This window comes from Miscanthus floridulus, chromosome 3, assembly GCF_019320115.1.
Source record: "Miscanthus floridulus cultivar M001 chromosome 3, ASM1932011v1, whole genome shotgun sequence".
Classification (NCBI taxonomy): Eukaryota; Viridiplantae; Streptophyta; class Magnoliopsida; order Poales; family Poaceae; genus Miscanthus; species Miscanthus floridulus.
In genome coordinates, this window is record NC_089582.1 from 30,008,617 (window position 1) to 30,079,740 (window position 71,124).

General features: G+C 46.9%; 5 protein-coding genes, 1 long non-coding RNA gene and 1 pseudogene across 7 annotated transcripts; 3 read left to right on the plus strand and 4 right to left on the minus strand.

The window, feature by feature from the left end:
• Nucleotides 1–6,089: 6,089 nt before the first annotated feature.
• LOC136545351 (probable D-2-hydroxyglutarate dehydrogenase, mitochondrial) lies at nt 6,090–13,331 on the plus strand. 2 transcript variants are annotated; one of them, XM_066537376.1, is made up of 16 exons: nt 6,090–6,286; nt 7,176–7,543; nt 7,870–7,971; nt 8,410–8,457; nt 8,612–8,682; nt 9,107–9,225; nt 9,333–9,428; nt 9,526–9,635; nt 9,746–9,826; nt 10,196–10,296; nt 10,972–11,080; nt 11,638–11,743; nt 11,812–11,897; nt 12,024–12,149; nt 12,661–12,753; nt 12,868–13,331. In XM_066537376.1, the coding sequence occupies exons 1-15, from the start codon at nt 6,217–6,219 to the stop codon at nt 12,745–12,747; spliced, it is 1,680 nt and encodes a 559-aa protein (XP_066393473.1). In that variant the 5' UTR covers nt 6,090–6,216; the 3' UTR covers nt 12,748–12,753; nt 12,868–13,331. The 2 variants fall into 2 exon arrangements, with proteins under 2 accessions (XP_066393473.1, XP_066393474.1); XM_066537377.1 differs by lacking the exon at nt 6,090–6,286 and having other exon boundaries at nt 7,490–7,543; nt 7,902–7,971; nt 12,868–13,330.
• A 1,733-nt stretch (nt 13,332–15,064) lies between these two features.
• On the plus strand, nt 15,065–16,930 carry LOC136541527 (uncharacterized). The gene is made up of 2 exons (XR_010780382.1): nt 15,065–15,846; nt 15,952–16,930. It is a non-coding gene; the product is annotated as an uncharacterized lncRNA (long non-coding RNA).
• A 563-nt stretch (nt 16,931–17,493) lies between these two features.
• On the minus strand, nt 17,494–20,813 carry LOC136541526 (glycine-rich RNA-binding protein RZ1C-like). Its single transcript, XM_066533461.1, has 3 exons — nt 20,701–20,813; nt 20,434–20,570; nt 17,494–18,587 (listed from the first exon to the last, which is right to left on the minus strand). The coding sequence occupies exons 2-3, from the start codon at nt 20,542–20,544 to the stop codon at nt 17,784–17,786; spliced, it is 915 nt and encodes a 304-aa protein (XP_066389558.1). The 5' UTR covers nt 20,545–20,570; nt 20,701–20,813; the 3' UTR covers nt 17,494–17,783.
• Nucleotides 20,814–23,789: 2,976 nt separating this feature from the next.
• LOC136545352 (uncharacterized) lies at nt 23,790–25,309 on the minus strand. Its single transcript, XM_066537378.1, has one exon. The coding sequence runs from the start codon at nt 25,181–25,183 to the stop codon at nt 24,110–24,112; it is 1,074 nt and encodes a 357-aa protein (XP_066393475.1). The 5' UTR covers nt 25,184–25,309; the 3' UTR covers nt 23,790–24,109.
• Nucleotides 25,310–27,288: 1,979 nt separating this feature from the next.
• On the plus strand, nt 27,289–28,423 carry LOC136543426 (putative receptor protein kinase ZmPK1). Its single transcript, XM_066535879.1, has 2 exons — nt 27,289–27,756; nt 27,809–28,423. Exons 1-2 carry the CDS (start codon nt 27,289–27,291, stop codon nt 28,421–28,423), a joined length of 1,083 nt encoding a protein of 360 aa, XP_066391976.1.
• A 2,267-nt stretch (nt 28,424–30,690) lies between these two features.
• LOC136545353 (uncharacterized) lies at nt 30,691–32,122 on the minus strand (annotated as a pseudogene).
• A 23,973-nt stretch (nt 32,123–56,095) lies between these two features.
• On the minus strand, nt 56,096–56,638 carry LOC136543428 (PLAT domain-containing protein 3-like). The gene has a single exon (XM_066535880.1). The coding sequence runs from the start codon at nt 56,636–56,638 to the stop codon at nt 56,096–56,098; it is 543 nt and encodes a 180-aa protein (XP_066391977.1).
• Nucleotides 56,639–71,124: the final 14,486 nt, after the last annotated feature.

Below are 71,124 nucleotides of genomic sequence, written 5' to 3' on the forward strand. Positions count from 1 at the left end.
ATTATCATCATCATCATTTAACCATATCTTTAAATTTAGTGAATCTACGTTGCCGCTGCTCAGTAAAGTTCTCACTATCTGATAGAGACGGCGATTCGAATCGATTCCTATCCAGCTGGAGGGGTATTCCTAACACAAACCCTGCTTCCCCCGTCAGGGTCACAATCAAGTCACCTTTGGCACAATTTAGGAGTCGCGAGTCCAAACAGATCGGCATTCTCAGAGAACCACTCTGCCAAGGTTGCTCGGGACTCTAACCCACCTTGGACTTATGCCAATGGCTCTCCGCACATCCTTACTACCTCCAGAATGCGCGCCACTGCTCGCGTTCCCGGCCTGAGTCGAGCTACTAGGCTTAACAGTCGGAACGAGTTATCCGGCCAGCTAAGTGTTAGGCTGCGTTCAACATGACATGAGGACGTACAATGTATCGGTCCTTAAACGACACAGATGGGGATAGATTCACACCCAACACCTCCATGCCTTGTTGCTACACTACCATCATCCCGTCCGGTCTCTTTTCATTATTAACACATGGTTCTTTTTCATGATAGCAAATATAGCCAACCATGACCAGAGCTCATCCTACATCTTGCAGGTGATAGGAAATCACCCGACTTCTACCGGTCTAAGCATAGCTAAGCATCATTCGATCCTACACTTAATTAGGATTCACAGGATTTTATCTGGACAAGGTAAGGATATAATGCAACAATTGGTTCGAACCAATTCCTATACTTAATGCATCATCAACAATAAAAGATACTCAAGATATTTGTAAAAATATGGGAGGCTTAAAATGCTCCGGGGCTTGCCTGGGATCCAACACTAGGTTAGTGTTTGTTAGACGACACTCGCTTGGTGAGCATCTCTCGTCCTAGCACTTGTTCAGTCCTTCCACCTTCGGGATAGGTCCACCATACACCGTCTTCGGGTTCGGCTCCAACATCACGTCCTTCACATGGTTCATCTAGCGCACCTAGATGAGATACAAGATGCAAGTGCATGAATATGAAGAATGGTAATACAAGATGCATCACATAAACATTCAAGACAAACACAAGATTATGCAAGACATAGACACCAATAGCTATTTAACTAACACCACACAACTAACTATAGAGAGCAAGCACATCAAGCATGACGCAAGTTGAACAAGGTCACAAGTATCATACTTGACCATCAACAAGGGCATAAGCCACACTTAGCAACACATGGTGTAAAACAACCACAACTAGCATATGTCTATTTCTGGACTGGAAACAACAGCTTCATGTTTGGATCATAACTAGAGTTATACAAATCCAATAGCCATGCAACAAGACATTCTGGAAAGCTTATGAAATTTTCAACAATTTATCTTTAATCATCTTAGCATGATTCTCAAGTTAAGTGGGTCAAAATTATATATTTACAGAAACTGGTCTAAACAAGACAGAGAGCAGTCAATTCTGTAATCCAACTTTAAACAGCTGTAACTCTTAAACTACTTGGCCAAATGACACCAAATTTTAACAGAAGCTAGATACATGAATTATCTACAACTTTTGTATAAACAAGTTTCACAATAAAGCACATTATCATGAAGAACTTTGCTAAGTTCCCAGATCTATCCATAAACCACATCGGCAAGAAAATAATTATTAACTTATGTTGCAAACACATAATTGGGCAAAACCAACTTTACCAACATTTCACACATGACTAAAGAACACCAGAAAGCATGGTGCTCACCTCTAAATAAATTTTCTTAAAGCATTTCTTAATTTATTTAGACATCAAGGTGTATTTAAGAACATATACCAAAAATGCACAATAAATTCTACAAAAATTACAGTAGCTCACATATCCTCTCAGTAGTCTAATGTACAAATTTCATACTATTTGCATAAGTATAGCTCCCTCTACGAAAAAGACAATTTGCTATTGCAAGAAATAATGTGAGAGCGAGATAAACAAATAACTCACTCATACTTCATCCAATACTTATGAAATTTTTACCACACATCAACTATCACATGAGTAGCATGCCACAAAAATTTCACTTCATTTAGATCCCTAGATCTGCAGTTATGAAAAATAACAAATTCAACTAGCATTACAACCTTACTGCACAAATCTATTTTTGCAGCCAAAACTTTAAACTAAAACATGTCATATTATAGATCTACTGCATAGAAAATTTCACAAGGATTCCAAAAAGTCCTCATTTTCTATTTTATAAATTTTCTATGAATTACTATGAATTTCCAAAATCCAGCAAATTTCCTAAAAAAGGTCCTTAACAGCACTATTCATTCGAGTCATAGACTTCGCAGTTAGGCCCTTCCATTTTGTCCAATTTGAGCCCGAGGCCCCTGGTCGGAATTTAGAGCAGAGAAGAGGCGCCAGGGAGGTCGGGCTCCGGGCAGCTGACGGCCGGAAGTGACGAGGAAGGGGATGGCTGACTCTGGCTGTGGCTAGCCGTGGCCACGCCTGGCTCTGGCCTTGGACGGCTGCAGCCAGTAGCTGCTCGGCAGCGGCAGGATGCGGCGGCTGACGGCATGGTCTCGACGGTGATACTTTATGGCTTTGCTGGTTGGGGGACGGCGCAAGGAGGTGCTGAAGGGGCATGGGACTGGGTGCTCAGATGGTTGGAGGTGACGAGCAGCGAGGGTGGATGGGGCAGGGCCTTGCCGCGACAGCCATGGGCACGCCATTGTCTCTACAAAACACACGTTAGTCATAGTAATCATGTATTGTCATTAATCACCGAAACCCAACTAGGGGCCTAGATGCTTTCAACTATGATTTTTCAAATATTCCGCCAAAATAAAGAAAAAATGAAAAAACAAAATTGCCTTTGAAAACTACCTGTAATAGGGTCAGAGATGTAAAATGAACGGTTTTAAAAGTTGAAGGAGGTGGTTTACCTGGTTTTCGAGTTTCGGGAGGAAAACTAAACTTTGAAGATAGTTCAGGAAGGTAAAATGAACTTTTTTTCTTTTTTTAATGATGAATGGGATCGTCTAGACTTTTGGAGTAAAGTTGGTGATTCACAGGTTGGGCGGGCTTTAGTCCTTTCGATAATGCTCAGGGTCCACGTCCGTCCGATTGGACACCGCTTCCGTGCCTGCACGCTACCGTCCTAACAAGCCTGCCTCTTTCTCTGTACGTCTCTCCTGCATCTCTCTCAAAAATATCTTTCTACTCGCTCGTCCATTGCACACTTTCACAGTGCCTTGCGGCCATGAGGCCGCCCCACTCCACATTCGCAGCAGCAACCATCTCCCCCACGCGTTCTCATCCTGCGCTACTCGCTCCTCGCTCCTGCCCGTCGCACACCCTACCCGCGCCTCTTGCTCCTTGCTCCTACAGTCCCACCCGCAGCGCACCCACCCACGTCGTCGGGTGTGCCGCCCGCCTCTGCTGGTGCTGGTGGTGCTATCGTGCGCCTCAAGTCGGTCCCCACCGAGCCAAGGGAACCCACAAACGCAGCCCGTGCTAGTGGTGCTCACCCATTGTCACTCGGCGCCAGCTCCTACTCTGAGGCCGGAATAAACTAGCACTGGGCTCTTCTTCCCTCTATGTTGCAAGTGTATGTTTCAAGTGTTTCAGATGTTATAAGAGGTACGTTGCAAGTATTTTTATATGGATGTTGCATATGTTGCAAGTGTTTATTTTGAAAGTTTTATCTGTTTCAAACGTATGTTGCAAGTGTTTTTTATCTAGACGTTGCACATGTTTCACACACACACACACACACACACACACACACACATATATATATATATATATATATATATATATATATATATATATATATATATATATATATATATATATATATATATAGAACTACTATCCTGTAGCTGGCTACAGAATAACTTATTCTGTAGCCACTTTGAGTTATGATAATTACTATGTTAATTTACGAGATTATAGTAATTCCTTACTAAGTGGTTTAATATAACGTTATGGTAAATATCCCCATGTGTTATAGTAACCCAACTATCGTAAATATGTATTGATATTATAGTAAATTAGTATATAAAATTATAGTAAATGGAGGTGGCTACAGAATAACTTATTTTGTAGCCGGCTACTGAATAGCCTCTCCCTATATATATATATATATATATATATATATATGTTGCAAGAGTATGTTCGAAATGTTTCAGCTGTTTTAGTCTTACATTACAAAAAGTGTTTTCATGTTGCAAGTTGCAAGTGTTTTATCTGGATGTTGCATATGTTTCACACACATGTTGCGTGTATGTTCCAAATATTTCATCTACTTCAGACGTATGTTGCATTCAAGTGTTTCATGTTGCAAGTATTTTCATATTTCTGAGGTATGTTCAGAAAGTCATGGGGCACGGCCTGGGCGCCGGGAGAAGGGGCGCAGTGAGCCGGGAGCCGGCGGATGGGGCGCATGGCGCGCCTGGGATCTTGCGGACGGGGCGTGCTTGTCCTCATCCCGTCTCTCGGGTTCCGCCCACGCGGAGAGAGGGGAGGGGATTGGGGGAAGAAGCGGCGGGCACGGGGCGAACAGGGGTGGGGTACATGTGCGGGGTGAGACGAGGCAAACTACCTGTAGCAGCGAAAAAGCGTGCATCGGCAGGCGCGGGCGGGCGGGCTAGCGACTGAAGCTAGGGTTGGGCGATGGTGTTTTTTGATGGGCCATTCTGCTAGCCCATTTGATAGTAGTGTGTCCAGGTTATCGTCCGACGGAATTCTATCCCGTGGGACGTCCGGACACTAGCAATGTCCAAGTCCTTTATGGCCCCGTTCGGCTTACCCTGTATCCGGCTTGTTTGGCTTCTTTTTTTAGCCGGAACATTATTTTTCTCTCATAATATTTCAGCCATAACAGTGTTTTCAGCCAAAATTCAGCAAATCGAACGGGGCCTATATCGGGCTATGAAAAAACTGACAAAAAAACAATGGCCAGAGGTTTTTTTTAGGAAAGCAATGCCGAAACCTGACAGAAAACTCAAATTCTCCGCCGGTGGCCCGACCTGGGCCAAAATTTGCAGCCCATGACCACCCAATGTGCAAGCCCGATTAGTGCTGATTGGGTTTCGGTCGCGTCGGGTAACTAACCAGTACACACACGATTCTCTCAAAAAAAAAAAAAACTAGTACACGCACACGTGCAGAAGGCGCGTGATTTTTGGTCGCGATAACTCTGCCACGTCATAGCATGAACTCGTCCGTCTCCCAGATCAGAGTGGGCACATTTACACCGAAAACCGAAGACCGAACCGAACCGCACCGAACCGAACTGAAATTTCTGTTTTTTCGGTTTTCGGTTTCGGTTTCGGTTCCAAGATCTGTGAACTTCGGTCTTCGGTTTATATTTCGGTTTCTAGCTGCAACTCAACCGAAACACCGAACAACCGAAACATTCAACGGCAGCCACAAGCTAGCCACTCAGGCATTCAGCGAACGCAGTACGCAGCAGCAAGCGGCAGCCCAGCCCAGTGAGGCCCACCACACTCCAAGTCTCCAAATCACGTGAATATAGCCCAGCACCGCAACAACAGGCACCAGGCACCACTCGTCCGTCCTAACCCTATCCAAATAATGGAGCAGCGGCGGCGGGTGCAGCAGCGACTGGCGATGGCGCGACGCCGGACCGGGATGGAGGCTAGCATCGCCACTCGCCGAGCTGCAGTGGGCCAGCGGCGTGGCCGTGGCCGCAGATCCCGGTCGCGGGATGACCGACGAGGGCGGCAGGATGGTGCCGCGACCATGGCTGCGGCCGCGGACGTGGACAGGGGCGGCGCGAGCGCGGCAAGGAACGCCGCGGTGATGGACTTTGGATGGGGATGGCGGCGCAAGCAGCCCTCGTCAAGTTCCCGGCCATGGATTTCGAAGTGTGCCATGTATTGCTGTGTACGTTAAATTTCTGATTCCTTCCATCGGTTTGCTCGGTTAAAAACCGAAAAACCGAATTAAAAACCGAAACCGAACTTATCGGTTTTTTATTTTCAGACCAACCGATCGGTTCTTGAGTTTGGAAAACCGAAATGTCTTGGAACCGAATAAACCGAACCGAATTAACGGTTAAAACCGAACGCCCAGGCTGACCCCGGACGCTCATCTGCGGCAGCCTACTGCTCTCAGGTTGTTGGCATTGGCACTCCACTTTCCACCAGACGCAACGCAAGCGCCCCCCTCCGCTCCGCTCCGCTCCTTCCTCTCAACTCCGAGGCGAAGCCGGAGGACGGCATGGCGCGGCGCGAGGCGGCGAGGCTTCTCCGCCGCCTGGGCCCTCTCGCAGTCGAATCGCCGACGCGAGGTGAATTGCTGGTTTAATTTTCCCTGTTGGTCCGGGAGGTGCTCGTGCTCGTGCCCGACCGGGTACCTACCTGCTGTGGGGCCTGGGTTTTGTCCCCGAGCCGCCCGTAGTGCGTAGAGCGGGATTAGCGGTGTTCGGGTGTGGGATCACTTCAGTGTTGGTGATCTGGCACAATTCTGTTGCAATCGCGCTCCTAGTCAATGGGAACTTTTATCTGTTGGTGTTGGAGCACCAAGCTAAGCTGCAGATGCTTCATCACACTCGACTCTGTTAATTATTACTGAAGTTACCAGAATGGTAAGACATATGTTGCAGGTGTTTGCTTGATGTAGCCTGTGCTGTCATGGTGGTTAGCGATTCAGCTAGCGATGTAGCATCAGAATGCAGCTTCGAATAGAAATTGATTTTTTTTTTTTATCATTTGGGGCAAGTTTGCGCAGCAGAGTATTACTAGGTTGATTGAAGAGCTGGTAGTGCATGGTGTACGCCAATCTTTGACGTAGTAAGTAGTTACTTAAATGTGTTTGCATAAGTGCTTGTTTGGTTGGTTTATGAGACGAAGAATATGTCAGGTTCACAAAACATTTTAGATTAGTTCAATAATAACCCAATAAATGTGACACCAGCCGTGTTGTTCGTGGAGTAGTACCAATCTTTAGGGCTTGAGCATTATTAGAAGTAAAGAATTACAGAAGTAGATTTTTTTTTTCTGTCAGTGAGGATAGTGGTAGCTTTAACAGTAAAGAATCAACGATTAGATTTTAGTGAGAATTTGAGCGTATGATAATCTTTACTGTTCGAATACAGACTGGTAACTAGATATCTTTGACGATCCCTGTAAAATTTGAGAAGTTTTGATTAAAATCTGATGATAAATTATGCTTTTCAGGCATGCCTCATAGTCAACATGAATCCACAAACCGCATTGTGAATTCTTGTAGAAGATTCCACTGGATTCCCAGTCTACAGCCCCCTCTGTGTGGACCTACAACTAGTGGGGGAATATATGAAGGTCAAAGCAGTGCTAACAAGGCTTGTGAAGTTCAGAAGCGCACATTTGGTTCTGCTGCAACACACATTCAGAGGAATCCAGCCTATTCAGAGCTGAACTCTGATGATGTTTCTTACTTCAAGAGTGTCTTGGGTGAAAATGGTGTAGTTCAGGATGAAGACAGAGTCGCAGTTGCAAATGTAGATTGGATGGGTAAATACAGGGGTGCAAGTCAGCTATTACTTTTACCAAAAAATACTACAGAGGTATTTCATCAGTCAATTTAGTGGGCATTTATTTTCTTGAATAACTAAGTAGTTACCATCATTTTAACATAGTTTATTAGTGTTGTTCAGACTTTGTGTACAATGTGTAATTTCCTCAATGATCATTAATTTTCTAAATTTCTGAAATCGCTCTTTTGCATATACCAGGGTGTTATCAAATCCATGCAAATAACATATCTTATGCTGGTTCTTTAAGTGGTTCACATTTTCTTTGTCATGAAGATTTTTTTAATCACTGCTATTCTTGTTCAGACACAAGAAAAGAATTAGTGTGCAAATTCTTTATTCAAACATTCTGTTTCCAGGTTTCTAAGATTCTTTCATATTGCAACACCAGACGATTGGCTGTGGTTCCACAGGGTGGCAACACAGGTCTTGTAGGTGGCAGTGTGCCTGTTTATGATGAGGTAATTGTATTTCTAAAGTTTTTTAATCTGTGCCAGGAATGAAATGTTGGAATAATATTCATTTTTCGCTAGGATCCGTCCTATTGTTTATGCAAATCATAACAACTTTTCTTTGCTGTTAACTAGAAAAGGCTGAGCTATTTTGCTGCAAATATGTGGGCTATATGTTTATATGGACTGACAAGAACACGAGATAAATTGTGAAATATGGGAAAAAGATCACATAGACCTTGTTCAATTTCAGTGTTATGCTTAATGTTATCTTTAGTATTTTTTATTATTTTTTTAACATTTCTCCCATATTTTCTATTCTTATGCTTATTGATGTGTCAAATTAGTTTTGTTATCTATGCAGTGGTTCTGCATTTGTAGTTTTTTTACTGTTCATAATGTTGATGTCCAAGATCACTGATTAATGTTTTATGCCCTTGTCTGCAGGTGATTGTTGGCCTCGCAGGCATGGACAAAATCATTTCCTTTGATAATGTGAGTTCAATTTCTTTTGCCTGGTTCAGTACCTTGTATTTTGTTGTATTCTCATTAGTTGCTTCTTCAAATGCATCCAAGGGTCACGAGAAATCCTTGAATAGTTTACAAAGAAGGTGCCAACTTCTAAGTCTGCTTATTATGGTGTTGCTAGGTAAATGGTATTCTTACTTCTGAAGCTGGTTGTGTGTTGGAGAATTTAAGTAAGCTCGTGGAAAATGAAGGGTAAAGTAATATTTCACAATTTTTCCCTAGATGTTTTGTTCTGATTTCTATTCCAAAGGCTTGTGCTGGTCTGCTGGATATGCTACTATGCTTTATTCACAGATAGTGTGTTAAGTATTGAGTCATCAATAAAGGTCTCATACTCATCTGTTCTTGCTTGTGGAATCGCTAATGATTGAGACAGGTCCCAGAACATTTTTCATTCCTTTTAGTTCAGTTCTTATAAGATCCTTTTTTTGCCACCCAATAGGCCTACATAAAGTCTGTAACTTCCTATGGTGCATACATACTGAAAATTCTTGACTAAATTTGTTTATCTCCATTTTCTGAACAAAAGAATTTACAATCATGAGCTACCCTTTAGAGAACACCAGTTCTTTGGTTTCCATGCTGGAAGCCTAATTGGTCTTGATCTGCTTCTCAGGTTTATTATGCCACTTGACTTGGGAGCAAAAGGTAGTTGCCACATTGGTGGGAATATTTCAACTAATGCCGGTGGCCTGCGTTTCATACGCTATGGTTCACTTCATGGAAGTGTACTCGGTAGGTACACGTATTGATCTTATAATTATAATTTTAACACAATATACATGCATCTAAACTCTCAGGGATCTGTACTTTCCTTTTAAATTATGTTTGTTCCCATACAGGTCTTGAAGTTGTCCTGGCTGATGGGACTATCCTTGATATGCTTACTACTTTAAGGAAAGACAATACTGGGTATGATCTGAAGCACTTATTTATTGGTATGTACTGAGCATGATAACTACTCCATGACCACTGTGAAAGCAGTATTATTTTTGCAACACCAAACAGTTAGTGAATACACAACTTATCGTTCAGGAAGCGAAGGCTCACTAGGAGTAGTCACCAAAATATCAGTACTTACGCCTGCAAAGCTACCATCAACTAATGTTGCATTTCTTTCCTGCAATGACTACAAAAGCTGTCAGGTTCATTTGCCTTGGCATTCTCTACTTTTTTTTTACAAAAGTAAATTTATTCAATCTTTCTATGCATGAGGTCTTCAATAGTGATTACTGTTTACTGATTGTGTTCCCAGAAATTACTTCTGGCAGCAAGGAGGAGCTTGGGTGAGATCTTGTCTGCATTTGAATTCATGGATCATCACTGTATTGATCTGGTACTTACATATGAAATTCTTTTTGAATTAAGTTATGCATCATAGAGTGAATTAAGACCCACAAATTTGTTATTTATCATCATTTTAATGTCTAAGCTAATAACTAAATTGGACCTTCCTCAACTTTGCCCCACATTAGACCCAGCTTTATGACACAGGCTGACATTTAGAACAGGGGATGAAATTGTGAATCCCTTGCTAGGTTGATCAGTTTGATGCGATGAAATATGCCTTTGATATTCTTATACATCAATAAGCCCTTGAAAAGAACTTGATTTTCTAAGGTGCTCCTATATACAATGAAACATTTCATTATATTGTCTGCTTTGCATATTTAGATTGTTTTTTGATAGATCGTTTATTCTGGAGGCTATGCGACATTTGGAAGGAGTTCACAATCCGTTACCTGCATCACCGTACAAATTTTATGTTTTAATTGAGACAACAGGAAGTGATGAATCATATGACAAGTAAGTTATTGTAGAAATAGAACATGATTCAACAATGATCATTTGTCGATGTTTATGACAGTAGAGGTTATTACTGTTGCCCTTTGATTCTGATTTATCTGTGACTATTGCTAATTAGAGAGAATGTAATACCTATTTCACTTTTTTTTTATTCATGAGATTTATCACATAGTAAAAAAGTTTCTGCTTCCATGAAGCTTTCTATCTTTGTACTGATTTTCTATATTTTGACATTACTTTGGTGAAAAATAATAGCACAAAAAAAATTGTTGTCCTTTATGGATATGGACTAGATGAATAGATGATGATTTCTGTAGCATGTTTTCGTCTGAAACATATTTATTCTGTGACCTGTCAATTGACATTATCTTATTGGCATATGCTTGAGAGAAAATTGACAATTGCTCTGGGGAAGATCAATTATCATGCCAACTTGCAGTTACTGAGATTAGGCTGTTCATCTGTGTATCTTGTGCTTAAAACTATTCTAGTTTCTCATCATGTCTTTTTTCTGGCTTTCTACCCAAAGACTTAGCCTTAGATAGGAGTGCTTGGAAGACAGCTATTCACGTGCCTGAACCTTGATTGCTTCTGTTGGGTTTCAACTCTAGCCTACCCCAACTTGTTTGGGACTTAAAGGCTTTGTTGTTGTTGTTGTTGCTGCTGCTTTTGTAGAACAAAACTGGAAGCATTTTTGTTGCGTTCAATGGAAGATGGTCTAGTAGCTGATGGTGTTATCGCTCAGGATATCAGCCAAGCATCAAACTTTTGGCGGATCCGTGAGGTTGTCATCCTATAATCAATACTCTGTTTATCTCTTATACGGTTATACCTTAATGTTGACTGATGAATGTTATGTCTGTGCTGAAACTTGTCAACCATCAGTATCAAACTGTACTAGCATGTAATAGCTAACATTTAACACAGATGCTCATGTTTACGGATTGAAGGGCAGGCCTGGTGCAGTGGTGAGAGCTCTCTCACTGAGTCACCAGGTCACGGGTTCGAAGCAGCCTCTCCGCAGATTTTGCGGGGGGGAGGCTTGCCTCGGTTTTTCCCTTCCCCAGACCCCACTCATGTGGGAGCCTCCGGCACTGGGTCTGCCCCGCTCATGTTTACGGATTACAAAATGATTCAATGTCTGATTTGAAATAAGATGAACTATATTTTTTTTTTCTTTGGAACATGCGGTTTGGTTTTTCCAGTTAAATCCTTCAAACCTAAAGCTTCAAGTGCCAGACTGTTGTTGTCGGCGTGACACAGACCAACTTTCAAATGCACAAAATGATGGACCATGTAGCGATAAATCTTAAGATTCTGCTTCTGTTGTTGTTCTTGCAGGGTATATCAGAAGCATCTGTCAAAGTTGGTGCTGTGTATAAATATGACTTGTCCATACCTGTAGAGAAGCTCTATGATATTGTTGAAGAAATGCGCTGCCGTCTTGGTAATTGCGAGACTTGATCTACAAAAAATCTATGGGCTTCCAGTTAACTTAGTATGTTGGTTTTCTAGGTGATAGCGCAGAGGTATTGGGCTATGGCCACCTTGGAGATGGGAATCTGCATTTGAACATTGTATCAAGCAAATATGACGACAATGTATGTTGTTTATATCAATTTGGATATAACTTGGAAGTTGGATGTAGATTGTTTACTTATTGAATGCTTCAGTGTCTTGAGATGATTAATGGATAACCTTATCTTGTTTTTCCAATGGAATTTTAGACTCTTGGACGAATTGAACCATTTGTCTATGAATGGACTTCAGCACAAAGAGGAAGCATCAGTGCAGAGCATGGTTTGGGGCTAATGAAAGCTGAGAAGATTCACTACAGTAAATCACCTGAAGCAGTAAGTTTTCCATTGTCCTACCACCACTTGCACGAAGCATGTACATTATGAGTTAGGAAATGACCAATCATACTGAGTTGTAGACTTCATCGATTGAATTGCTACTTTGCTTGTGCATTCAAGCTACCTTTTTGCTTGGCAAAACTTATTAGATAGGTCATATGAATATCTGCACACACCAAGGCTTGTGTGCACCACCTTATTTTTTGCACTCTTTTGTACATTATTATAGAATGGTACAATATGCTTTTATGGGAGTCGGGAGATGCTTAGGTCCTTCCTGCTTTGATTAGTCTATTGGCCGTCCCACATGTGGCATAGCTCAGTGGTCAGAACTGTTTTTAACTATCCCAGTAGCTAAATACAAGCAATGAGCTAATGCGCGGTTTTACTTTAAGAACAATGCACATGTTTGTATCGATTGGTTAGTGTTTGTAGTACATCACTAGTAACTCTAGCTACGCAGGATAATTCGAGCTGCCTTGCCCAACTAATGTTCTGTTTTCATTAGGTGCAACTAATGGCCTCCATCAAGAAGTTGCTGGACCCCAATTGGATCCTGAACCCCTACAAGGTTCTGCCGCAGTCAGTACTGTAGCTGAAGGTACTCTGTTATCCTATGGTTTAATAAAATAGAGTGACTTCCAAACTAATGTTTTCTCTTAATTTATGAAACTAATCGGTTTATGTCAAACCCCACTGCTTCCACCACCTGCAGGTTAGGACCTAACTTGCTGAGCTTGTGGCTGTGGCTGAGTAGAGCTGCTTGATGCTTGAGCTGGGCAGTGGTAAAACCAATAATTGAGGCGAACATGGGAGGCATGCTGTGGTTACTGCTCTGATGGTCCCACTAGGTTACCAAAAAAAAAAGGAAATCTCCCTCAACTTCACGGCGTTGAGAGGCAGCTGAAATAAGTCGAGAGTTGACTTTCCAAGTCTTCTATGTTGGTGAAAAATTCAAAATGGCAAGTTGTTGAATATAGATTAAGACGTAGAAGACTTTTTTTGCCAGTTTTGGAGCGCGCCACACACCATCATGCCTGCCAGCTAGCGTTTTTCCCAAAAATGTCACATCATGTAAAATGAAATAAAATATGAATGAAACATCCATCCTCAACATAATTTTGCCAGTATTGTTTTATAGATATTCAATTTCATGGCTCAGAGTTATTAACCATGCCAAGAGAGTTTTATGATGAAACTCACTTCTCTTTTCTTAAATACGTTGCCCGTCATAAAAAAATGTCTATGTGACAGCCTATTAATTAAATTCAGATAAAAATCACATAAAATTAATATTAAGACTGGCCTAACGAATTGGAGCTAGCAGATGTCATCCTGATGAGCAAGGTTCATATGCTGCAATTTATTCTCTGTTGTGGACATCTTGTATGCTAGTAGATGTCCTGAATTGTACTGAAAGCATTCGAATTACGATATTCTCGAGTTCGAGTGACAGGTTAAATGAGGAATGACCATGCATATTCAGCCTGCTAAAAGGACGGGAGCTCATAGGCTTGTCTGGTGAACACGTCGTCCTCTTCTGTGTGCAATTCATCCTCAATGAATAATCAGTGGCACCAATTGGATTTAACCGTGAACATGCCGCCATAATCTTCATCTTCAACGATTAACAGCCCTTCCGCTTCAAATAAAATTTTAAAAAATGGAACAAGCAACAGAACTATTTCCAGGGCAACTCGCAACATTGGACACGGCATGAACTTGATGTGTTGCATATTTGTCACGGAATCTGAAACGCAGGAAGTTCAGTCGGAACATCTTTTCACCATGGGAAGCAGCTGTAAGCCAGAAAACAGCAAACAAGCCAGATGCATCTGCAGATCTGCCCTAGGCATCGCTAGTAAATTTGAATAGAACAAATGCATTTATCTGCAGCAGGAAAATATCACAACAAACCATCAGCTGCCTGCATAAACCACAGCTCTCTGAGCTTAACATTCTCATCTTATCTTACTCAACCCAGACTACACGCAGAATTACACCTTTCTGATTTTAGACAGACAAACGCAATAGCATCAAGAGCTGAACAAATTGAAGATTGCTCGGCAAATAAATATCAGAGCAAACATCCATTTCCACAGATCTGCACATTGCCGCACAGCACATCTCAAGCATTATTGCCTTATTGGTGCAAAGTTCATCCACAATGCAAAATGAGGCAAAGCTGTCTCGGTAAGCAGAACAGCAGGCTAATTCAAAGATCACATACTGCGTAAGTTCATTATTTAGTGCAAACTCCAAAGTAATTACACAAAGATGCCGAATGAACCAGGATCACTGCCTACAGATTATGGTACCAACTTACTAATAGACAACTTTCAAAGGCTGAATAGCAGTCAAGCCGTAGTGAGGACACTAGACTAGAAGTGTAGTGGGGACAGACTTTTGGTAGGCTAGTAGTGTCCCTTAGCTACTAAGTTTTGTAGGCTTATCCTGCAGCTAGGACAGTAGGGGTTTTTTTTTTTTACTGCAGCACAGCAGCACACCTTCACTGGTTCCAGTTCACACACAAACTGGACCTACCCCTCTATGTATAAATATGCAACCATGGTAATGCAACAAGTAGTTCAGTTCACAGCGGCAGCACTAGCGTGCTGCAGCAGCAGCATTTTCCTTGTGTGTGTGTGTTCTGTTCTCAACCTCATCTTCTATCTACAGCCGTGAGTTGTGAGGGTGTGAGCAAGGTGCTGCTTGCCTGTGCAGGCCGGCCAGATTCCAACATTTGTCTTAGTGCATAGTATGCACCTGAAATTTATTATCTCGTATGAATTTTTTACAAAAGGAGTTTGAATCTTAAATTTGGGGCAACGAACATCTATAGATGCTTTATGGATCACCGAAAATGTGGTTTGCATTGAACTTTGTAATGTTTTTTTTTAAGGAAAAAATTGTGGGAGAGATCCCCACAGCACTTCATTTTATAAATTTTAAAGAGTTACAAAGGAGGAGGACTTACAAACATCTTAACTGTATGCATCTAGCCAAAAACAAAAAGAAGACCTCAGGTCATCACTAAAACGTAGGGACTGCAGGAGGCACTGATTTTTAAAATTTCTAAACCAGCTATCAACATGTGTACTACCATTCCTGAAGATTCTATCATTCCTGATCTTCCAAATCTCCCAGGCTGCAATAATCACCACTTCCATGAAAAACGGTATGTTCTGCTGCTGCTTGGCATGGGCCAGACGCGAATTTAAACCGAGGCTTGTGTTCCAGTGTATGCCAATCTTCTCCCAGCAACTCTTGGCAAAGGAGCAGTTGAAGAATAAATGATCTAGGTCCTCGTCTGCCCCTGAAATGCACATAACGCACTGGACTTCATCCTCGGCATGAAGGTTTCTTCTTCTTAGCATCGTCTTGGTATTCAACCTGTCAACAAGAATTAGCCAAGCAAAGAATTTCACCCTTGGCGTGCATTTGAACTTTGCAATGTGGTAATGCGAAATTTTGTTTCAAGAACAATGTAGATGTTTGTATTGATTGGTCAACATTTCTAGTAGTAATTTACCAGTAACTCTAGTTATGCAGGATCTTTCAAGTTGCCTTGCCCAACTAATGTTCTGGTTTTTTATTAGGTGCAACTAATGGCCTCCATCAAGAAGTTGCTGGACCCCAAGTCAATCCTTAACCCCTACAAGGGGTTCTACCGCAGTCTGTGCTGTAGCTAAAGGTACTCTGTTATCCTGTGTCTTCAAAGGAGTGTTTTCCAAACAATTATTTTCTCCCCTACTCCTAATCGGTTTATGTCAAATCACACTGCTCCTGTCATCCGCAGGTTAGGACCCTGTAACTAGTAAAGGAGTTAGTTGCTGACCGGAGGTCCAGAGCTGCTTGATGCTTGAATGGGCTGAGCAGAGGCAATGCGAATAGTTGAGGCGAACAGGGCGATGCTTATCGGCGTGCGCCCGACGTCGTGATTCAGCTGGGATCTGATGTCACCTGGTCAGACCAGGTAGGATCTTTTTTTTGAAACAATATGACCAGGTAGGATCTGATGTCACCTAGAGAAAGAATGGTGGCCTGCAGGCTGTTGTAGTTCTTCAGCAGGCTGTCCTAGCCTCCTAGGTCTAGGTATATGCATGATCATTCCTCGTTTCACTCGTCACTCAAAACTTTCAAAATTCGCAGGACATCATTACTCGTTTCACTTGTCACTCAAAACTTTCAGAATTCGCAGGACATCATAATTCGAATGCTGTCTGTATAATTCAGGATAGCATCTGCTAGCATATAACGATGTCCACTACAAAGAATAAATTACAGCATATAAACCTTGCTCATCAGGATGACATCTGCTAGCTCCAATTGGCAAGCATCTGAAGTTTGAAGTTGAAAGTGATGTGGCTCTGTGGGATATGGGTGGTATGGGAACAACTGAACGGAGAATTTCAGGGAGAAAATCGGTACTTTACAGGGAATCCAGGGGGGAAACCGTTATCGTTACTTTCCCGCGGAATTCAGTAAAAGACCGTACCAGTTAAGCGTTTGTTGTGCTGTGTGCGGACAATATCGACAAAAAAACGTATTTTACTTGAGCACTTCAATACTAACTTCCAGCCGTGTTCAGTTTCTGTTAAAAGCACGGGGGACCATGGATTATATATACGGTGAACACATCGTTCTCCTTTGTGTCCTAACTAATACATCCTCAATGAATAATCAGTGGCACCCAATTAGATTTAACCATGATCTTCAACGAACAACAGTCATTCAAAGAAAATTTTAAGAAAATGGAACAAGCAACAGAATTATTTCCAGGGCAACTCGAAACTACATTGGACCCAGCATAAACTTTTTGTTGCATATTTATAACAGGATCTGAAACGCAGAAAGTTCAGTCGGAACTGATTACTTTTCACCACGAGAAGCAAACAAGCCAGATGCATCTGCAGATCTGCCACCAACATCGGAACTGATTACTTTTCACCACGGGAAGAAGCTGTAAGCTAGAAAACAAAGCAAACAAGCCAGATGCATCTGCAGATCTGCACCAGACATCGCTAGTAAATTTGAACATAAGGCATTCATCTGCAGCAGAAAAGTATCACAACAAATCATCACCTGCCAGCATAAACCACAGCTTTCTGAGCTTCACATGCTCACCATCTTACTCAACCCAGACTACACGCAGAATCACACGTTTCTGATTTTAGACCGACAAACCCAATAGCATCAAGAGCTGAACAAATTGAAGATTTCCCGGCAAATAAATATCAGAGCAAACATCCATTTCCACAGATCTTCACACTGCCGCACAGCACATCTCAGCATTATTGGTGTGAAGTTCATCCACAATGCAAAATGTGGCACGGCTGTCTCAGTAAGCAGAACAAGTCTAATTCAAAGATCACACACTGCAATTAGTTCATTATTTAGTGCAGACTCCAAAGTAATTACACAAACATGCCGAATGAACCAGGATCACACTGCCCTACAGATTATGGTACCAACATACTAATAGCTCACATACTGAACCATTGTCTTCAGAGACTAATAAAACAAACTGCACTGCTGAATAACTAATTTAAGGATCAACCTGGCAAATGTAAATACTGATGCATAACTGAAATAAACAGATATCTCTGTTCTGCTTCAAGGAATCATTCTTCAGTAACGATCATCGTAAGCACGAGCTGCCCCTCCCCTGCTTGGACGGTCATATGGAGCAGGCCTATCTCGGTAACTCCCACCAAAGCGAGCAGGCCCACCGCCACCGCCGCCGCTGCCACCGACACGTGAACCACCTCTGCCATAGCCACCAGTGCCCCTCGGATCATCACGGTAGTAACCTCCATTGGACCTCCCTCCATCTCTCTCATAGCTCCTTTCTCTGGCAAAGCCACTGGACGCATAATGATCTGCACCACTGTACCTGTCACCAGAATAGCGGTCTGCTGCTGGCGCATAGCGATCACTAGCATAACGATCACGCCCAGCACCATAATAAGTATCCTTGCTGTCTACATAGCGGCCACCATCATATCGATCATCATCATAGCGAGCAAAACGATCTGATCCTCCAAAGCGGTCACCACGTCCCCCAGTACCACCACCATACCTTGAAGCGGGAGAATACCTTCCAGTTCTACCACTTCCATCTGAATAAGGGCATTCACGAGCCCAATGTCCAGGGCGGCCACATTTGAAACAATCATCACTTGCTGCTGGAACTACATCACCTCCACTACGATATCCACCTCTAGCACCAGACGAGTAACCACCACCACCACCACCACCACCATATCCATAACCATCATCAGAGTTCCTAGGTTGAGCTTTGTTCACAGAAATATTACGGCCATCCAGTTCTCCATTATGCATTCCCCGAATGGCAGCATCCACAGCCCGAGGTTCTGAAAATGTGACAAATCCAAATCCCCTCGAGCGGCCTGTCTCCCTTTCCACTACAACCTATACATACAATGAAAATGAACCAATGGGAAGATAGAAACTATATATAATAGTGAGCAACCAAAAATTCTATCAATAGGAACAGCATACAAATTAGGGTGATGTATGAAATCAAACAGCTAATGAACATTGTGCAAAACCAGTGAAATCATCCCAACTGTACAAGAGTTAACAGTCAATCCTTATGCCACAGCTCAAATATTGTATGCAAATCAAAATCTGCTTTGACCATCCACTGGTTAAGAACATTAATGATTACGGCCAAAGGTCAGAAGTCAGAACCAAAGAATCTATCATGTGACCACAGACGACATTGATGAGTCTGAACACTTCCAGGTGAGGACCATGTGCTGCAAGAACCAGTATCCAATCCAGAAAACTGAACAGAGACCAATTACTTTTGGGAAGTTGTATGGGCACAAAACTAAGAGGTGAACTATAACATGACCAGGTAGATTTTAGTTACCCTGCCATATCCTTCAGAATCAGAAAAACATAATCCGAAAGTCTAAATGATTTTTTTTAATCCTGGCTTTTCTTTTGTATGAAGAACTAAACATTTCCATTGCAATGGGAAATGCACAATGGACTTCGAAGCAGATGTAGGCACAGATGAGCATACAACACTCTTCAGCATCACCATTGCTGCCTCGCTACTGAAAGGACAAATGGTTTCTCTGCCTTATCAAACTGATCCAGAAGAATGATGCAACCAAATTTTGCCACAAGTTCAGTCCAGCACTGGCAACCATGTTTACTTCTGTGGAGTTCATTAACCATGCCAGTGACGATTCTTTTCTGTGATCTAAAGCTGGCAGCAGTTATCTTAAGTACTAACATGGCAAGAACAGGTGTCTGGTTCTGTCCACAAAATGGAGCACATCTAGCAAAACTGAATCTAACAGTGTGTATGCCTCCAATTGATTTTTACTGAACCCATCACCGCAAAAATGCTAACCAGCGAGCTCAATTGATTAGTGAATTTCTTTTCCTGCAACTTTACTAACTTCCTAACATATAGAAATGGAAGTGACAGCAGCCTCTGTGAATCATCGGCTGCTATTAGATTGAAATTGTAAGACTAAAAGAGGGAGAAAAAACAAGCCCTAACATACACAAATAAGAAACATGACTTGTTCCAGTTTATGATATATAAATTATTTTGGCCATTACTGTGGTTATAAAAAAAATTCAACTTAACCATGAGGTTCAAATGTCCCTTGATACAAACAACAACATAGTAACATATGCCTTCACTGCAAGGGATTGCCATTATTAACTTACAATGCACATTATGTATAATAATTATAACTTTACTAAAGTCATGAGACACATTTCAGTGACCTATAACTAGGAATGGTGGAAACATAATCAGAATGGTGACAACAGACAACTAGTAACAATTCAAGAAAACTCTACGGTTCCTGGTAACCAAATTAAACATGCCCAAGTTACAACAGTTAACAAGCAGTTTAATCATCTGTTTTCCCCCAGATCAAACACAAAATATTCTTCAAGTGTGTAATCTTTCCGTGTCACAAAAAAATTGTATCATTTGCTAAGGTATATGAAAAATTATAACTGCAGCAAACTACCATTTATTTATGCGCCTACTGCATCACACTATCATGCAACCAGGTAGGATAAAAAGTGATCCATATAACAGGGTAATCCCCAAAAACAACCTTATTCTATGACTCCCTATATTTTTTGGGGGTAAATGACTCCCTATATTTAGGGAGAGCACATCCGTCAAACCACACTAAAACAGGAGACCCCCAACTAATAAACTAACTCCAATCCCCCCAAATCACAAGCATCACGGCAGGGAGAGCCGTCGCTGTACCTGAGCCTCGATGACCTTGCCGTACTGGCCGAAGGTGCGCTCGAGCGTGCGCTCCGTGGTGTCCCAGGACAGCCCGCCGACGAAGATCCGCCCCACCTTGTCCTCCGCCATCTTGGGGCCAAGTCAATCAGAACCACCTGCACGGCAAACCAGCAGGTAAATCCCATCGATCAGGAAAACCGAGATTCCGCAGCGATCCGCGCAGCGCAACAGCGCGAATCGCGTCGCGACAAGACGAGGCGGGGAGGGGTGGCGGCTCAGGCTCACCTCGCGCGGAGACCTAGGGTTGCTCGGATCGAGGCGCGCGGCGGCTAGGGTCTAGAGAGAAGAAGGGCGATGCGGAAGAGACGATGGGATGGGGAGAGAAGGGGAGGTATCTGGAGCGTCTATATATCTGGGGGACGGGCCGCAAGCTACTAGCACGTGTCGTCGGATGGGAATTTTTTTTAATTGTCCTTTTTATTTTTTATTTTATTTTGCCTTTTTGTTAGGCCATATTTGGTTCTCTAGTTCAAGTGGTGTTTGGTTTTTTGAACTAAAATAGATTAAAGTGGATAGAGGGCAATAAATAAGAGGCATGGGTGTCTACAATACCTTTTAGTCTATTTTAGTTCAATTTTGTGGACTAAAGGACTAAAAGATTTTAGTCCACTTTTAATCCAAATATTTGACTGTTTAGTCCAACTAAAATATAGATTTTAAACTAAAATACTTTAGTCCATGTAACCGAACACATAAAGTACCGTAGCTGAAGATAAATTCGGAAAAGGTAGTCTGGTACGTGCCTGATTAAAATTTTTCTTTTTCCTTGTACTGACGGTTCCATCTCGGGTATTGTGGAGTCTTTATCGGCACACACGTGCTAACATTCGGAGAATATATATGCAAAAAAGAAAGAAACGCCAAAAGACATATGTCCTGATATGTTTTCAGACAATTTGAAAGGGAAATTTAAAATTGGTGCTTTCAAGAGTGCCACATGTGCTTGGTCAAAAAAGAGTGCCACAAGTGCAAGATAGCATTTAATTTTTTGTGTGTGTGGGGAAGATAGCATTTAATTGACTATATAAAATATTCTATTCGTCCACAAAAGAATGCAATTATGTGATGCATGTCAGTCAAACTGACTCAAGTTTATCAAAATTTATAGTAAATAGTATTAACATTTATGTCTCCAAATAAAATTATTATGAAAATATATTATATAACTAATCTAATGATACTTATTTTATATCATAAATGTTAGTATTTTATATAAATTTAGTCAAAGTTTGAACTATTTGATTTTCCGAAAAGCGATAATTACATTCTTTTATGGACGGAGGGAGTAGTCATGTCTAATGTTTTCTTTGTTTCTTTTCTTTTGTTTCTATTGTTTTTAGACATCTTTGGAATGCAGGATTCTAGAAACATAGAAATAGAAAAAACGAATGAATAGATTGTCCTAACATCTTGAATCCTATTAATCAAGAAAACACGGAAAACATAAGATTGAATGTTTGGATGGAACACAAAAAAAGTACAAGAATTCGATGAGCAAAAGACACCAAGAAATTTTTTCATGAGGTTCGATCTCTTGGTAAAATTTCTCCAAAATTTATACGAAACAGGCCATTCCATTTATAGAAACATAATTCTTTGTTCCAAAGGGAGTTCATAGGATATTTTCCTATATGATTTAAATGCTCTAGAATTCCTTCAATTTTTTGCTTTTATTCCAAATGAGGCCTTCCTACGCAATATAAGTTTGCATTTGCATTGGAAACTACTCAAGTAGTTTCATCTATATGAAACTTATGTGTTCTCTCTTTATCATTTCGTTACTTTTGTCAAGTAAACACTAATATAGCACTCATGAAAACAGAATGCCCAATTTCGATCATAACATGTCCGGTGCAATCTTAACTGCATTATTAGGGATCATGGCAGTACATGTGATTGATTCAAATCGGCATATATTTCTGCTTATTAGATAGAAAAGGTCTTATCTTTTTCATAGTTTCAAATATAAGGGAAAGAGCCTTTCTAAAATGTACTCTCTAAATCATCATTTCGAGAGTAATTTGAGTAAAAGTCGTTTTCTATGTCTTTGTATTCTCCAACAGCTTTTCTATATATCTTGTCTATAGTCTAGATAGTCTTTCTTGCTCTCCATCATTGGCTAGCGAGAAATCTGGAATAGAGGATATCTATATTTGGATATCCAGTTGAAGAGACTGTTGGAGGGTATTTTTTTATCAAATCTCTATTCCTGTAAATTAGCAAAGATATAAAGAGTCTCTTGGAGAGGTTTTAAACTTCTAAACCCACAAGAGCGTAGGTACCAAAGACAATCTATTTTCGCTGAGTTTAGCATAAACCCTTTTATAAGATTAAATTATGAATATTTGTATTCATCATTATACAATGTTGGCTATTGGGTCATGGGCCAGTTTAATTAGAAAAAGTAAAAAACGAATTGGACAAATAGGTCATGGGCTTTGTTTGTCGATGGTGGAAAACTCGGGCCATTCATGAGGTGCAGCCAAGAAACGAGAGAAAGGGCAGAAGTTTAGAGTTGGGCCGGCCCAGAGAGGAGAACGGAGGGAGAAAAACAATTTTAGATTTGTTTTAAGGATTGAGAACTGGAACTCATTTGAATTCACCACTTAAACATGATATCTAAAAATCATGGTAATTTCAAATTCGTCCCCAAGAAACCTGGATAGAATATTTTGGGGATTTATCTTATTGTCATTTAAGCACATTTTATTACATGCACAAGGAGAAGTTACATGCATACGGGAGGGAAACCCCGAAGAAAAATCAGGAGCTATTATATACATAAGTAATAGCTCATTTTTATGTAGTTTTTATATGGGCTGTCACATTATGTAAATATTAATTTGAAACATGGTATAGATATAGTTTGGACAACATGTCCACAACATTTCCATTGCATTGGTCTGTAACATTTTTCTCTTATCGTTGTCACATTTTCTATAAACGATTTTTCTTATCCATCACAAAAATGCAGGGTTATAACCCCGGGATATTTCTAATGATGGTTTCTACAAAAAAAAAACGTTATAGAGCATCAACGTTACTCAGTTGCAGTGCAGTGCCACCTAAGTTCGATCTAATTCTCTTCGACTCAAATCCATGAGTCCATTTCTCTTCAACTCAAATTGGATTTGCAAAAGAGCTCCCAAAAGAGATGCGTCTCGTACCGTACGTCCAAACACCGCCCAAAGAAAACGCATCTGGATAGTCGACACAAGCACAAGCACGATGGCAATTCGTTTGACAGAAGATCAGATTCAGACCCCAGCCGGTTTCGGTTCACCAATTTGCAGACTAGTAAGTACAATTGCCTGTAGTCAATCAAATACTAGTAAGATATTTCCATCTTCAGAATACAAGTCATTGAAAAACACCTTCTGAATACGGCTGGAAATCGACCCCAAAAGCTACGTAGAAGCTTTCAGTTTGGGAATTCTGCTGCACCAAGCATGGTTGGAAAATACAGCATCGAGCTTGGAGCAGAACTGAAGAAACGAAAACTCAGTATCAATGTCAGTGTCACTCACCAGATATTTCATCAGTGGCGGCACAAGATGACACAGAAGGGGCACGTATTCCCAATTTCCTAGCGACTGTATTACTGGAGTAGCACACTACTCTGAATCCAACACCTTCATTGCTTACTATTCGTCAGCGCTGCCGACTCCTTGTACAGAGGAACATAGTAGGGAACAGGAAGCTCATCGCCGAGATCGCCGCCACTGGGACCGAGATCAGCGACAACACGGACCTCCCTGCGATCCATGTCGTACGCCACCAGCTTGCGGTCCCAGTGCCGGACAAAGAACACCCAGTTCCCATCCGGATGAACAGCGACGACGCTGTACTCGACGCGGAACTGGCACGCGAACCTCCCCCCGAACAGCTCCGGGAACCCGACGGCGTGCCGGAGCACCCACTCCCCGGCGTCGTAGTCCCGGAGCACCCACACCAGCATCCTCAGCGGCGCCTCCTCCGACAGCCGCCCGTGCGGCGGGCGACGAACACCGAGTGCCAGTCCTCCACCACGTCGCGGCGCGGCAGCGGGATGGCCCTGCGCGTGCGGCCCTCCGCGTCCACGGCCACCAGGTTGTTGGGGCCCGACGTGCCGTCGGTGTCCACCACCAGGTGCAGCGCGCCGCGGGCGACCGCGGCGCCCGTCCCCGGCTGGATCAGCGCCATGCCGCGGCCCCAGTCCCGCCACCCGCCGTCGCGCCACGCGCCCGCCCTGTCCGCCCACGCCCCGGTCGATGACCAGTAGGTGTGCACCGCCCGCACCGAGTCCATGTCGTCCAGCTGGAACTGGAGCAGGTGGAACACGTCGAAGGAGGAGGCGTCGAAGAGCAGGTACGTGAGCGCCGTCCGCTGCGAGGCGCTGGGGACCCAGCCGGGTGGTGGTCGTCCTCTTCCGCTCCGGGACCGTGGCGTGCGGGCACGTGCGCCGCGAGCTCTCGGCGCCGCTGCCCACGCGGCGGCAGCTCTCGCACGCGCCGTCGGCGCAGAGGAACCCCGCCAGCGTCTGCGCGTACCGCTGGCAGTGGAGCGGGTCCGTGACGAGGCCGCACCAGGCCTTGGAGACGCACTTGAAGCGGTGGAGGGAGTTGGCGGGGAGGAGGCCGAACATCTCGACCAGCGCGTCGTCCGGGACGACGCAGGGGCCGTGCGCCGCCGCCGCCGCGCGCTGCTTGGGGGGTCCCGGGCCGACCATGCCCTCCGCCCGCGTAGCGAGACACGGAGCCACGGCCACGCCTTTATTTTATTATTTTCCTTGTGCCGATGGTGAGGTGTTGACTGGAACGGAGAGCGACGAAGACTATTGCCGCCGTGCGCCGGCTGATGAGTTCGTTGCAGATTTATGGAGTCCGACGATGGATTCCATGGAGTTTGCGACCAAAGCAAGAGAATGTCTGGCAGTTTGCACTTAACAATTTGTTTGATGAAATACCAGTTAGAACGTTTAGACATCTGTGATCTGTCTCATCCTAGCCGACGTGCCACATCACCACTCTCTTTAGTTTGGTGTGTTCGTCTCCTCGCAGTCGCAGCCACGCTGGCCTGGCCTGGTTTGCCACCCGCTCGTCGTCTTCGTCCCTGACGCTGGTGCTGCGACTCTCCTGGTGATTGAAAGTCAGCCACTGACATTAAGATAACCGCCTGTCATTCATCATGGTTTATTGGTTGTTTGTTGTGTGAGTTATGGATTGTATAGACTATTAGTGTTTACTGCAATACTAACATTAACCATCAATTTAGTACCAGTTACAGAGCTATGTCCTATGTACTTAGTAGAATGTAAAAGTACAATAGATTAGAAGTGCAAGAGCACCCAGTTACGTACATTAAAAAAAATCAAGAATCACATTGTTTGCAACACGTGGAAGATTTAATCCCTCAGCTTAAATGAGCCTATACAAATGGGTGAAATCAAGATTACTAATTGGAGCCAGTTGAGGATCCAGTGAAATCATGCCTTATATTTTGGGAGGGAGAGCTGCTGGAGGCATGCATCTGAATTTGGTGGCTAATAACAATCCATACTCTCAATACTTTCGTGAGTCATTCGGTTTTTCTTTTGTTAGTTCCTTAATCCTCAGTCACTTACCAGATATTGATGTAATAAATAGAAAAAATGATTCTTCACTGCCCACCGCTTGTAATACTCTCAATACTATTGTAGTACGTACTGATTAGAGCGTCCACAAGAAAGCTGCTGTCTCCAAGTCCTCCTAGGACATGGTGCCACTTATTCTTCAGCACCATAGTACAACAGAAAAATTGACCCGGAAACCATTTATACCTCCGAAGCTTACAAGGTTAATGTGGCAGAGCTTTCGGTTTCAAATTCCCATACAAATCGTTGCTTGCAACATGCTTATACAATTTTTGTTTATTAACACAAGAATGATTGGCTAAAATTATTATTGTAAATTGTCAATGCAAGGCAGTAAAAAAACATTTGGTGCCAATATGCCATACATTTGGCAGGATAGAAGAAAGAAAAAATGCGCCCCGTTCACTTACATCTGTATTACACATAACTCCATAAGTTATTGCAAAAGAACTAGCTCAACTATTGACTGCTATAACAAAGATTTGACTTTTGAGTTTTGACAGTAACTTGTCCTGCACAGGGCGATCAAAACAGATGGAAAGCAATCAGCATGAACAAGCAAGCTGGTCTTCGTGTCTTTCTGAACTCCAAAATCTCTTATTACCAGCTTCGGCTGCTGTTTAGCAGCATACAGAATATTTGTTTTGGAAACTAGATGTATCATGTAATCGCATCAATCGGGCAGATTTTGATCTCACAAATTTCAGTTTACACATTTCCAGTACACAAAGGGTTTGCAACATAGGGAAAAGCGGTATATTTATGGGGCAATTATGTATTTGACACTTAAACAAATCAGTCTTCTTTGTTTAGCACTAAAAATTTTGAACTTTCTTATTTAGCATCGAGTTAAAATTTTCGTCTGTAAATGGCACTACCATCTATTTAGTGCATCCATCCGTCAGTTGACTACGTTGACCCTGTCATATTTTTTTCGGAAGTACCAAAATGCCCCTTATACTCGCTCGCGTCCGGCAGCTCGTCTCCTGCCCAGGAGCTCGCCGAGGCGCGGTGGCCTGCCCTACTCTGGCTACTACAACCTCTACTTCGACAGCAACAACATCCTCAACCTCATCTACGACCGAAGATCAGCAGCAACTACTGGCCGGATCCCTTCAAGCGGTGGTGGGAGAACCACCGGACGGCCTACAAAAGCAGCCGGTACGGCAGCCTCGACAGGCGCGGCGCCTTCTCGGCTGACGATGGACTACGACGGCAACCTCCGGCTGTACAGCCTCGACGACACCAACGGGAGCTGGCGCGCCACGTGGGCCACGCTCCAGCGGCAGTGCGACGTGCACGGTGTCTGTGGCCGCTACGGCGTGCGCGCGTACCAGCCGTTGCCAGCGCCGGGGCTGGCGCTGGCGTGCTCGTGCCCGGAGGGGTTCGTGGCCGGCGACGCCAGCGACTGGAGCAAGGGCTGCCGCCGCGAGTTCCACGTCAGGTGTGGCGAACCTGTCTATTTCGCAGAAATGCCCAGCTTCGACTTCAACTACACCCCCGGGGTGTCCATGGAGACGTGCCGGAATATGTGCCTCAATGACTGCAACTGCGAGGCGTTCGGCTACAGGATGACCGCCGGCGAGTGCTACCCTAAGATCGCCTTGTGGAACGGCCGGACATCGGCAAGCAAGCAGAACATCTTCCTCAAGGTCCCGGCGAGTCTCAAGGTCAAGGGCCTGAACCCGACGGTGCTGGACTTCCATGGCCATGCCTGCACAGTGCAGGAGTGGAACGCCAGCGTCGTCGGCTCCTACTTCTATGTCAGGGACCGTGTACAGGGGCGTGCTGGAGGACGCCCGCAGCGTCGCGGTGAAGCGGCTAGACGACCTGTCGCAGGCCGACGAGGTGTTCCGGTCGGAGCTAAGCGTGATCGGGCGGATCAACCACGTGAACCTGGTCCGGATGTGGGGATTCTGCTCCGAGCACTCGAACCGGCTCTTGGAGAACGGCTCGCTCGACAAGGCCCTCTTCGTCTCCAACGGCGGCGGCGGCGGCGAGAGTGTGCTGGGGTGGCGTTCGAGGTACAGGATCGCCGCCGGCGTTGCCAGGGGGCTGGCGTACCTGCACCGCGAGTGCCTGGAGTGGATCGTGCACTGCGACGTGAAGCCTGAGAGAACATACTGCTGGACGCGGAGCTGCATGACGTCGGAGCTCCCAGACCGACGTGCTGCTGCTTGCCCGCATGGCCATGTGGCCGCCGCCGCCGCGGCTCGCCAGCTCGCCCGCTCCACGCCGTCCACGTGCTCCGTGCGCCGCCCAGTTCGCCCCGCTTCGCGCCGGCCGCGTCCTCAGCGCGCCGCCAATGGCGAGCAGCAGCAGCAGCACATCGGGTGAGCTCCGCGACGGCCGTCGATGGCGAGCAGTAGCACATCGGGAGAGCAGCAGCATGGACTTTTGCTGCAAACAAGGGCATTTGTGTCATTTTGCTAGCCACTTGACACTGTTACTGGTCTAAATGGACAACAGTGCCATTTACGAAAGAAAATTTCAACTCGATGCTAGATAAGGAAGTTCAAATTTTCTAGTGCTAAATATGAAAGACCGATTTGTTTCAGTGCCAAATAAATAATTCTCTCTATATTTATTCCTTCTGCTTAAAAAAGCATATACTTATCTCTAGTCAGAATAACAAAACGTTCAGACTTCAGACATGAAAATGATTCACAAAACAAACTGACTAGCATCTCTGAAACGTCATACTTTTTTTTTTACTATAAGGAGTACTAACAGATAAAATGAAAAATAACAGTTAGTAATCACTCACCACTTGTAAGGTCAAAGGACGCAGTATCTATACTGCTTATAATCATAAAAGGTAGCAGTTCAAATATATAACTTGAAGCCTTCAGAGAAAATCATCAAATGGTGGTCAACTTCATTAAGATAACTTATGTAAAGCCACCTTGCATGCACATAGAATACATGTAAAGACAAATATAAACATTATATGCCATTATTTTTATCCTTCACATGCACAGAAGAGAAAGAAAAAAAAAATCCACTTACATCTGTAGGCTAAACTATTGTAAAAGTACTAGCCCAACTATTGACTGTTATAACAACGATTTAAAAATAGCTCAATATAATGCATTTGTCTTATGCAGGGCGGCTAAAATAGACGCAAGCAACCAGCATGGGCACGCAAGAACTTCTATTTCCCTCTGTCCAAACTACAGAATCTGTTATTATCAGCTTCAGCTATTGATTAGCAGCATACAGAATATATGGTCTCCAAACCAGTTGCATCAAGTAATCAACATGAACTGGGCAGCTTTTGATCTTAATATGATACAAAAAAAAAAAGAATCAGCCTAAACATTTGTAATACACACATTGTTTGCAACACGTGGAAGATTTAATCCCTCAGCTTAAATGAGCACATACAAATGGATGAAACGTAAAATAACATCTAGTAATAACTCATTACTTGCAAGGTCAAGCAAAAAAAAATAAAAAAAAAAAATAAACCCAAGTATTTACTCTGCTTATAATCCTAGAAACACAAAAGGCAGCATTTGAAATATGTAATTTTAAGTTAAAGAAAATCATCACAAGCTGGTCAACTGCATTCATTAAATATGACAGGAACATGTAAAGTTACCTTACATTACATGCAAATCTCCCAACTGCATGTGGTAACTAGTCCAAAAGCATGAGACCGAAAACAACCATGCCCGATGCACCAAAGAAATGCGTCTACAGCATTACAAAAGGGTTACATTAAAACACCAGCAGAATAGATAACCTAATGATAATAGATTTATCCAAATTTGCACCACCTAATACGTAGATTTACCCACACTGCTAGTTGCCCATACTTGGAAGATCAAGCTCTTGCTGAACATTCAGAGAAGTATCCCACAAGCAACCTCAGTCCTTGGTGGCAAGAACGGCAACTCCATGAAACAGGGAATATACGGGGTAATAAACAGATAGTCCCCTCCTAGACTGCGGTGAGCATGCAGTTCCTTACTATCCATGTAATATGATACCAGTTTATGGTTCCTGTGCTGAGCAAGGATTATTGAATTGTGATCTGGATGAATGGCCACAATATCGAAGTTTATTTGGCAACTCATTGATCCAAAGAGCTGTGAACAGCTCACATTGTGCTTCAGAATCCATTCGTGTATCATAGTCCTCAAGAACCCAAACTGACAGTTGCGTGAAATGGAAAATGGAGTCTTGGAATTTTACATTACTACTTATGCAGTGCAGATGACCTTGGGATTGACCAAATAAAGCAGGTGCTGACACAAGCTTACCAGGCCAGCAGATGGTCGTACAAATTTTCCCTTCCCCATCCACCGCAACTATCAGATTCTCATCTTTCTCAACATGGTAGACAACAAAATGCAACAGACCATTGACCAAAGCCCTGCCACACGTGAATTCGATTATGGCTGCACCCCACAGTCCCCATTCACCGCCCTCTTCACCTCGTTCCCACTTGCTTGACCTGTCACTCCATGCCCTGGTTTCAGATGAGTAACCATGTGTTTGGTTGGAGGGACCATCGAGGATGGGATGGGACGACTCCACTTCTCGTGCTGTTTGGTTCAGGGGCGACAGAGGACGGGACCGTCCCCCCAGCGAATATTCGCGTTGATTCGAGGTCAGCCCCGTCCCTCCAAATCGAGGGGACGGACCTCGTCCCACATCCACGCCGTTGCTTCCATCTGCCTCGAGGACGCCGGGAGCGAGCGACCGAGGGCGAGGTGAAGCACGATGCGGCCGAATCTCAGCGGGCGAGCTCGAGCTCATGGCGGATCCAGACGCGGCAGAAGCGCAACGCGGCCGCCGGATCCAGACGTGGCGGTGAGCTCACACCGACCAGCGTGGGGGCGCGGCCCACGGCCCACGGCCCGCGGCGGCGAGCTCGGGCGCTGCCGGCGTGGAGGCGCGGCGACCTATTCTCCCAGATCTGGACCAAGTGGAAGCGCGAGGAGACAACCAGGTCAAACATCAGATAGGTGTGTGCACATCTTTTCTTATAGCTGTCTTCCAGTAGAGGAAGCAGAGGCGGACAAGAGCCGGAGCTGGCGGGCACAGTCACCAATTCCTCGGTCGCAGGGTTGCACACGATGTACCCGAACTTGTCCTCCGGGTGCACCCAAAGAGCAGGAGACGGTTGCAGGAATCCAAGAGGACCATGCGCTCGACCCCAGACAGTCTCGCCGTGAGGAAGGAGAAGGAAGGGTCAACTGGAGGAGCAGAGCACCCCCCCCCCCCCCCCCCCCCCCCCCCCGACAGGCTGGTGAAGTGCCCATAGCTATCATGCTCAGTGCCAGGCTGGTGAAGAAGCCTTCCAGGGTCTGGGGCAGCTTCTTGCGGTGGAGGGGGTCGGCGATGAGGTCGCGCCAGGGTCTGGACACGCACTTGGACCGGCGGACGTCCTTGACGGGCACGCGCGAGAGGATGTCCACCATCAGGTCGTCGTAGAGGCCCGCGACCGCCGTCCCCTTTGCGCAGTCCATGCCACCGGGAGTGGGGAAGGGTCGCGCCGCAAGCTGCGAGTTTTGCGGAGAATCAGGTGAGGTTAGGAGATGGATCCGCACGAGAAAGACAGGGACTGAGAAATGCGGCGAATGGGGAACGTACCGGCTGCCGGAGAGGGTCCGCGTCAATGGCGGCCGTGCTAGCCGGCGGGGGATTTGCCCAGATGGAGTAAACCCTCGCGGCCCACCCCTGTTGCGTCTCGCCTCAGGACAGGCAGGAATCAGCTGAGGCCTGAGGGGACCGAGGAGTTGCGTCTCGGACTGAGTCAGCTGAGGCCCGCCACCGCCGTCCCCTTTGCGCAGTCCATGCCGCCGGGAGCGGGGAAGGGAAGCGCCGCAAGCTGGGAGTTTTGCGGAGAATGAGGTGAGGTTAGGGTCTGGATGCGCACGAGAGAGAGGGACTGAGAAATGCGGCGATTGGGGAACGTACCGGCTGCCGGAGAGGATCGGCGTCGACGACGGCTGGGGACTCAGATGGGGGAATTTCTTCTAAACCCTCGCCCCTCTTGCGTCTCGCTCAGGAGTCGGAAGTGGGGGGGCTGAGGAAAAAGGACTTGGGAGGAAGATGGCTGGGTGCATTTTCTAATAGCCCAAGGTTTAAGGTGCGTTTTGCTAATGTGCCGGCATCACAAATTGTCGCGATTTGCAAAAATGGGACTCGAAACATTGGCCGTTTGCAGATTTGACACTGAACCTACATTCATAGATACAGATGGACCCATTTGTCATCCACCCAAGTATCATCGAGTGTCATTTTTGCAATTTTTTTCCAAATTGTCAAATTGAAACCGTGAACCCTTGTCTCACGCTGTTAGCCAGTGCCTCGTTTGTTTGTTTTTGCTAAAATGACAAATAGAGGATGCAGGTATGAACGCATTTCCTTTGCATTTCAAAATAAATAAAAGAAAAATGAAACGAACCAACAATTATGATTGCTCTTTTGATTCTCGACGAAACGGTAGTTCTTGCATAAGCGTCCGACTCTTTACTCGAGTATCGGGACGAACACGGGCGTGAGGCAATGTGACACAATCTTTGTTTAATATATCCAGTCAATTTATCCATAGCTTACTCCACAATATCTAATCAAATTCATTCATCTCCCACTCCGCCGCCCGCCCCGCTCCTCCTACCACAACTGCTCCCATGCCCGCTGCTCCTGCCGCTGCTTAGCGCGTCCGCCCCGCTGCTCCGTGTGCTCGCACCCGCCGCTCCTGCTCCGCCGCCGCTCCACCCGACGACGTCGACAGGTGCCGCCAGTGCAAGGAGAAGCGTCGACAGGTAGCCCTCGATGCAGACGGCGGAGGAGGCCACACTGAAATATGATGCATGTTGCAAGTGTACATTTAAAATGTTTTAGTTGTTTTAGAGGTATGTTCCAAGTGTTTCATAGGGATGTTGTAAAAGTAGATTGGGATGTTCCATATGTTGCAATGGTTGTACACGTATGTTGCAAGTGTCTGTCCCCAATGTGTCGGGGACCAAAAGTAGTGTACCCGAAGAAGAGGAGCGCTAATTCATCAGAGCGATCAAGAACACAATTACATTTCCCAGTGGGTACCGTCTCATCCAAACCACCAAGGCTGCGGGCTCCATTTCGTCTGACGTCCGAGGGCTGGCTCCGCCTCACCCGATATCCGAGGGCAGGCTCCGCCTCGCTCGACGTCCGAGGGCAAGCTCCGCCTCGCCCGACGTTTGCGCGCTGCTCCTTCATAACTACGCACGCAGATAAGACAGGGCACTCAAGTCAACCACAATACCGAGGACCATACCCTGCACGCCTATAGAAAAATACCGTCAGGATATGACAAGACAGGTACTGTAAGCTCTTCCAGGCATGTCAGAGCCCGAACAGTGTTGTAGGCACCGACATTTGTCTTATAGTGTTGTAGGCGCCGCCATTTGCCCTCGGGCGCGGATCCTAATGGAAGCTCACGACAACCACTACGGTCTAGGAGGAAACTCGTGTCACCTACAGTAACGGACATACGGTCTCTACACTGTCTGCTCCCTGTATGGCCGTGGATCAGCGCCCTGGTCCGTCGCGTCGCTCGTCGAGGCAGGATGGGACGTGACAACTTGCTGACCACGCCAGGACATGACAGGATCAGCGAATGTGCTCCCAGCGTAGGGCTATCCCTGGCACCGCCTACCATGTCAGCGGGGCTCGAACAGAGGAAAAGGAATACCTGATATCTTTGAAGGACCTCCTTTGCCTATGGTTTTTCTTCTTTCTCCCATATGTAATCACTGCTCTCCCTTGGCCTATAAAAGGGACGGCAGTGGTCGAGAGGGCGAAGCCAAGAATATACAATCGGTTGAAGAAATTTGGCAAGAAGTGGCTTGCCGAACTCCCGTCGGTCATCTGGAGCCTGAGGAACACTCCAAGCCGAGCCACGGGGTTCACACCATTCTTCCTAGTCTATGGAGCCGAGGCCATCCTCCTCGCTGACTTGGAGTACGGTTCCCCAAGGCTATAGGCCTACAACGAGCAAAGCAACCGCACTGCCCGTGAAGACGCCCTCGACCAACTGGAGGAAGCCCGAGACGTCGTGCTGCTACACTCGGCCAAGTACCAGCAAGCCCTACGACGCTATCAAGCCCGGCGCATTCAAAGTCGAGACCTGAAGGTGGGCGACCTGGTGCTGAGACTGAGGCAGAGCAACAAGGGCCGCCACAAGCTGACCCCGCCATGGGAAGAGCCGTACATCGTTGCCCAAGTGCTAAAGCCCGGGACCTACAAGCTAGCCAACGAGAAGGGCGAAATCCTCACCAACGCTTGGAACATAGAACAACTACGTCACTTCTACCCTTAAATTTCTAAGCATTGTATACATTGTTTCTCGAAATACAATAAAGAAGCGTTCTTTAGTTGTTCTAATTTTTCGAAAACCCCCCCGAGCCCATCGTGGAGCTCAGCGTTACGATAACACCGTAAGGCCGACTCGGCTCTGCCTCTGTAGAGGTACCCACCGTGGGACTCGAACAAGACTCAGCTCTACCTCTGTAGAACCAAGCCTCCCTCGGAGGCTAGAAGGGGGACCCCTCCAAGTCCCAGGCACCATTTTTAATCGTTTTTCAAATAAATTTCTACGCCAAACTCTCTATCATGTTCTGACAAATCGATTGTAAAAAACTTAAGGACCGAAAGTCTGTCTTAGGGCCAAAAGGCCGACCGAGCCGCAAGACGGCCTACGCCTCCGAGCTACGGCACTCCCTCACCACCTTTTTTCCCGAGGAGCAGCTTAGGTTCCGAGGAAGTTTTTTGTAAGAGATATGTTCAGGAACGAGATAGAGGGCAGAGGCTCGGAAATACCATAAAAATGATTAGAAAGCATAGATGCATAAGTACTTTAAAAAAGGCCTCGACGGCCACAAACGTCATGGTACGATAATAATCCTAATCTGTTTACATGGCCCCTTTGGCCTAGGTCAAGGCTCAGGGTCTCCTGCGCCGGCAGACGGCGTGGGAGCAACCACCTCCTCTTCAAATAGCTTGGCCAGCGCCGTGTTGGGGCCCTCAGCCGCCTCCATCAGCTTTGTGACCTCCTCATCGGCCTCCTTGTCATCCTCAGCCAAGACGTAGCCGTCACTAACGGCCTCGAGGTCGACGCCGGTGTAGTGCGAGGAGACGACGGCCAGGGCATGCTTAACGCCCGTGTGTAGTGCTCCCCGGAGTCGCTCGCGCACTTGACCGCTCAACGCGGTCAAGCGGCTCCTAAGGGAGCTATTCGACTCGACCCCCTCAACCTCTAGGGCCTCGCAGACGGTACGGGCGGCGCTCTGTAGCGCATTGTGCTCCCCGATCTCGGCCTCGAGCACCGCCTACACTACGACAGAGGCCTCAGCTGCCCGAGAGACCTCCTTCTCTAACCCTGCGCCAAAACAAGCAGGATAGGGTTAAGCGCAAAAGAAAATAAGCCAAACAGGAGCGAAGGCCTACAGGACTCACCCTTGGCTTTCTCTTTCCATCGCTAGACCTCGACCCGAGAGGCCTCGGCTTTCTCTTTCCAGCGCTGAACCTCGGCCCGAGAGGCCTCGGCCACCCTGGAAGCCTCCCTCTCTAGCTCTGCATCACGCCAGGGGGTTAGGGGTCGAACACAAGAAAAACAAATAAAACAAGGGGAACAGGACTCACCCTCGGCCTTTCCCTTCCAGACCTTGAGGGCCTCCACCAGGGCGCCTTTCATTAGCAGGTGCGCACCCTGCTCCGTCCCCAGCTGCCCAGCAATGGCCTTGGCAGAGGCCGTCACTTCTTCAGCCTGGGACCTGAAGGTGTCCCGCTCACCAGCCACCCGGGTTAGCTCCACCTCCAGCTCCTTGATCCGCGCCGCCAAAGGGGTGGCCTGCTCCCAAGCCGTGGCCGCCTCGGCCTTCATATCAGCACAGCGAAGGCGAAGGTCCTCCACCTCCGCGCTCCATGTCGACAGAAGCTCATTGGCATTGGTGAGCAGGTCCTTCTGCTGCCGGAGATGGTCCCAGACGTCCCTCTCCTACCAGAGGAACAATGACTTCCCGAGGGACCGGGCCTCGAGCTCCTGGATAGGCAAAACAGGGGTCATGCACTGCGAGGAAACTCAGAAAAAGACGACACCGCACGAGAAAAGAAGACGCGTACCTAGGCAACGTCGGGCAGATCGTCAGCCATGACGGACAGTGTTGTCCGCAGCGACCGCTCCGCCAGATGGCGGTATTGCTCGAAAGAGCTCCAGCGCCCCCCCTCAGTCGTGTCCTCAAGGGCGAACAGAGGCTCCCCCTCAGGGTCGTCTCGGCTCCGCCACAAGACACGCGGGTGATCCCACCCACGGGGCTCGGGTTGTACCCACACGAGGGCCGAGCTTCCCTTGCTAGAGGTCGGAGCTGGCTGCTCCACGGTGCTGGTCGCCTCGGCATCCGCTACCTCCTTCCCCCAGGAAGTATCATCGGAGGAGATTGAATGGACCTCCACTTCCCGGGCGCTCTCCTGCGACGGCGGCAGGCCTTGGACCAGGGGTGGTACTGAAGCTTGCCCCACCCCCATATCCACATCCTAGCCCGCTGGTTCCACCATGCCCAAACTGGCCTCTGCCACCTCGACCTCGGCAGCCCGGGGAGCCCCGGTGCCCACCGCTTTGGCCTCCGAAGCCCTGAGGGCCTCGGCCTTGGAAGTCCAGAGGGCCTCGGCCTCGCCCTCTATGGCCTCAGTGACTGAGGGTGCCTCGGCCCTATCTGACTCACGGGCCTCGGGCTCACGGTGCGTAGGCTCCTCCTCCTCCGCTTGCTTCGTGGCCGCCTAGATAGCCTCTCCCTGGGCGACCGGCTCATTCAGGTCGGCCCTCGCCGACGTCGTGCCACGTTGTATGGCGGCTTGCGCCTCCACCACCCATTGGGCGGTGGAGCCACCGCTCACCTTGAGCGCCTTACGTGGCGCCAAGGCGGGCACTTCCGCCTGACGCTTTCGGCTGAAGACAAAACACCGACATGGTCAACATACGACCAAGGAACGAATGGGAGATGCTACCAACTCTATCGAAAAAAACACTCTCCTCGAACGGGGACACAACCGCTTTGGCACTGCGTCCCTCCTCTGCAATGGCGGTGGCGGCGGCGGTGGCACGGCCTCCGTGTCCGCCGGTGTCGGCTGGCCCTCACCGGACTCCGGCGCCCCCTCGACCCTTTACGGGGGTAGATGCATCGCCCCCGCCGCCGCCTGCTCCACCTTCGCCGTCGAGCCCACTGGGCTAATGGCGCGCTTCCCTAAAGCCCATGCCTCGGGCGTGTCGGCCATGGCCTCGGGGCGGGCGATCACCGGGCTGCTCACCAATGCCCCGAGCGCCGTCCCCTTGACGTCAGGGAGATGGTCCAGGGGACCCCACCCTGCCTCGCTCTCATCATCATTGTCCGAAGAGTCCATCGATAGTGACGGCGACGAAGACGCCTCCATCGGGAGACCATCGTGCCTCTGCTGCCGATGGCATTTCTCCAACTCCTCATGCTCAAGGATCTTCCTCTTGCGCTTTGCCTCCTCGGCATCCTTTCGCTTCTTCTGCACCTCGGCGTGCGCCCGGTTCACCGCCCGTCGCTCTGCGTCCTCAGGAACAGGTGGCGAGGAGGCTCGCACATCCCTTATCCCCTACAGGAACGGCGAACACAAATAAGGGAATAGGAAACGGTGAGGAACGAGGAGGCCTCGGGGGCCGCAGCAGTGCATGACTTACCAGAGAGAGGTACCCCCACGATGGGCGCATCGCGAACAGGGTCAGACCACCGCTCTTCAGTCGCCCCTCCACTATCTCTCTCATCCGACGTAGAATCTCCTCGTCGGAGAGGGCAACAGCGGACATCCAGATGCCCTCGATCGACTCATCCGGTGTCATGTCGGACAGGCGCCGCTGCCGAGCCATCAGCGGCAGCACCCTCCTACGGCTGCGCAGCCTCTCTAGCCCCTCCAAGAGCGGCTGCAGCTTGGGCTGGTCAACCACTGTGACACCATACCTCCACTTCTCCGGCTGGCTCTCCATGACCCGCCCAGTGTAGGAGGGAAGTCCGCCGTCATCGTTGCGGAGGTAGAACCGGCTGTTGTACCAGCGGTGGTTGGACGACGTGAGCTGGGCTGGGATGTAGAGGTGCTGCCAGTCTTGGCGCACTTGGAGAGTGCAGCCGCTGGCCCTCATCGCGTGCTCGTCGTGCCCGTCGGCTTGGTGGTATGCCCCGTCCGGAAGAGGTGGAGCCACAGCTCCCAATGGGGGGCAATGCCCAGGTACCCCTCGCAGATGGCGACAAAGATGGTCGCTTGTGCGATGGAGTTGGGATTTAAATTGTGGAGCTCCACGCTATAGTGGTATGGGAGCGCCCGCATGAACCGGTCTACCGACAGGCCGAGACCACTCTCGTGGAAGGCCACAAAGCTCACGATGTAGCCATCGCGTGACCTTGGCTTCGGCTCGCCCCCTGGAGCAATCCACTCTGGCCTGGTGGGGTCGGTAACCGAGCGAAGGAGGCCATCGTCGATGAGCGACTGCAACATCTCCGCCAACACGTCGGATGGACCCCAATGATCCGCCTGAAGGACAACAGCACCGTCGGCCATTGTGCGGTGGAGAATGCGGCTACGGCGGTAAAGCTCGCTCGCTCTCTCTCTCTCTCTCTCTCTCTCTCTCTTCCCCGCCCTTCTCCCTTCTTCTCCCCGGCGCTCTCTGTTCTTAGCAACGGCTCGAAGGTAGAAAAGGTGAATGCAGGCACAGTAAGGAGGAGAAGGACGAGGCTCATCACGTATTTATGCAGGAAGGGGATGAAACGGACGGGCGACGAAATCGGGGAAGTTTCCCTCAAATCTGGCATAGTTAATCAAGATCCGATTTAACCGCCCACGCGCCCACCTTTTCCTTATTAATCGCATGCATAGTTATGTCCCATCTGCTGACACCACGTCGCATCCGACCATAGCAATGGTAGGCGTCGTTTTGTCTCCCTGGGAAACCACCTCAATAGGCACACCTGCCGTTGTTAGCCGATGGGAGGGGAATATCCCCCACCCGATTCCTTTCAAACGAAGGAACTAGGCACCAAGCCCGTTACGGTCCAGGGGTTCAAAGGCTGGGCCCTCAAGGGTCTCGACAGCCGCCCCAGGACAACAGAGTCAGGGATGACTATGGGCGAGCCCATACATGGTCGAGCCCTGAGCAAGCGATCACTCGAGATGCCCTAAGTCATGTCCGAGACCAGCAGGGAGGTCTCTGAATGGGATCCCACCGCAGGGAGGCACCAAGCCCCCAGGGCCCATCAAATAGCCCTAGGACCCACTAGAGACGCCCTCTGGTGAGTGCGTCTCTAGACCACCAGTCGACCCCTATCGAATGGGGCACGGGCCTCCACTCGGACTTACTCGATAACAGCTCACCGGAGGTGTCGCTGCTCGCGCCCACTGAGGGTAGCCTAACATACTCCACCCCTCCTTCCGAACAAAAAGGATGTGCGAGGGTCGCACAAAAAAGCTAGGGGAACTCCTGATCGTCCTCTCACTCCGTGCAGAGGCTTGGGGGCTCCTCCTACAACCAAGTCGAGATCCAGCGACCCAAATTCGCACTCAAGGGCTCAGCAAACAAACCCTCCTTCCGAACAAAAAGAATGCGCAAGAGTCACATAAAAAAGCCAGGGGAACTCCTGATCGCCCTCTCGCTCCTTGTAGAGGCTCGGGGGTTCCTCCTGCGACCAAGCCGAGACCCAGCGACCCAAATTCACACTCGAGGGCTCGGCAAACAAACCCTCCTTCTGAACGAAAAGGATGCATGAGGGTCGCACAAAAAAGCCAGGGGAACTCCTGGTCGCCCTCTCGCTCTGTGCAGAGGCTTGGGGGCTCTTCCTGCAACCAATCCAAGACCTAGCGACCCAAACTCGCACTCGAGGGCTCGGCAAACAACCCCTCCTTCCGAACAAAAAGGATGCGCGAGGGTCGCACAAAAAAGACAGGGAAACTCCTGATCGCCCTCCTACTCTGTGCGGAGGCTCGAGGGCTCTTCCGGCAACCAAGTCGAATACCAGCGACTCGAGCTCGCACTCGAAGGCTTGGCAAAACGCGATAAAGGGCATCGAGCCCATTACAGTCCAGAGGTTCGAAGGTTGGGCCCCCGAGGGTCTTGACAGCCGCCCCAGGACAACAGAGTTAGGGATGACTATGGGCGAGCCCATACATGGCCGAGGCCTGAGTAAGCGATCGCTTGAGATGCCCCAAGTCGTGTCCGAGAGCAGCAGGGAGGTCTCCGAATGGGATCCCACCAAAGGGAGGCATCGAGCCCCTGAGGCCAATTGAATGGCCCTGGGACCCACTAGAGAAGCCCTCTGGTACTTTTGAAGTGCGTCTCTGGACCACCAGCTGACCCCTATCGAATGGGGCACGTGCCTCCACTCGGACTTACCCGATAACAGCTCACCAAAGGTGTCACTGCTCGCGCCCACCAAGGGTAGCCTAGCATACTCCACCCCTCCTTCCGAACAAAAAGGATGCGTGAGGGCCGCACAAAAAGATAGGGAAACTCCTGATCGTCCTCTTGCTCCGCGCAGAGGCTTGGGGGGCCTTCCTGCAACCAAGCCGAAGACCTAGCGACCCGAACTCGCACTCATGGGCTCGGCAAAGGCAATAAAACCCCCCACACGACATGAGAAAAGCTCCTGAAAGAATAAATCCACTCCTCCAGGGCCTCGGGGGCTACACCCGGCGGGTGCGCTCATGCGCACCCACCGAGACCTCGAGTACGAAACACCATCCTGCTAGGAGCTGCCGCGAGCCAAGTCTTGTCAAAACCTTAGGGAGAGCACTCACTCTCCCCAAGGCTCGGGGGCTACTATCGGGTACCATAAAAAGGGGTCCCCTAAGCGAAAACTGAAAAAATCGCTTAGACCCTATCAAAATCGAAGCCAAGAGACAACTACTGGCCAACCCCTGCCTTGTCCGAGGCTACCGATTCTCTGCCTCACTCAAGGCCTCACACGTAAGGCCTCGGACGAGGTATCGATTCTCCGTCTCGCTCGAGGCCTCACGCGTAAGGCCTCGGACGAGGAACTGATTCTCTGTCTCGCTTAAGGCCTCGCACGTAAGGCCTCGGACGGAGGACCGATTCTTCGTCTCGCTTGAGGCCCCACACGTAAAGCCTCGGATGAGGTGCTGATTCTCCGCCTCGCTCGAGGCCGGCTCGGCAACAACCCTGTCGCCTCCGCCTCGACCGATCTTCCTGACATAACGTCACGTCCAACTAACACGACCAACCACTCTTGCGACGTCAGCCGAACGATGGCTCGACATAGCGGAGTGGTTGACGAGATGGGAAGTCGCATCAACACCATGTCGTCTGGGATAGGACGGGGCAGGGGTTACCGGCCGCTATGCTCGGTACTGTGCCCACGACTGACGCTCGCGCTGCACTGTGCTACCTAACCCCTGCTCCAAGAACAACGCAGCATGGGGAGTCAAGTTCGGGTTACTGTAGCCTCAGAATCAGTGTATAGGACCAACCGCTCCCTCCGAGCCTCGGCAATCCACTTCAGGGTCTTGGCAGCCTCGGGGTTCGCGCCCGCCGAGCCCCCCACGATGGCTCGGCCTCGATAGCAACTGAGCCTGGCTCTTTACGCTGTCGACATACAGCGACCGGCACGTCGTCCGCCATGCCCTGCGTCAAGCTATCACTAGAGCTTCCACGTCGCACAGGATCGGGCGTGACCGGCGCGTTGCTCCGGTGCATCAAGGACAAAGACCGCTCCGTCGACCATGCCGCCACAGTGACAAGCTACAGGGCTCAGAAACGCCACCTCCGCTCATAGGACACCACGTAGCGAACACATGTATCATCCCTGTCCCCCCTTCAACTATAAAAGGGAGAGATCGGGGCCGTTTCTAGGGGGACAGACGGATAGAGGGTCATAGACAGAAGGTAGACTTAGACGCTCAGATGAACACACGCTCTACACTCTGTAACACGCATGTTTCTCCGCTGCCTGAGATCAACATCTCAAGCAATCCACACCGCTCCACGCAGAGACCTAGGACTAGCTCCCTCTCTTGCCCTGTTTGTAACCTTCTACTACAAGCACTTCGGTGTAAGGAATATAAGATCGATCTCTCAGACTGGACGTAGGGCATCTATCGCCTGAACCAGTATAAATCTTGTGTATCTTTGCATCACCATCCAGGATTAGGGGCACGCAGTATATTTTCACTAGTTGGTTGAGGGCCCGCCGGTCCAAAACACCGATACCCTACTACGAACTTTTCAGTGCTAATAACACGAGCAGCAGCCACAAACTGGACGTAGGGATATTCTGCCCGAACCAGTATAAACCTTATGTCTTTTTAGCACACCATCCGGGTCAGACGCACAATAACACAAATTTACTCGTTGGTGTTTACTCGAAACACCGACACAACGTTTCATTTGTTTTTTCAGATGTATGTCACAAGTGTGTTTATCTGGATGTTGCATATGTTTCACACATATTGCAAGTGTTTTATCTAGATATTGCGTGTGTTTGCAATGGTTTTCAATTGTTTCATATGCATGTTTTTGAATGTTTCATCTGTCTTTTTTGTATGTTGCAAGTGTTGTATTTGAATGTTTCAAAAGTAGATGGGGTGTTGCACATAGGATGCGCGTGGGAAGTGGGAGGGGGCGCGAGCAGTCCCCGCACGGGCGACGTTCGAGCAGCGCGGCCCCCGCATGGGTCCGGATGATGCAGGCGCAGTCGAGCGGCGTATGCGCGGCGCGGGCCCACACATGGACGCACAAAATGAAGGGGAACCGACTGTAGCCGCGGGCATCCGTCCGGACGTCCGGGCGCTAGTAGTGCCCTTCTTGAAAACTTCAAACTCGGTGTACAGTGGAAAGAAATAGTTACTCGCAATGGTAAACGGTTAAGGGTCGGGCAAAGACGGGAACTGGGTTCTCCTTTTCTTGTGGTGTCATCTAAATCCAATTAATATTAAACAAATAATTTTGTGTACATTAATTCTTAAATCTCACAGACAGACGGTAAACTTAAGTGTCACCCTAAACTTTTTGAAACTGTCTAAATGAACCTCTCTTGGTCATGCTGACATAAGCAACATGCCTACGTGGCATCTCTTGGTCATAAATTAAATAACCACAAAACATTATCCCTACCACCAAGAAAGATATACATCTTCCTCTAATCCTCTCCTTAGGACGGTACTCATTGAGTCACCACCACATAATTGTTCATGTAATGTGCTAGGATAGAAAAACATACCACCGAAACCATCTACGGATTTGTTTAGCTACACTTGTATTAATCCTAATCCACGTGTGCTGGAGTGAGGCTGGTTGGGAATTAGTTAATTTTACACTCCAAACCATCACAACACATATGGATCATGGTTTTATATTGTTTGGGGGTGCCTAGTTGACTGGTGTCATGGTTCATGGGTATAAGTATATGAACCTCGTTACCAGAGGGGTCATGCCATCATGGAGACTTATCCGTACGTTGAATGAAAAAGGCCTTATGCTTATTTTGGCAGCAAGAATTCCAGGAGGCTGCAGAACAGCATCACGGTGACCCATAAGGTGTTTGTATGCTTTTGTTGAGGAGAACAAAGCAGATCCCCAAATATAAATCCATTTGTCCAAATCAGCAGATATAGGAACCAGATCAGGAGTAATCATTTCGCTGAAATTTAGCTTACGCTGATTTGTTGTGAGAGAAAAACACTATTCGTTCACTGAAAAGTACTGCTGAAGTAGTTCAAGCGAACAGGACCTCATAAGCCACTGGTAAGTGAAAGAGCTCTGCCAACACAGGGTAGCTTTTCGCTTGCTGAACCGTGATCAACTTATGTTTGGCATAAGAAAACAGCTCTGGAAAAGAAAATTGACATATCTGTCCACTCCAGAGATCATAGCAAAGGAGACCAGTTAGATTCGTTTTCACGATGCATGAACAATTGTCATGGTATTATTTTCCCCACGTCCTGTCGGATCCCTCGATGTGGCGCCATAGAGCAGACGTGAGATCGATCACCTGATCACGACACAAGCCGGTGGCGGTAATTAACGGCGGCTTGAACGCGGTGGATAAACAGGGAAGAAATTGGGTACGGTGGATAAACATGGAAGAAATTGGAGATCGGAAGGGTCACGGTCCTCACGGACGTGCAAATCTTTATTATTTTCAGTGTTTGCTTCTTCCATTTGAATTGTTTGACTGTCATTCACATGTGGATGACTTGTGTGTGAGGAAGGGATGCAAATCCTCATTATTTTTCGACGATTGCTTCTTTCAAATTGAGTAGGAAATAAATTCATATGTTTTTCCCGCTTTGTATGAAATTCCAAATTGAGTAGGAGATTTAAATTGATAACAAATTAAGAAGTCTTGCCACCTCATTCCAGTTTCTAGTGTAGTGTAACCTACTTTTTAATTTTAACTGAAAACAAACCAAACCACATCATGCATGCATCTTTCAGCTCAAAAGTGAAGGTGTATTTTATTCATTTGTATTATTCGATTCAACCACACATTCCATACAAACAATCCTATTGCATTCATTCTGAATCCCGATTTCTGATAGGTAACTCATATAGCCCAAGCATTTTCATTGATTCATCCGGCAATCCTGATCGGGACTTGCTAGCGCTCGGACGTTCGATCCGAGGCGCTAGCATCGGACGGTACCAGCTCAGTTAGCGAGCGAGCACCCCAGCGCGTCGGGTCCACGGGCAAGCGCCCTAGCAGCGGGCCCGCACCGCCAGTCGCTTCCCACGCGCATCTCATGTGCAACCTCCGATCTACTTTTGAAACATCCGGATGCAATAGTTGCAACATGTAAAGAAGGCAAATGAAACACTTGAAACATGCATCTGAAACACTTGAAAAACACCTAAAACACTTGAAAATCATTGCAAACATTCAGATGAAACACTTGCAACAGACGTATGAAACAACTGAAACCACTTGAAAAATACGCTTAAAACATGCATGTATATGCAACATCTGGATCTATTTTTGCAACATCCAGACGAAAATACTTGCAACATACGTCTGATATAGATAAAACATTTGGAACATACACTTGAAACATACATGTATAGCCATTGCAACATGTGCAACATCTCAATATACTTTTGCAATATCCTGATCTACTTTTGCAACACCGATATGAAACACTGGCAACATACCTCTGAAAGACTGAAACATAACACCTGAAACATATGTTTGCAACATGCGTTTTTCGCACTTCTTCTTCCGTGCGACGCAAAGCAGAGCGGGGAACGGTTGGGTCCGGCCAGCCGACGGCAGAGGATGGTGGCACGGCCTGGCAGCGGCCAGCTGCGCTTGTGCCTGGCCTGGGTCCGGCTAGCGACGGCCTTATCTCTTGGCCACCTGGCCTGGGCGTGGCGGATGATGGGGCACGGCATGGCGCACGCGAGGGACGGAGGCGGCGCGACGGATGGAGGCGCCGCGGGGGATGGCGGTGGCAGCACACCGGAGTGGGGCGTGACACGGGATGAAGGTGCCACGAGGGATGGTGGCGGCGGCGTGGCGGAAGTAGGGCGGGCAGACGCAACCGTGAAGCCACGACGACTGAAGCGAGTGGAGAATTTCTATCGTAGCGTGCTCAGTAGAGAGATTTGTAGAGCATAGAGGGGAGTAGGCCAGTTGCGTCTTGGGCCAAAACGCTGCATAGGCCCAGAAAACACGGCGTCCGGACGAACGGATGCCCGGTCGTGAGCATTACCGATCCGGTTCGACCAAAATTCAGATTCCACCAAATTCAGAAGAAATAACTTCATGTCACATGGATAAATGTGTCAATTTGCATTAAACTCCTTAGTTGCAATGCAAAAATACATGTGTATGGCCACCCATCTGAATTTATACTAAACTCCTTAGTTGCAATGCATTCAAACTTTTTCTGGAGCATGTGAACTTGTTGGCTATCAAAACAAATATCTTGATAAAAGAACTCAGACTCATGAAAATATCACCTATTCTGGGAGCTCTCAAGTCTTAACCCTAAATGAATTGTGCCATCTATTATTTTGATTCCCTTCAAAGATAGTCCTGGGGTATCCTACAAACAACAAGCAGTACTAATATGAACTAAAAACATCAGTTCATCATGCCATCGAGCTCGAGAAAGCACATTACACATACTGCTTGTCACCTATTGTGTTTCAGAGTTGCTTCTACGCCCTGTCTGTCTCAACCGCCTGCAAACAGAGACATATTTGAACTCATTATTCAAGAAGAAATCTGTTGTCTCCCAGTTGCCAGGTACTCCCTCCGTCCTCGAGAGAATGCAATTCTGAAACAATGTCATGTTTTAGTATAACAAGTTTGACCAATTATAGATAAAAAGTAAAAAATATTTACAATATCAAATAAAAATCATTAGATTAATTACGAAATGTATTTTCATAATAAATTGATTTGGAGCTATAAATATGAATATTATTTACTGAAAACTTAATCAAATGTGAAGTATTTTAACTGGCATGCATACCATAATTACGTTCTTTTGGGGGACAGAGGTAGTAACACCCACCCATTCATTAAATTATGTAAACAGGTATAGACCCAGGCCAACATATCTGTCCATTCATTGTTAAATTAAATTATGTGAACAGAGGCGCAAAAAAAAAATTATGTGAACAGGTACAGACCCAGCCCATTCAGCGCCTTATCAACGGCCCTGTTTGAATCCATGGGTTAGAGCTAGTTTGGGTTAGTTGAAGTTCAACTAGCCCTAAAGTAGCCAAACAGGAGGGCTAGAGTGGGTTATTTGCAACTAGCCCACCTTAAAAAACTATCCCCTCAAAGAGGTGATTATTTGGGCTAGTTGGGGCTATTTAAGGTGGGGTCCACTGTTTTCTCTCTACTTTCACCCGCACCAATGATTTGGAAAGCACATTTACTGGCCATGTTTGGATCCATGGGTTAGAGCTAGTTTGAGCTAGTTGGAGCTCAACTAGCCCTAAAGTAGCCAAACAGGAGGGCTAGAGTGGGTTATTTGCAACTAGCCCACCCTAAAAAACTATCCCCCCAAAGAGGTGATTATTTGGGCTAGTTGGGGCTATTTGAGGTAGGGTCCACTGTTTTCTCTCTACTTTCACCCGCACCAATAATTTAGAAAGCACATTTATTATCATTTAAACCCTTGTATCCAAACATCTCTTAGGCTAGAGTTAGTTCAGGGCTAGTCCCGAGCTAGAAACTAACTCTAACCTCTAGCAGTGCTAGAGTATCCAAACAGGGCCATTATCATTTTAACCCTTGTATCCAAACATCTCTTAGGCTAGAGTTAGTTCAGGGCTAGTCCTGAGCTAGAAACTAACTCTAACCTCTAGCTGTGCTAAAGTATCCAAACATCTCTTAGGCTAGAAACGTATCTGTCTATTTCTGGATCCAAACATGACAATAATCTTGGCAGCTAATCCACACTCATTGGGATTAGGGAACAACTAATATCTTTCTGAATCAAAGAGAAGCTAGGCTATTACGCCATGTGGACTACAGTGGAGGAAACATTGCGGAATCAAAGACAGTACGATTCAGTAAAATATTATACTGTTCTTCTTGAGTTCTAGAAAAATTATTTAAGAAAAGAAAACATCGAGTGCGAACAAATCAAAACACGCACCTCGGCGAGTTGGTCGGTTTCCGGCTTTCCGCGGCCAACACTGCAGCATGCCGACGACGAAGCGTGGAGGCAGAGGAAGTATGTCTGGGAGCGGATCTGGAAGAGGAAGTCATGAGAGCTCGGGTTGCCACATCAGGGACACGCGCGGAGCGGCGGAGGCAGCACTCGCCACGCTTTACGGAGGCCTCACCAAATATTGGACATAGCCAAATTTGTGAATACTAATGGGACAGCTTTATCTCTCCAAATAGACAAGAGAAAACAAATATTACATGTACATATTGTTATGAACGACGTATAAGAGTATGAAGTAAAGAATCAAGCCACAGAGGAGACACACGATTTAACGTGGAAAACCCCTCCGATGTGAAGGGGAAAAACCACGGGCACCAGCCAGCAACAATCTCACTATCTCAAGAGTTTTGGGTTACACGCCTATGGCGGCTTACAAGAGAATCAAGTCTCCACGAAACCCTAGCAAGGGTGTATATACCGTACCGTACCGCGGGGGGCTCCGCCCCCCCGCACCCCCCCGAACACAGGGGCGAGACCCGATGGGCCGGCTTCAGACTCCGCTACGCTCCGGCCCAAGCCTCCGGCGACAGGCCTCCGCTTCGCTCCGTCAGAAGCCTGGCCTATATCCTGGAGTGAATTTGGAACAACTCCAACACATATCTGAAGCACTAATAACTGCTCTCCTTTTCAGAAACAAGCTCTCTGTTTTTGCCTAAAGTCTCCTATCACAAGCAGGTCAAGCTTTTTAGCTTTAACTGATAGAACATTCTGATGCATGCAACGTTTGTAGCATGGCTACAGCTGAATAGAATACATTCATGATTCAGCTTCTGCACGTTTGTAACATGCCTAGAGCTGAATAGAATACATTCATGATTCAGCTTCTACACGATGGGCAAAGCAAATGCAAGTAACCAACCTTTCAGCTTAATGTGACAAAGCTCTCAGTTCAAACATTTCCGAGACATGACCTCCCCTACTACATATGGCTAAATGCATTTTCCAGCATAAATAAATAAACATAAACGGTACCAAGGAAACACAAATTTACTCAGTAATTGCTTGCTAGTAAGGCCGAGAAAAAAAGCAGCACATATAAAAGATGGAAACATCATTCTGGAAACACAATGGGTAGCATTTCAAATTCATAACTTGGATGTATTGGACAGCTCAGACTAGTTCATGGCTTTCTGCATTAACTAAATAACTACCATATGCGATGCTAACCTACATGCTGTCTTGTAAACAGCTTTCTCGCATCATTACAAAATGGGTACATTAAAGCACCAGCAGAATAGATCACCTAATTATATAAGATTTACTACTAATTATATAAGATTTACAAAATGGGTACATTAAAGCATTGACAGTGTTATCGTAAGAATCACTGTCGGTTAGCAACAAACCGCCAGTGATATTCATAAATGGCACTGCCGGCTTGAGCACCAAACTGGTAGCGTTAGATTAGCTATCACTGCCAGTTCTTGTCACAACCGGCAGTGATTCTTACGATAACACTGCCGGTTGAATCATAAACCGACAGTGATGTTCGCGGTTACACTGCCGGGTGGTCTCATGAACCGGCAGTGTTGGTGGACCTGAATTCTGCCGGTTTTAGTAAAGAACCGGCGGTGAAGTTGAAGAACACTGTCGGTTTGTAGAAACCAACAGTGATAACTAATCCTCATCACTGCCGATCCTAGTTATTAGGACCGGACCGGACCGGCAGTTCGACCGCTAAAAGACCGAACCAGAGCCTAGACCGGTCCGGTTCACTTAAAAGACCGTCTGTACAATCGAACCGTTAAAAACCAGTTGAACCGGCCAGTTTTTTACGGAACCGGTGAACCGGCCGGTTCCATGTGAACCGCCCCGGTCTGATGCCGCGCAAGCAGTTTGGTTGTGCAGCGTGGAGCCATGGACACGTGGTCCTATCCAAGCTGGTGGAGCGCCTGCACCTGCCACCGGTGGGCCTGCACTGCTGCTGCTCACTTTGGAATTTGAATGGCATGCGTGGAGGTGTTGTCGGTTGCTCCTGGCTCCTTTGACTTTTTGGTAGTGCTGGCGTGAGATGACGTGCCTTTTAAATTTCGAAATTTCATAACTTTTTAAAATGAGCTTCAAATTGAACAAATAATATATGTATTTTGATTATCTCAACGAGCTCTGCGCAATGGTGTACTCTATTTTAGCATTCGAGATTGTTTCCAATAGTAAATATTTGAATTACTATTCTAGTCATTTTTGCACCAATTTGTAAGTGCTCCATATATTATTTATACATATGGTTTAAATATCTGGTAAAACAACTCTAGAGCACCGATGTCTCGGAGTGCGTGTGTAGATTAGTGGGAAGCAAGTTATATAATTGTGTTTTATCATCTTATTTGTATATGTGATCAAATATATGTTGCTAATTATTTATTATATATTTTCCTAAAAATTATTTATTATATATCATTATATTACACCGGTTTTAAGTATTTATGAACGGTTCAATTCATCCGGTCCAAAATAATCGAACCGGCGGTTCAACCGGTTCTTAACGGTTGGACCAGTGAACCATTGAACCGATGGCCTCACCGGTTCGATGTCCGGTCCGGTCCTAATAACTATGCTGCCGATATGGTTGTGCCGGTTCAAAATCTGGCAGTGATGGGGTGTTTTGAACCGGCAGTATTGTCGTGATCTGGGGTAGTGAACGGACAATTAATCCATGACGAACTCAAATGTCAATCTATGACGACTCAATTTGGGCGAACAAATGTATGACGCGGAATACATGATGTTTTTTCCGATCGTCATGGTAAGCTATCAGTGACGTATTTTTGCTTGTTTGTGACAAAAGTAAACCGTCATATATAAGGGTATTTTTTATACTGCTAGCTACTTGTGGGTACGGTGCTCATAGATAAAAAACAATGCAAATATATAAGGCACCGCACTACGGGAAACGGTGAGAATGCCGAGTGTTTTCTGTTTGCCGAGTGCATTATATCGAGCACTCGGCAAACATAACATTTGCCGAGTGTATACTCCAAGACACTCGGCATACTATTACACTCGGCATATCTATTATTTACCGAGTGTCAACACTCGGCCTCTAGGGGACACTCGGCAATAACCACCACGTGACCCGCCCGTGCGCCGTTCTGCTGGGTGGCGTGCCGGCCGTTAGTACTTCGCCGAGTGTCCGTTAGAGACACTCGGGGAAGTATTGAGTTGCCGAGTGTTTTATTCCGGCACTCGGTGAAGTGTATTGGTTTGCCGAGTGTTTATGGAGACACTCGGCGAATGAAAAATAATTTTTCCCCCCTCGGCCCTCCACAATTTTTCTACTCCCCACATACGACATTTTGTACTGCATGTTAAAATTTGGTCTATTTCTTGGTCTGTTTGCTATATTTAGTGAATTAATTTCATTTTGAGTAATTTATTGATTTAAACGAAATTTGAACTGCAAGTGATTGAAATAATAGAATAAAATGAGTGGAAAAATCATATTCATGTCATTGAATCCGGATTGATGTCTCATACAGGAAATGAAAAGAAATTTCGAACATTTTGTTCAGGAAACACGACCACGAACGTGTGTTCGAATGATTTTAAAATTCTACCAAAACCAAACGAAGTCTGAAAATCACGAGATTTGTCAAGATGTCATGATATCATATGTGGAGGCTGTGGTAAAAAATTGAGAATGTTTCGCATAATTTGTGACGTATGATGCTTACAAACGGAAGCATCTTCGGAGAAAATTCGTAGAACTTAGAAGGATCCGATAAGATTTAGAGTCCAAGTGACATTTTAATTGGGTTTGAGTTCAAATTTTTTTGTATAGGCAATACACAACATAGATTAGTTCATGTCAAATTTTGACAAATTAATGGATCTGTTTGATATTTTTTATTTATTAATTGCAATTATAGAATTTTAGTTGATATAAATTAATTTTGAGCTATAACTGCATGAAATAATGAAATAATATTAGTAGAAAAAACAAATATGCATTTTGAGTGAATTTGACAAGTTTTTTTTCAAAATATATAGGAAAAAAGTTACTAAAAGAAGCTATTAAAGGTATACATAAAATATTAGCGTAGTTTGCCGAGTGTTTCTATATAACACTCGGTAAAGTATCTCTTTGCCGAGTGTCTTGTAGAAAACACTCGGCAAAGTCTTGGTGTAGGCCCACTGCCGCGCGAGTAGACCCTTTGAAAAAATAAAAAAAATAAAAAAGGAGCTATGCCGAGTGCCAGATCGCGGGCACTCGGCATACCCCCTAACAGTTAACCCGGCGCTTCCCCGCACGCCACACACACGCACACAACGCACACACGCCACAGACACACGCCGCGACCACGCGACCCCGTCCCGCCGGCGTGCCCGCCGCCTCCCCCCGCCGGCGTCCCCGCCCCCGCTCCATCCCCCGGCGGCGCCCTCATTTCACTGCACGCCACACACACGCACACAACGCACACACGCCACAGACACACGCCGCGACCACGCGACCCCGTCCCGCCGGCGTGCCCGCCGCCTCCCCCCGCCGGCGTCCCCGCCCCCGCTCCATCCCCCGGCGGCGCCCTCCCGGTCCTCGGCGTCGCCCTCCCGGCCCCGGCGCGCCACGCCCGCGGCGGCTCCACCCGGCGGCGCCACCGCCCCCCCCACACACACACACCGGCGGCGTGGCCGCGCCCCTCGGCGTCGCCCTCCGGGCCCCGGCGCGCCACGCCCGCGGCGGCTCCACCCGGCGGCGCCACCCCCCCCACACCGACGGCGCCCGCGGCGGCGAGGCCACCGAGCGGAGCGGGAATCGGAACGGAATCGAGTCGAATTCGTCCTCACCTTCTCGTCGTTGCTGGTAAGGAAGCCCTAACGTCTAAATGTAACTTGAACTTCTCCACTTTTAATTCTCTCAACAGAGGCATCTTTGCATTCACATAGCTCAAAGAGAATAGGTTCAGTAGTACACAGTGCCTGAGGATACAGCACAAGATGCCCTTCGGTAATTTTTAGTTGCAGAGAATAGGTACTGTAGCATTATTCTTTTCCGAATAGTACGTGGAATCAGTAAAACTACCATATCATGCCCATGTAGAAATCCAAAACTTTAGTTTTGTAGAAAGATGAGTTAATATTTCAGGAATGGTGCGGCTGCATCTCTATTTTTGAAATGCTTGTCTGGCATCCCATTGTGAAGTATGTTTTCTTTTGATGAATCAAGTTATGCAAGAGAAGAAAAATCATTGCGTTTTCAAGTGAATAGAAATATCAATAACTGAATGAAGCCCTTGCTGGGGAGATGTTAAATGTGGCTGCTGCTAGCGCATGTTATTTGGAATGGCCAAGCAATGCATTAGTTTCAGTAAGACAATTATTGTTCATATTGATCAATATTGGTCCTATTCCTTGTGTCTTAATGTAACCTAATAAGAGTGATCACAGTTAAGTAGCAGTAGTTCAGTCTGTACATTCTCAGTATGTATTTCTTAACCTTATATGTCTTGTGCTGACATGGTTGAGTAGCAGTATTTCTCTCCCTAGTAAATAAACATCTTTGATTTTCAACAGATCATACCAAATAGGAGAATCAGTCAACTTGTGAGAAACACTAAAGATACTGTCCTTCCTCAAATACTTATGTTTGATAATTGTTTGCCATAAACCCTCTTCTCTTTCTAGTTTTCACCACCATTTGCATAAAAGACTGATATTCATTTTCCTCAAGTTCTTAATCCCAAGCCACCTTTTTTCTTGCTTTTACATATCCAGCCATCATTTCATACATGTACAGTAGAAATTTCATATTAACAGCTCCTTCCATTTCATGCTTAAGACATATGATTGTGTCATCTGCATATTGCAAGATGGCCACACCATGAGGAATAATGTGTTCTATCAGTGAACACTCCATTTTGCTGTGCTTTGATGACCATTCTAGTTAAACAATCAGCTACTAGATTGAAAAGGATGGGTGATAGGGGGTCCCCTTGTCTTACACCTTTGTCTGTTTAAAGTTCTGAGAAACTTATAAAATATTGACATTAGGTAGTAGGATGTCTATAGAGGTGATATGACTTTTTTTTAGAAATTAGAAAAGGATAAACCATGAATTATTTGCTTTCTTGTGAGCTATATGTGGTTGTCGGCCATCGTGCCGTTCTGTTGGTGTGGATGTGGTTGTCGGCCATCGTGCCGTTCTGTTGGTGTGGACGAGGTTCAGAATGAGAAGGACTTAGAACTACTTCAGCGATTACAATTAGGCAATGACAGTGATCACGACATTCCTCCTTCGGAGCACGGGCATGATTATATCGACATGCGTGATAGTGATGATGAGACTTATGATCCAGCTAATCCCGATCATGACGATTATTTCTAATACATGTATGAGTCATACTAATTTATTTATTATTTATCATATCTTTCTAAGTATGTTTTGTTTATCTGTGCTGATTGGTTTACTCTTTTTATTTGCAGGTAATTGAGCAATGGTGGGCGCTACGAGGAAGCTCGCGGCGATTTGCGAGAGAATCGCCGCTGTAGGGAGGGGTTCAGGTTCAGGTTCTGGGCCAGGGTCAGTTTCTGGGAGGCGTCGAGGTAGGCCTCGAGGCAGGGGTGAGGAGGAGGAGGAGCAGGACCAGGAGCAGGAGCAGGAGCAGAGACAGAGGCAGAGGCAGAGGCAGAGGGGTCGACGGAAGGGTAGGGCGAGGACCCCGTCGCCTGAACCTAACCCCCCGACGTCTGAGGAGGAGGAGGTACCTTCCGCACACGCCTCTGGTGAGGAGGAGGAGGAGGAGGAGGAGCAGGAGCAGGAGCAGGAGCAGGAGGGGGAGAGAGAGGGGGAGGAGGCAGGGGATGCCCAGTCCAAGATCTGGTTGCGAGGTCCCTCGTCCCTCCCGAGGCGTCCGATACCTGAGCATAAACGCCCGCTGATTAAACCGACAGGGACCAGGTAAGTAACTTTAAATATTCGCAATAATTTTGATATGTTGAAAATTATAAAAGAAACTAATAATTTATATTAATCACTTGTGCAGGAGTTGGATTAAGCTCAGTGGGGGTGATCACAACCGCAAGGTCAACGGCATCCTTGGCCTTTTGTGCAGGGAACACTTCCCTGGCTTGGTGGTGTACGCCGGACAGCGGGAGCCGGCCTACACGTGGGACCACTACGTCGCCGCCCCCGACGTCTCTGATCGTGATCGCAGGAGATTCACCAACATAGCGGAGCGGGTGAAGGGCGAGCTATGGGTAAGTATTCCTCGTACTACATTGCTCAATACATCACCTTCACTGGACATTCTTGAAATAATAACTTTATACATCGCCTCTATATGCAGGACTTCTACAGATGCCAGGAGGGATTCGAGGCCAAGGCGAAGTCCGTCTCTGAACAAGCCGCCAAGAAGCTCGTGAAGGACATGCACTACGAGGCGCGCGTCCAGGCCATCATCGAGTTCTACGCTCAATACAGAACCATGAAGGTTAAAAAAGAAGAGGCAAGGACAATGAACCTGACCAAGGACCAATTCATGAGTGTAAGCAAAGAACGTTGATACTTACTTTATTTGAGATTAATTACGCTTAATTTCTTTTTTCATAAGTCACATGCTTGATGATGTAGGTGCCTCCGTGGTGGTGCCGAGCGCATATCCGGTGTTTTAGTTCTGACACTCGGCAAAGTAACCATAAAATCTGACCGCTGGAGCTTGTTTGCCGAGTGTTTTAGTTCTGACACTCGGCAAACTTGGGAAAGTTTGCCGAGTGTTTTAGTTCTAACACTCGGCAAACTTTGGAAACTTTGCCGAGTGTTTTAGTTCTAACACTCGGCAAATTTTGGAAACTTTGCCGAGTGTTTTAGTTCTGACACTCGGCAAACTTTGGAAACTTTGCCGAGTGTTTTAGTTCGGACACTCGGCAAACTTTGGAAACTTTGCCGAGTGTTTTAGTTCTGACACTCGGCAAAGTTGAGAAAATTTGCCGAGTGTTTTCCGTCGTGCACTCGGCAAAATCGACATCGCCGTTCCATCCCGTCAATTTTTTTTGCCGAGAGTTTATTTTTGCCGAGTGTTTACTGACACTCGGCAAACTGTTTGCCGAGTGCCCGATGAAAAACACTCGGCAAACTACTGTTTGCCGACAAATCAATGCCGTGTGCTGTATGCCGAGTGTAACACTCGGCAAAGTATTTGCCGAGTGTTTTTGGGCGTTTGCCGAGTGTCCTTGACACTCGGCAAATCTACTGTATCCCGTAGTGCCGTAACACAAACAACAACACCTGCAGACAGTGAGGATCGGGTCGGAGCTAGCTGGATAGGAATTAAGATTTATTCGTACATCCAAACGCCGGCCGGCCGTCCATTACATTACTGCCGCGCCGGCGCCGGAGCCGGTGCCAGTCCGGGTGGGGTTGCAGACATCCCGTTCAGCAAAGAGCTGGTACGGTGGTTCATCGACGGCCAGCCACTGATTCACCTCGAGCAGGTTACTGTATTCATCCATCCAGGAATCCGCAATCGCCTGGATGAAGACGGACTCGACGTACCAGCCGGGGTAAGGGCCGGTGCCGTCGGACTCGAGCCGCATCCTGCACGCGTCGAAGCACGTCGCGTTGCCGCCGTAAAAGATGTCCACGCTGCCCCTCTCGAAGGGGTCGGCGTTGCTGTGGGTCCAGGACTCGAGGTCCGGGATGTCCAGCGCGCCTCGGCCGACCGGGGCTTGGAATTTCACGGAGATGCGAGCGTCGGTTCCGGCGGCCTGCATGGATCCTGTCTTCACCACGATGACGTAAGTGCATATGCTGTTAGCTGAGGTGGTGGTAGTAGTAGTGATGTTGTTAGCAGCAGCAGCTAGGTCGTCGCCGTCGAGTCGTCGTTGTTGAGCCTCGCTGCTGCTCGTCGTCATTCCAGCTGTAGCCCCAACACGACCGCTTGCAGCGGCTAGGAGACAGCAGCAAAGAAGATGGGCGACGAGACAGAGGACAGTAATGTTCGTCCAAGCCGACCTAGTCTTCATGCTAGCGACGAGTGGGTGGAGACAGCTATATCTTAACTTGGTATACAAAGGCTAGGAGGACTAGTAGCTGATTTTATGATGCTAAGGCCGGGCGGGGGCCAGGTGTTATTTATAGGCAAAGTCCGTGCATAAAATATCGCAGGGCGGACGGGTGTTTATATATCTTCGGTGGCCCATCGAGGTCGTTCGTGCATGCGTGCCACAATTCCAAATTAATTCAATATATAATTCGTGTCCAGTCATCGCCGGCCGACGTGTTCCTCGTCGGCCGAATGTAGAAGATCACGTGTCCCACGGGCATGATCGATTGTATATTTATAGCTCACATATATATATATATATGTCGCTTGGCGAACTTATGCATTTTGACGAAGGTGACTACCGACTACGTATACATGCAATTCGGGCATGGATGAGACGACGACAATTCCATACTATGGCAGGATATCAAGCACACGCACGCACCTCCGGCAATCGCCCTCGTTTTTGTCGACGGCCCATGCATCGCGGAACCTGGATCACGTGTAGACTAGGTGGCCACTGCTGCACTGCACAATCGGTGGCAGCAACCTAGCTAGGTCCCCGTCGTCGTTCGTACGTACGCTTGCGCGATATAGCGACATCGCAATAGAACGCGGATCACGTGCTTGCCACTGGCCGTACGTGTGGACCTGTATCACAACAGCGTGGCTGCTCGTCCAGAATGCATGCACATGCAAAAGCGCTAGCTTAGATCATTATCCATCTACATTATATCCTTCTACAGCAACAATGAAATCATTCAAAGCCGTGCACTCGACAGCAGCAGCAGCATTAGTGAAATACAGTAAACAATAGTACGTGTGGATACATGTGTATCATTTTCATATCAGGCTATGGTAATACCACATCCTCCAAGCAGCGGCAACAAATACCATGCATCCACTGCCGCTTCAAAACACCCCCATCACTAATGAATTTTGAACCTACACAACCATATCGGCAGTGATGAGGATTAGCTATCACTGTCGGTTCCTACAAACCGGCAGTGTTCTTCAACTTCATTGCCGATTCTTTACTAAAACCAGCAGAATTCAGGTCCACCAACACTACCGGTTCATGAGACCATCCGGCAGTGTAACCGCGAACATCACTGTCGGTTTATGATTCAACCGGCAGTGTTATCGTAAGAATCACTGCCGGTTGTGACAAGAACCGGCAGTCATAGCTAATCTAACGCTATCGGTTTGGGGCTCAAGCCGGCAGTGCCATTTATGAATATCACTGGTGGTTTATTGCTAACCGGCAGTGATTCTTATGATAACACTGCCGGTACTCTAATGTACCCATTTTGTAAATCTTATATAATTAGTAGTACTAGCTTTATAGGCGACGATGAAATACTTGTGGTCGAGAATGGGATTCACAAACTAGCATACTTGATAGCATGGAAATCGAATTCGACGCGAATCCAAACGAAAACTTAGTCATTTTCTTAAGTCGGAAAATTGATCGACGAAGCAAAGTTCGGGAATTTTTATAGGAGGATCGGGTTAAGTGGTGGCATGGGTTTAGGGTTTATTTTAGTAGCTTGACATGCCATCTTGAGTGTAAAATAGTTGGTTTAGCGATCGAAGCTTTGAGGTGAGTTTTTGGGACGCTTTAAAAAGCGTGCACAACACGGTTTCTGCATCCGGGCGTGGTCACCGTGCTCGTCCCTCGGCACTACCGCGCCGGCCGCCGACGCGCATGCGCTCGCACGACGTACGGGCGCCACCATGCTGGCCGGGCTGGCCGCTGGCTCCGCGCTGCGGGCCACTATCACCCGTTACCACGCCCTAGCTCGCGCTCACGCTCGCACACGTACGCGCCCAGCCACATGGACCCGCACCGCCGTTACCGTGCACTGGCCGCTCGGCCACCACCGTCGTGGCCGCAGGTCCGCTGTTCTGGCCAGCCCGCTGTAGCCGCTTCGCCATGTCGCTGACCCCACGCGTCATGCCACTGCGCTGCTATGGCCTTGGCCGTTTGCGCGAAGTCACCACGTGCGCTCTACCATGCCGTCGCGTTCGCCTTCTGCCCTGCCGCTTCGCGCTCGTCTGTGCGGTGCCGTGAGCGCATGGCCACATTTGGCATTGCCCGCACGTCGCCTTGCCTTGTATGCCTTGCCATCACGTCGCCTTGCCTTGTATGCCTTGCCATCACGTCGGCACCCGACGACGCTGCGCTACTGTCTCCTCTGATTGGCGCCATGCCACAGCGGCGTGCATAGCCGAGCCGCCATTGTCGGTTTGTAAATTGTGGCCGTGCGGCCCACCGTCCTGAACGCGTTGGCTGTTTACCCTCGCCTATAGACGTATGCGATTGAGCACCGAAGTGATAGCCACGTCCCGCCACGGCAGCGACAAGCCACGCCATGCCTGTCTCCCCTGTTCTCTAGCGCTGTGGTCGCCGTACCCACTTCTCTAAATTCGCCGCAGTGGAGCCACCCCAATCCAATTAACCCTGTCCTTGGCTCCGCTGAGTAGCCAGCCAGCCACCTGACCCCACCTTGCAGCGAGCCTCGCCGCACCGTGCTCCAATTTGGAGTTGCCATTCCACCGGGTCAATAAGACCGTGTCGGTCTGCATCGAAGGCAAGCGCCCTATCTAGTGCAGCTCGTGTCAATTCCTTGCACCGCTAGCTTCATCTCCACCTGCTAATCACCATGCGCATCTTTGCCGAATTGCTACCACCGTTTAGCCTCATCTGACGCAGCCTTGCCACCGTCGCACGCCACCGCACCGTCTGTGCGCACGCGGCCAGCTCGGCTCGGTCCGTCTTCGGTCAATCCACCACGTCTGGTAGGTTCGGGGTGAGTCGTTGATGTCCATCCTTGAGCTCGTTCACATTGTCTGTGCCTTGACTCATAGGAACGTGGCCGTCGTTGCAGGGAGGAGTCCGTCGTCGGGGAGGGAGCTCGGGACAGCATCTTCGTTCGCCGTGTCGCCAGCCATCACTTTGGGTTTACGCCTAGGTGAGCATCGGCTCGCATTTGGGGGGGGGGAGGGACCGGTCTGGCCGGCGTAACCTCCCTGTGCCAGCGCTAGTGCGCGCGCGCGGGTGCCGAGGGTTTCACCATTGCGAAGACAGCTTATTCCGAGGGTTATCTATGAAATAGCCGACTATAGGAATAGTGCCATGGGTCTCAGGGTGATTCGTCGGTTGGTCAGGGTCGTTTTCGTAAAACAGCCAAAGCACGCGGGCCTCCCCGTCGTGGTCCGCCGTCGCGCAGATGGGCCGAGCCCACGTTGGGCCGGGCCAGTGCACCGCATGCGCGCGCGTGTTTGTGCCGGACTGGGCCAAGCCACCGCGCTCTAGGCCACACGGTGGAATTTGGTTTTCATTTTCCAGTAAATTGGTAAATGCTTATTCAATTTAGTTTTGAGCTGAACTTTGATAAAATGTAGTAAATCTTGTAGATGTCCAAAAATAATGAAACAAAATTTATTAGGTTCACAAAAATACTACCTATCTGTTAGTGTAGTTAGTTTATAATTAGCTATGATCATGATATGTTGATAAATTCAATTTAGAAAGCTTAGCATTATGTAGCATAATATTTGTGGGAATTTTTGTGGCAAATTGATGATAGCTTTAGCCATGAAAGTTTTATAGTAGGTTCAGTAGATTATTATGTACTCACTGTAATTTTTGTAGCACTAGAGTATATTGATAAATAGAATAGCTAGTACCCTTGTTTTATCATATATAGAATAAATCGGTATTAGGAGTAAGAATACCTTTAGTTGATAAGATAATATATGTCATGCTTCATACTTGTTAGTGGTAATAGTAGGTAACTTAGCACCTTAGTCGGTAGGACTAGCTTAGTAACTTGATAAATGTATTTTATTTTAAGAGCTGCTGTTGCCGTATTACTAAGCGTTGCATCATCATTTCATGCATGTAGATCACGAGTTGGTAGAGTTCATGCCTGTGGACGAACAGGATTATAAAGAGGTCATTGAGGAGTACGAGGAGGAGATCGTCATGCAGGAGGGAACCCTAGAGCTTTTTGGTGCTGACTTTGCTAACCCATCGCCTGCCCAAGGCAAGCCCCGGTGCATAACCCATATTTTTACTGATCACTGAATATATATATGATGTGCATTTACGTTTCAGGTATTTTATGGAAACTACATGCATAAATATATGTACCTAAGAGTCCTACTAGTATAGGTCGAGTAGCTGCTATGCTTAGAATTTCGATAGCGTGAGTAACCTGTCGTTACTCACAATAGGTGATAATTATGATCACTCATGATAAAATGGTGGAAAGGAAAAGTGGTGACCGGGTAGGGACGTGGTTTGGGTACTGGTGGGTGTAAGAGGTTGTGTCCTGCGTCCAACAGTGCATAGCTTGGTTACACTTTTTTCCTGTCTGTGTCGGTTAAGGACCGGCCATTGCATAAGGCTCTAGGCAAGTCACAGACTTATTATCCCTAGCACATACTTGGGTATGGGCGCAGAAAAGACTTGTTGCTCTCTTGTCATGGGTTACAGCTCTTTCCGGACCGACTGATTGGCGGCGGGGATGGTGGAGGTCCTTGCACCGCACTAAGTATGGGACTTAGAAGTGGGAGCTTGGAGTCCAAGTTTAGACGGGGACCTAGATCCTAGGACAGGAGGGTGATGGGTTGGTCCTACTTGTGCCTAGGGTACAAGCGGGACATGTGTTTTTGAGGTACCCAGCTGGGTGCATTGATTCGTGAATTGCCGAGTGATCCGGTACACCTTGTCTACGGTTTAACATTGTAGTAAGAACTAAAAGATGGAAGCTGATGAAATGGAACTGATTGCTCAACTATTGCTTGAAAGTAGAACATGTGCTTATATAGAATGGCTAGATAATAAATTAATACGGCTATTAATAATAACATCAATAAGGACTCACTATTAGTATTGCTTTCTGCAAACAAAGGAAACCAGCATACCATAAAGCTTTACATATCCCTTGGAGTCAGGAAGCTATTCCCACTAGTCGGATAAGTCTTGCGACTACATTGTGTACTCAGGGTTTATTTACCCCTGTTGTAAGTAATGCTTGAAGAGTACCTTTGTGTGGAGGATTCTTCTGGTGGGCACAGACGGATCCTTGTTCTTTATCGCTAGATGTTTATTTTTAATTTCGCTATTTAATATTCCGCACTCTGACATTTGGCAATGTAATAATGAATTTCTAAGAACTCTGGATGTATGAAATGTATTAAGTATTGTAACTCGTTCTCATTATTGGACCTTGGGGAAAAATGTGGATCTTTCGGGTTCTCCCTTGGGGTGTGCCCGACGGATACCACCCGTTGTAGCTTGCTTTCGGAGTGCTTAGTGTCTGGTGGAAGACGAGCGCCTCCATAAGTGCATTATTTCAGGCGGTTTTGCCACACCCATCTCCACGATAAAGGCAGCGGTGGCGGCGGCGGGCGGGTGCACGTGCGCGGCGGTGGTGGGCGGGCACGCGGGTGCGGCATCGGCGGGCTAGCATCGTCAACATGAAAAAGCAAGTAGAGGTTGGTTGAATATGGCGACAGGCTCAGGTGCTTCATCCTAGACAAGTTCGCATGGAGCGAGAGAGGCTTAGCCATTGTGCCCTTTCTGTAGGACGGCGACGGTTGTGGAGCGGACATCTAGAACCCAAAACAACCTAGACAAGCAGTTCTACACTTGCAGGACTCATGACTGGGTGAGTTATTTGCATTTCTTGCTAGTCCATTTTGGCATTTTCAAATTAGATCTAGGGTTCATCCCAATGTTGTGTTCTTCGGCGTGATTAGGGCAACGCATAGTGCAGTTTCTTCATGTGGAAGCCAGTGAGCGCAGGAGATGGCGTGGATGTTGCAGCAGTGATGGCCAGCTTGAAGGCTTTGGAGAATTCTATGTTGAACCTGAACAATGTTGTACTAGCTCTGAGGGCTGATGTGAGCAGAATAGCTGCAGAGCAGAGAGTTCTTAGGTGGATGAATGTGGCCAGTGTGTTTGTCGGAGTTGTATGCTTTGTTGCCATGTGCATGTTATTGTATAACCACGCATGAACTTAGCTTTGTAATGTTTGTGAAATGAAAGAAATACAGTCATGTGACATTGCCCAGATTAATAAATTTTCAGCATGACCAACTTGAATAAGGTCAGCAACATACAACAAGTAACAATAGCCTTGAATTCACTATATTACCAAGCCTTCAAGTTCACAAGAATACATTACCAAGTTCACTATATTACCTAGTTCGGCCAAGTTCATATGCTAGATTACAATACCATGTTTAATACATTACAATACTAAGTTCTGCCAAGTTCATATGGCACAGGTGGCTCAAAAGCACACAAAATCACACAAAAGCACAGAATTCAAAATCTTTCTTCTCTTCCTATGTTGCTTGCAGTGCCTAGACATCCATCAGGGCCCTCTTGCTCCTAGTGCATGCGCTTGGACTGGATGTCAGCGTTGAGGTAGCCTGATTCCTAGTCACTGCCCTTGGGCTATCTGCCACTTGTTTGGCCTGGCTCCTATTGACCGGGGAGTTTGGAACCCTGCAAGATGAAACATGTGGTTAACATGTTTTAAACTAGTCATGCCTTTAAACTAACTAAAAAATAGTGCCAAGAGATGGATCACTTACTGCATAGTTTGACCAGGAGGTGTAGGCTCAGCTAGAGTTGTCTTCTTCTTCTTCTTCTTCTTACTACATAGTTTCCTCTTCTTAGATGGATCATCTTTGGTTTCTATAATCTCAACCACTTTTGGCTTGTAAGTCCTTTTCTTCTTCTTTGGTGGTGCATCAGGGTCTAGGACAGTTTCATTGTAGGTTTTCTAGAGGTGGCCAAGTCCACCACACCTTTTACACCTTCTCTTGCCCTTGCTGGTTGACCCACCCTCTTCAACTCCAACCATCCTTCTCTTCCTTGGCCTTCCTACTGCTCTATTGCATTTAGGAGGAAGGAGTTTAAAGACAATTTCCACCTTTTCCCATTCTTCCTTGCCTGTCATAGGAGGCACAACAGTTGCATAAGCTGCTTCGAACATTTCTATAGAGTAGTAATGGTCAACAAAGTCCTCTAATTCAACTCTTCTTGTGCGAATGAAAGCTATGGCATGCACACAAGGTAGACCAGTTAATTGCCAACCTCTACAAGTGCACTCTTTCTTGTCCAGATCAACAATGAACCTCCATTGGACTAGGTCCTTATTCACTCCTCCTACTTCTCCCACCATTGGGCCACTCTTGTGAATAGTGTACTTTAGATTTCTACTCTTGTTATGTAGTTCCTTCATGACATGAGGCAAAATCTTGAACCTAGACAACTTTGAGGCCAGCTGCCTCCTTGTGCAAAACCTCTCCATGATCAACTATCTTATCTTGTCCATGAGTTCTACAATAGGTAAGGACTTCAGCTCCCTGATCCAATTGTTGAAGGTCTCAGCTATGTTGTTGGTGACATAGTCACATTTGCTTGTTGTGCTAAACTTGGACATTACCCATAGCTGTTTGTGATTTTCCAACAGCCATGTTGTTGCCTTTGGGCATGCTTTGAGCATCTCATTCTAGTGCCTATCATGGGTTGTCTATCTATAGCACCTTGATGCAGGCCACAATTTCCTTTCAAACACTTCTCCCCTAAATCTCTTCTAGAAATTCTTGACAAGATGCCTCATGCAATCTCTGTGCTCAACACCATTTCTGAAGACCTTGGTAACAACCTTATCTATTCCTTTACCTGTAGTTAGCAACAAAGAAAACAATGTCAGGCTGCATGGGATGAAACACTAAATGTAACACTGCATCAAACAATGAAGGAAACATACCTGCATCAGTTAAAATAACAAGACCAGGTGGGGATCCAATAGCCTTGTGCAACATCTTCATGAACCATTCCCAATTCTCATTGGTCTCACTGCCAAATACTCCATAGGCCACTGGGAACATCCAGTTGTGGCCATCAATCCCTTCTGCAGCTGCTAACTGCCCCTTCCACTTTGCTGTCAAAACTATGGAATCGATTCCTAGATAAGGTCTACAACCTTGGAGGAAGCCATCAATGCATGGCTTCAGTGCTACAAACATCCTACTGAATCTTCTCTTCTTATGCACAACCTCCTACTCAATCTCTACAACACTACCAGGACTCCTCTTCTCTATCTCTCTCTTCCAAGAAAACACATGTATAAAGATGTCCTCCCAGGCACCCATTACCTCATCTAAGGCCATTTGCCGGCCGTCCTAAACAATGTAGTAGCTCAACTGGATGCAGTACTTCTCCTCCAACTTCTCCTTCAAAACTTTAGCCCCAAGAGTTGGATCCTCCCTGAGCCAGTTTATAACTCTGTCCTTGACCCAGTGATTGGTAGCCATACAATTCCTTTGGACTTTGTTTGTGCTGGCACAGTTATGCTTGTGTGGTAACTTCTTAATCTACACCCATCAGTAAAACAAGTAAAACAAGGAAACAATGTGAACAATGAGTATACAACTTCATTAAGACCTGAATCAAACACTAAATCAAACTCTGAAATCAACACATACCTGCCATGTCTTCCCATCTTAACACTGAGATGCATGAATCCTCCACCTACACCTCTTGGCCTTACAATGTGCACTGCACCACCATGACTCACTATAAGGAACTACAAGTTCAACTTCATTAAGCACAGCGTATTGCCTAATACACCTCTTAAAATAGAAACCATCTTCAAAAGTAACACCAACAACTATCTTAGGGTTATCTATGTCAGTCACATGCACCACACCCTCATAGCCCCTCTCATCATCCATGACTAGTGGGTCATCATCTTTTGGGTCAGTGTCAGGATAGTAATCACAGTCATAATCACCATCATCATTTAGCACATCCTTGTACTTCTCTTTCTCATCATCCACTCCTACATACCTAATTTTACCAGACTCTCCCCAGTCATCATCAGCATTAGTATCATCCTCATTATTATCATCACCTTCAGGATTAGCATCAACCTTAGGATTACCATCTCCATCAAGATTAACAGCCACATCAGAATTAGCAGCCACATCAGGATTATAAACCTCAGTATCAGCAGCAACATCAGGGTTACTAACACATTCTAGAATATGAACAGCTTCAACATTATGATCATCTACTAGATTAGGCACTGGAATATGAACAGCTTCAGCATTATAATCATCTACTGGATTTGGCACTAGAATATCATCAGGCAAAATCATAGCTAGTGGCAAACATTTGACCTGACTCTGTTGTGTGCTAATAAGAGACTGACTATCAACAGAGGCATTGACACTAGAAAACTGAGACTGTAACAAACAAGGACCAATGTCAACAACTTGTACAGTCAGTGGCAGCTTCCTACAGTCCCAATACACATCAATTGCATGTAACAGAGCAGAATCAGAATCTATGCACACTTTCTCATCCTTGGTTTTGTCAAAGAAAGTAACCTACAGTTCTTGATCCTGACCATGAACTATCTCCTAACAAAGCAACTCATGAAAACCCATCCAATTGAAGAGATCCTTGTCCACCACACGCATGTAGTTAGCAGTTACATGATAATCATCGAGCCCATTTGGTCTTTGCTCTACATAGGCAGGTACTCTAATCGCCAACCTACACGTGGCCATCGGATCCATCCTAAATCAAAACAAAGGAAAAGAACCAAACTAAACGATTTCAAATCGCAACCTTTCTAACACATCCACAGGCATACAAATCCAAAGAGTACGGGTTCAAAAAAGCTCACCCTTTTGGAATCCATTTCAATTGAGGAACCCTAGGCGGAGAACCAGGGCACTGCACGTTCTTCCTGCTGGGGGACTTCATCTTTGGGTCACGGGGGTGCTCCAGATCCTCAGCCCCACATGGCGGCGGATGACGACCGAGGTTGGAGGTGTCAGCAGCGGTGGACACTAGGGTGGACAGTGGTGTGGGGAGCACTAGAGTCGAGTGGGTGGCGAGGAATGGAGTGTGGGATTAGGGATGACATGTGACCTAACCCTAATGGCCGGGTCAGGGCCGGTTCTTATGGGTCCAACCAAACTAGGTTGGGGGTGGACCCAAGTGTGGTTCAGGGGCACCAGATGTCCAAAATAAAGTTTTCTCTCTCCTCAACTGGCTGTAACCGGTCCGTGGTGTCATGTGGCCTAATTTCAATGAACTAGAGTGTCCTATGGCAAAATGCTCCAAAGTGGGTGTACGCCAGCAAAGGACCATCACTTTGGATGTCCAATAGACAATTGTCCCTAAATATTATGGTGTTGTCTTATTGCTATCTTAGCATAACATGATTATGTGATGTTTGGTTGGCACTTTATTCATCCATGTGCCTAGGTCAATTTTGTTACGACCTTATACTTGTCTTTGTTTGCAATCGCGTGATGTTTTAGTTTTGCTCTTTCTCATATGCATGCATTGCATCTTTGCATATATTATATAGGTATGCTAGATGTATGATGAAAGGGTGAAGAACGTGGTGCTAAAATCAACCAAAAGGCAATGTTGGTGAACGGATCTAGAAGATGGGAGGACCTCAGGACTACATGCTCGCCAAGCGAATATCATCTAACAAACACTAACCTAGTGTTGAACCCCAGGCAAGCCCCGAAGCATTCTAAGCCTCCTACCTCTCTTTTAAAATACACTTGAGTTTATATTTTGTATTGTACATTAAGTATAGGAGTTGAATTGAAACCCATTGCTGCATGTCTTACCTTGTCCACAATATATACCTATATCCTTACTAGTATGTATAGGTCGCTCTTTGTTTAGCTATGCTTAGACCAGTAGAAGTCGGGTGATTCCTGTCGCCTGCGAGACATAGGTGGCTACTCTGACACGGTTGGCTATATTTGCTATCGTAGAAAAGAACCAGGTGATAATGGAAACTGGAGACCAGATGGGATCTGGTGCTATTATGGTTGTTGTTGATGCCTGCTAGGCATGTATTCTTTGATCACGTCTATGTCATTTAAGGACCGCTTTGTTGTCGAACCTTGGTTGAGATTCAAGGTACCAAACACATAATAGGAGCCTGAGTTATAGTTGACCGTGAAGCCAATTAGCTCATTTGGGCTGAGTATATTGGACTGCTAGCATTGCTGGGAGGAGAGCTTGAAGGAAGGGGACTGGTCCAAGACCATGTTTGCTACAGGCTTTGGGCTTCGTGCAATTCATGTGAGGATGTAGGATCATGAGTTTTGTGAAATGGTCCAGACTCACCGCCAAATGGAGTGAATGGTGACCCACGTGAACTAATATGGGCTCGTACGGGTGTGTGTTTGGGATTACCCAGCTGGATGGAATCGATTCAAATCGTCGTCTCTCCCGGTTAGTGAGAAACTTGGTCATTGTCCGGTAGTCGTAGTAACTGATGAAACATGATGGTTCTGTTGATCATGATAATTGAATATGGTTACTACTGTGATACTTATTAATCAAATGATCATTATAGGATAGATGCAAACTTAGCTATAACTGGCTTCACTAAACTTGATACTAAAATATTGAAAGTAAGGACTTACATAGTAAGCTCTTTTGCAAAAGAGTATGCTATCCAACTAGCTCCACCAAATAAACCATGCATATCATAGGAGTCTTCATTTTTCTCCTCTCGGGTAAGTCTTGTTGAGTACAATTGAGTACTCAGGGTTTTATCCCACCCTGTTGCAGGTGAAGTGCTATGTCTACTGAAGGTGGTGACTAAGTGCCGGTGGGCTCGGCTATTCTATATCTGTTCTCATCTATGCTTTTGTTGGAGGGTGTCATTAGAGCTAGCAATATGATTCAAAATTATGATTTGATAATCATTATAAAGTTATGCTGTTTTAACCTAATGGATTTGATACTGAACTTGTATTAATTACTTGTGACGCTATTGTAATATTATTTCCGGTGCAAACTTCATGTATGTGATATGTATTTGCTTAATCAAGTATGATCTTGGTTGTGAAGTTGATTTATCGAGGCCTTCATGGTACATGATGGACTACCGGGTTTATATAAGTGGTGGTAAGCGCGTGTCAACATGTTTAACGTGGACAATCATTGTGGGGGGTATGACCCCAGATACCCACGGCAGACCACATGGGCTACGCTCCTAGGGGCGGCCCAGCCCACAAGATGAAGCCTTGTAGGGCATGACTCTGCTCGGCGCCTCCTGCAAGATACTAGGAAGATATCCTGAAGATGCTATGAGATCTGTTAGGATACATATGATCCCATGATTCCTATAATCTATTATTACTTTCTGGTTATCTCTCAAATCTAACCGACTTGTAATTCTACCCCTCGAACTATATAAGGCAGGCAAGGACCCCCTCCAAACTCATGCAATATCATACGATAGCCAATACAAACCAACAGACCACATGAGTAGGGTATTATGTCATACTGACGGCCTGAACCTGTCTAACTCGTCTGTCTCTGTTGCCTTCTTGTTCTTGATTACATGCCTCTCTGCCGATCAATCTACCTTCGTAGGATACCCCTTGGAGGACTGCCGACAATATTCTATCGACAGTTGGTGCGCTAGGTAGGGGTGTGTGTGCTATTTCCTTGTCGAACAAGATGGCTTTTTCCACAGGCTCTTCATCCCTCCCATAGCCTAGCCAGATCTTTATGGTTGAATCCATCTCGTGGGTCATCAACGCTGATGGAGTCGGAGAGCTCATCAAGCCCGTGTAGATCGATTCTGCGCCGATCACCCCAACACCTAAGACTATAGATCTGATCTTGGAACTGCCTCTGAGGTCGCCTTCATCGACAACTCGCCGCCCGCTTCCTCGCTACCAGAGGAGGCAGATCAACAATAATGATCTGATCGCATCCATCGATCAGGTTGGTCAGAAGCTCATCAATTGCCTCTCCATCGTTGAATCAGCTCTAGACACACTGGTTCAGCACCGGCCACCCTCCGATCTAGATCTATCGGAGGCTGCTTGGGAAACTCCAAGTATTATGGCCCTACCCTTTGGGTTTGCCAATGTCACCGCCGCTTACTAAGATGCCCTAAGGGGCAGATTCATCGACCAGGTTGGAGATGTCCTTCCTCCCGCCGACCAGATCACCGACCAACCTCTATCGGCCATCAACATGCTGCACATTGGCTAACGCCTGGGAGCATCCCTCCAAACCATCCTAGAGGAGAATCCATACTCCGAGTCCCAGGGCTCTATGGAGATTGTTGCTAAAACCACCACCGAGCTGCTTCCTCTCCCTCCTTTCTACGGTGGTGCAATCTTCAACGTCAGCGTCGACAGCCCCCCTTGGAACGGCAAAACCGAGGAGGAATGCGCCGCTCACGAGAATCAAAATGTCAACCGTGCACAGCGTCGAGCAAATGAGGCTGCCCTTGCGAGGGCTGAGCAGCAGCTCGACCCATAGGGAAGGCCACTCTCGCGCAACCTTGATGATGAGTTTGTCTGTGTCGATGGCCACGACGTCTACAAGACTCTAAGCGCCAATCTGGTAGTGGCTGCCAACGAGCTCGCCCAGCTCCCACAAACACCAGAGGTCGCCAAGGTCGCCGCCATGCTTAAAGTGGCACACTATCAGGTCAAGGAGATCTGCCAGGATCAGAGACCTTCATGCTCCACAACCTCGATTCGCTGATCAGCCGTGCAAAGATCCGATCGTCGCCCAAGTTGCTTCACCAACCAGCACCGCGAGGATAGGCAACCCCTCTAGGGCGGAGCTAGGGGCAACCGCATCAAATATCACCACCAACATGACCAGGAGGTTGACTAGGACGTCCGAGTGCACCTCAACAATCTATCAATCTTTGAGATGCACGACGACGTATCGACGAACGCTGCTTTGGTCGCCATGAAGAAGAAGTACGCCACCACCAGGAGTACGAGCAACAGTACAGTAACTCGGACTCCGCTCTCGAGCAACTCAATGCCAGCAATGCTATAGACGATGGCACCACCAACCCTGAAGGGCCCCCAGCATTCATGAGGGCGCTCTGAACAGTTCAGTGGCCTCATGGTTTTAAAATCACTGAGGTCGAGCCCTACGAAGGAAGGATGAACCCAACACAGTGGCTACAGGCTTACACCACTGCTATCTGCGCTGCCGAAGGAGACACTAGTGTCATGGCGAACTATCTTCCCATCATGCTCATGCCAACCGCCATGAACTGGTTCACAAGCCTTGCCCTGGACTCCATCGGATCCTAGGAAGAGTTGAAAAAAGTCTTCACCGACAATTATATGGCTACGTGTACTTGGCCAGGCACCAAGCATGATCTCAACCGCATCAACCAGAAGCCATCCGAGCTCCTCCATAGCTACATCAAATGCTTTTGTGAGATGAGGAATTCTATTCCCAACATCATGGAAGTGGAGGTCAGCACCGCCTTCATCAGAGGACTC

Bases quoted from the DNA above. Each gene is read 5' to 3' on its own strand.
- LOC136545351 (XM_066537376.1), top strand. From the start codon at position 6,217: ATGGCGCGGCGCGAGGCGGCGAGGCTTCTCCGCCGCCTGGGCCCTCTC. The intron at 8,458-8,611 runs GTGAGTTCAATT...TGGTGTTGCTAG, and splicing joins AAATCATTTCCTTTGATAAT to GTAAATGGTATTCTTACTTC. The intron at 10,297-10,971 runs GTAAGTTATTGT...CTGCTTTTGTAG, and splicing joins AGTGATGAATCATATGACAA to AACAAAACTGGAAGCATTTT.
- LOC136541526 (XM_066533461.1), bottom strand. From the start codon at position 20,544: ATGGCGGAGGACAAGGTGGGGCGGATCTTCGTCGGCGGGCTGTCCTGG. The intron at 18,588-20,433 runs GTACAGCGACGG...TTGTATGTATAG, and splicing joins GCAAGGTCATCGAGGCTCAG to GTTGTAGTGGAAAGGGAGAC.
- LOC136545352 (XM_066537378.1), bottom strand. From the start codon at position 25,183: ATGGTCGGCCCGGGACCCCCCAAGCAGCGCGCGGCGGCGGCGGCGCAC.
- LOC136543426 (XM_066535879.1), top strand. From the start codon at position 27,289: ATGGACTACGACGGCAACCTCCGGCTGTACAGCCTCGACGACACCAAC. The intron at 27,757-27,808 runs GTCAAGGGCCTG...ATGCCTGCACAG, and splicing joins AGGTCCCGGCGAGTCTCAAG to TGCAGGAGTGGAACGCCAGC.
- LOC136543428 (XM_066535880.1), bottom strand. From the start codon at position 56,638: ATGACGACGAGCAGCAGCGAGGCTCAACAACGACGACTCGACGGCGAC.